At 37.6% G+C, this 72,089-nt stretch overlaps 2 protein-coding genes across 12 annotated transcripts; both read left to right on the forward strand.

Moving 5' to 3' along the window:
• Window positions 1-31,758: 31,758 nt before the first annotated feature.
• On the forward strand, window positions 31,759-50,604 carry LOC141912267 (E3 ubiquitin-protein ligase RNF19A-like). Of its 10 annotated transcripts, none has more exons than XM_074803495.1 (11): window positions 31,759-31,872; window positions 32,144-32,233; window positions 32,704-32,764; window positions 40,803-40,933; window positions 41,107-41,372; window positions 41,658-41,904; window positions 42,745-42,805; window positions 47,955-48,494; window positions 48,782-49,028; window positions 49,932-49,992; window positions 50,090-50,604. In XM_074803495.1, the coding sequence occupies exons 5-7, from the start codon at window positions 41,243-41,245 to the stop codon at window positions 42,791-42,793; spliced, it is 426 nt and encodes a 141-aa protein (XP_074659596.1). In that variant the 5' UTR covers window positions 31,759-31,872; window positions 32,144-32,233; window positions 32,704-32,764; window positions 40,803-40,933; window positions 41,107-41,242; the 3' UTR covers window positions 42,794-42,805; window positions 47,955-48,494; window positions 48,782-49,028; window positions 49,932-49,992; window positions 50,090-50,604. The 10 variants fall into 10 exon arrangements, with proteins under 10 accessions (XP_074659596.1, XP_074659595.1, XP_074659594.1 ...); XM_074803494.1 differs by lacking the exon at window positions 42,745-42,805 and adding an exon at window positions 45,246-45,306; XM_074803493.1 differs by lacking the exon at window positions 42,745-42,805 and adding an exon at window positions 47,797-47,857 and having other exon boundaries at window positions 50,090-50,603.
• A 1,407-nt stretch (window positions 50,605-52,011) lies between these two features.
• On the forward strand, window positions 52,012-55,925 carry LOC141912145 (E3 ubiquitin-protein ligase RNF19A-like). Of its 2 annotated transcripts, XM_074803363.1 has the most exons (6): window positions 52,012-52,131; window positions 52,628-52,790; window positions 53,815-54,080; window positions 54,368-54,614; window positions 55,506-55,566; window positions 55,664-55,925. In XM_074803363.1, exons 4-6 carry the CDS (start codon window positions 54,439-54,441, stop codon window positions 55,685-55,687), a joined length of 261 nt encoding a protein of 86 aa, XP_074659464.1. In that variant the 5' UTR covers window positions 52,012-52,131; window positions 52,628-52,790; window positions 53,815-54,080; window positions 54,368-54,438; the 3' UTR covers window positions 55,688-55,925. The 2 variants fall into 2 exon arrangements, with proteins under 2 accessions (XP_074659464.1, XP_074659465.1); XM_074803364.1 differs by lacking the exons at window positions 52,012-52,131; window positions 52,628-52,790 and adding an exon at window positions 53,493-53,533.
• The last annotated feature ends 16,164 nt before the right edge of the window (window positions 55,926-72,089 follow it).

Below are 72,089 nucleotides of genomic sequence, written 5' to 3' on the forward strand. Positions count from 1 at the left end.
GATCACTGCATTACTTCATCCTGTGATTGAACAGTGATTTAATGTTCTTTCATCTTCATTAGATTCCCATCCGTCTAACTAAAACATCAGAACATTTTAACTCATCTAACCTCCCGACCCGACCCTCCCAGACCCCTTCCCTCCCGGACTCCTTCCCTCCCGCCCTCCCAAACCCCTTCCCTCCCGCCCTCCCTGACCCCTTCCCTCCCGCCCTCCTGGACCCCTCCCTCAATGCCCTCCCACCTGGCCCTCCCTCAATGCCCTCCCACCTGGCCCACCCTCAATGCCCACCCACCTGGCCCTCCCTCAATGCCCTCCCTCAATGCCTCCTCAACTCTGTTGTCTCCTCTTCACACACCACTCATCTGTACAATAACTACAAAACGATTTGCCATTTTTCACGATCATATCAATTTCATTTATAAATCAAAATCCTTAATCAATTGCATCATTGATGGGACTCACAGATACTTTCTCTACACATTTTGGAGGCATTCAGATGACCTCAAATGATCATATGCCTGGGTTGGTCTTGAAAATCACATGGCTTCATTTTTACAGATGATTTCTTTATCAATTTCATCACATTATTCCTATTATTTCTACTCCCTCTAATAAGTATTCACAATATATCTCAGTTTCATGACAAGTTGCAGCAGTCGTCTGTAAACAGATTTCATTTCATCAAATGATGCGAGTTTGAGTTGTAGAGGTTTCATCTACAAAACATCAAACCAAACCCGAGGAACTTAATGTTGTAAGGGAAGGGGACGTATATGGAGGGTTCACCCGAACCAAGGAAATAAACCCGAACCAAACCTCCACACTCACAAAATGTTGTGAGAAGGGCAAACACAAACCAAGGACAAGAATGATGGCTGAGATCAAAACAATTAATGCTATTTATGTTGCTTCACCAATTCAACATGACGTCACTAAATGGAACCATTGTGGACTATTTCAATACTCTCTACTAAAGGTTTCATATAAGCAAGTAGTTTATGGAATCATATTCATAAAAGTTATTAATCAATGTTTTTAAACTGCTGATGCAAAATATATACGTCATTAAATAATCTGTTTGATTGTCTTTTCAAGTTAACACTTAAACCCAGTGGAACAAATCAAACTCCAGCCATTTTTCCTTCATTTGCCATTTTTCGTTTTTACTCTTTTCTCTGACTTTTAGCACTTGAGTCGAGGTAGGAATAGACCCCTGCCCGCTCGCTAAGCGTGCAGGACACTAAACCTTCGAATTGCTCTCGGACCCCACTCTTTATATCAGCATTTCATGCTGTTTTATTTTATTCACGCATTCGCTTTACATTTTTTCATATGGCTTTTCCTTATTTGTCGTCTCACTAAAATTCTCATCAGTTCCGACTGGGATCAAGTTTAATCTTTTAGAGACAAACAGCAAAAGGTTGTGTTAGTTGCACCAGCAGCAGCAGCAGCATCAGCAGAACCAGCAGCAACACTGATACAGATGAATCTTTCATTAACTACGTCATTTGTTCCATTCTCAAATATTGAGTCATGAGGGCAACAGAAATAACTTTAAAAAACGTTAAATCTTTCATTTATGGCCTTGGTTTAGTGACCTAAGCGTCGAAGTTTGGTTCATAGCCCAGGTTTGGTGACCAAAGAGTCAAAGTTTGGTTCATGGCTCGGGTTTAGTGACCAAAGAGTCAAAGTTTGGTTCATAGCTCTGTTTTGGTGACCAAAGAGTCAAAGTTTGGTTCATAGCTCTGTTTTGGTGACCAAAGAGTCAAATTTTGGTTCATAGCCCTGTTTTGGTGACCAAAGAGTCAAAGTTTGGTTCATGGCTCAGGTTTAGTGACCAAAGAGTCAAAGTTTGGTTCATAGCCCTGTTTTGGTGACTAAAGAGTCAAAGTTTGGTCTATGGTTCTGATTTGGTGACCACGGAGGGTAAATATAGCTCATGGCCCTCGTTAAAGGTAAGTCAGTTTTATGGCTTTGGTTTGATTAGCAAATAACATGAGAAATTGAGCGTTGCATATGTTGAATAGGGGAATTGGACTAAACACTCATCACTAGAATAAAGTGAAGAATTATGTTCACACTGAATGGGCTCAAAATCTTGGACTAATTGATAAAGTCTGAAATAATTCTGACTAATTTGAGTCTACCGGAAAATGATGCATTGATCGAAGTCTAAAAGCTATAAACTGACAAATTGATCAAGCACTGATAATATTTTAAATAACAGCGGAGGATGGAATAACTTTCATAAACTGATATGATCGTGAAAAATGGCAAAATACACTAGATATCCCCGCTTTATCAGAGTCTCATTGTAGTAGGAAGATTGCCGTAGCCTAACTGTAAAAACTACAACTACATCTGGTTGAATATCATTTGTTTTTATGGCTTTTAAATTCAGTAAAATATTTCCTGATATAAGTATAATTAGTTCGCAGCCCCTTAAATTCTGTCTAGAATAGAATTATAAGTCACAGGTAGAAATAGAATATTATCCTATTCTAAAATGAATATAATAATAGAACAATAGTCTCTCCGTGTCAATCTTTGTCCCACCTAAAAATTGTACAGTTTATTTCAGAAAATGTGTCCCATCTTTTTGAAAAGGATAACTAATTATTAAGGATATCTATGAATAGTGATATACTGTGCCATGAAGGCAAATGAAGAAGTGTGTCCATAAAAGTGATAACAAAACATATCACTTATTCTAATAAGTTCTATACTCTTCTTCCAAAAATGAAGAGTAGGTCTCTGTCTAAGAATCTGCAGAAAAAAGAGGAAGCAGCGATGAATGTGAACTGCATCTCGACTCTCGTCAATAATTTTCTAAGTCGTCCTATACAGTTCTCAGTATTTACAGCCGTTTTTAAAATAGCACAGAAGAAAATACATTTTTCAGCTGGAAACGTATCAGTAAACGGCCAGATATCAACAGTAATTATTACGTATGATTGTTGTTTCATTGAATTATTAATGAAACCGTTTTTTGAACGGAGCCAAGGAGCAGTTTGTGATCATTCAAAAAATATCTCTCATTCCTGACAACATTAAATTATGGCCCTAAAAATTGAAATGTCCCAATTCAGAAATCTGGGGGCAATTATCTCATAACGATTGAGAGAAGTGACAGTGAAATTACGTGCGCACTCACCGGGGATCAAACCCGGGTCTCATAGAAATAACAACTAGTAAAATAGAACGAGTCCAATTGGCCGATGGTTATACAGCTTGTCATGCATAACAACTGAAACATGACATGTTGCAGTCACGTGTTTCATAATGATTAATCCTTTCTTAGAATATTAAAAAGATAGGACACATTTTCTGAAATATCCTAAACTTCAAGACTAAAACTACGACTAAACCACCTGTACCTGTACCTGTACCTAAACCCTAAAGCCCCACCCTATATCCCTCCCTCCAAAGTCCTACCACCACCCCTACATCCCTCCCACCCTCCCAAGTCCTACCACCACCCCTACATCCCTCCCACCCTCCGGAAACCCATCTCTCCCGGACCCCTTCCCTCCTGCCCTCTCGGACCCCTTCCCTCCCGCCCTCCCTCCCACACCCCTTCCCTCCCGCCCTCCCTCACCCCATCTCTCCCACCCTTCCTCCCAGACCCCTTCCCTCCCACCGTCCCCCACCCCAACCCTCCCTCCCTCTACCCCTTCCCTCCCCCAACCCTACCCACCCTCCCTAAATCCCGTGGTTAGGTGAGTTGAATGTTCTGATGTTTTAGTTAGACGGATGGGAATCTAATGAAGATGAAAGAACATTAAATCACTGTTCAATCACAGGATGAAGTAATGCAGTGATCTGTATCTCAGTATCGGTACACAATGTTACATGTATCTGTAACTGTTCAATCAGTATGAAATAAGTACAGCAGTTTAATCTATAGAAATTCTAACTCTCAAGATACACATGATCTGATTATCACGAAGGAACATGATTGATAACAGTTGTATTATTGACATCAGGAACCACTTTCATATTGATTAGAAATAACATTTGAGTTGATCACAATTTAGAAAACCTGTAAACCCGCTTACTGAAATAACAATCCCAACCATGAACTGATTATAGCCAAATATTCACCAAAAGAAATTTGAAATGATTGAATAACTGCAACAGGTTTTTGTGATTTCATTTCAAAACATGGTTTATAACAAACAATATAAAATTAGTCCCTTAAAATCAATTCAACCACCGATAAATAAAGATTAATGTTACTTATCTTGAATTTCCACATAGGCTATAGTGATTCCTGATGTCATGCTGAATCCAAGAGTGATTCCCGATGTCCTGTGCTAAATCAAAAAAAGTCTGGTAGTAAAACACTGATTCCTTGTTGTCCTGTGCTGAATCCAAGAATGATTCCCGATGTCCGGCGCAAAACCAAAAAAGTCTGATTGTGAAACACTGATTCCTTGTTGTCCTGTGCTGAATCCAAGAGTGATTCTTGTTTTCCTGTGCTGAATCAAAATTCCCATTGAACATGTTGAAGTGATACCTATAATAGACAAATCTAAGATCGTTTTCTTTCCTTAGAAATAACTGCAGAAATATCAAATCTAAAATTCAAACTTACAAATTAGATTGTTCGCTCAAATCTGCAGTTCATTTATTCACGGGGTTTTTCTATCCACAGTTTAGGTTTTGCATCTAGAGTTCAACATGAAATATAAACAAGAAAGTAATGAAAAAACGAACAGTTTAAATATTATCTGTTTCTGAAACCGATGATGATCATCATCATCATCAATATTACAGACGAATGGAGGCAAGTAGAGGCATCAATCCTCCTGCGGCAGGGACTCAAACCTGATGGCATCCAGAATGCCATGGTACGAAACCCTGCCACACTAGACCTAGTGCGCAGCAATTACACGCGCAGCTTAGATGATATCATTAATAGCCAATCAGAAATTCAGTTTTATTTGAGCCCGGGTTTTCCCATTTATAGTTCTTCCGTGAAATTTACCTCAGCGATTAACGAGCAATCTGTTTGGTGCCGCAAGATTTCGCGCGGTAAAGCTGCGCATGTACCTGCGCACCCGGTCTAGTGTGGCAGGGGTTCGTGCCGTGGCTGAGTGTAGCAAGCGATGTCATCAGGTTCAAATCCCTCCCATGGGAGGATGTTGGTGTCCCACATGTTTGACTGCGATTAATAGGCCTATAGGTTAAGCGACAGATGAAATAAACTTACACTGTTTTCACTGTTTGATTAAATCAGTCGATGGAATCATTTTAGAACAAATTCATAACAACACAGCGAGATGAAGCCCATCGTGATCTAGAAATATCAGGATGGAATGACGTTATGCTTGACTGAGCGCCACCGACCATATGATGTGCACCGTTTGTTTGTAGGATGTGACTCTGAAATAATATGATTTCCCGCAATATCTGAGATGGAATATTTTTCGCCATTTAAACCAATGTTACAAACACTTACCAAATATTGAAATACTGATTTCAGGGGTCGGGAAGGAGGGTGGCAATGTTTAGGTGAGGTTTTTGCTTAATTTCGTGTTATGGTAAAGCACGCCATTTTGATATTGCGTCATAGTGTACCTCAGATTGGGATTCCCGCCGGTAGACTGGTCACCGCCACCTGCATTCGCAAGTAGAAATGGCAACCAGTCGATTGCAGGTCTCGGCTTCTTTTCGATTAGATTAGGTTTTGTATTCTACGCAATATTCAAAGAATTTATTCTAATGAAAACCACGCTCTTTACCAATCTAATCATTCGTTTCGAGGTTTCCGTAATTACTACTTTAGTTCACAGAAATTCCGCTATCGTTATTCATAGGGGCAGCACTGAACGGTTGTAATTTGATGCAGTCTTGCTATTTTACTGCGGCATGTGAGGAATACAGATTTTTCTTAAGTCAAATTTCATTCATCACTCAACACTAGTTTGTTAGAAATTAATAACTGTACCAACATTAGAGCTTTATATAAGGAGAGTAAATGGTATGATAGAATCTCCCTAATTCCGATCATTGGGACCAACAAAATTCATCCGTTTTACGGCAAATCCGGATTAAAAGTCATTTTCGTGTATATTAATGATTAAATTGACTGTAAATATTATCCGGATTAGACCAAAATTCGGATTAAGCCGATGCGGATTAAACGATTTAGTTTGAATGTATTAGCCAATAGAATCAGTCTTCACCCATCGAACTGGCCCCAGGGCACTAAAATTACCAAGAAACAAACACTGACGAGTGTTGGCCTGTTTAATGAACGCAGAAACCCTAGTGTCCCGACAGAGTACTGTGTACCGACGGAGTACTGTGTACCGACGGAGTACTGTGTACCGACGGAGTACTGTGTCCCGACGGAGTACTGTGTCCCGACGGAGTACTGTGTACCGACGGAGTACTGTGTACCGACGGAGTACTGTGTACCGACGGAGTACTGTGTACCGACGGAGTACTGTGTACCGACGGAGTACTGTGTACCGACGGAGTACTGTGTCCCGACGGAGTACTGTGTACCGGACGGAGTACCGTGACCCGACAGAGTACCCAGGGGCGGATCCAGGGGGATGGGTAGACAGTATTGGAAGGAAATTTAAGGGCACCTTTCTGATCTTAGGGCACACCCAGTATCCAGTTCAATGCGAGCGCCGAAGGCGCGAAGTCCTTAGAGGGGGGTCTAGGGGCCCACCCCCGGAAAATTTTGAAAATATGGTACCATTTAAAGGCTTTTAGAGGGCTTCTAGAGGCTAGCAGAGCAATCCAGAATAAACGAATCCGAGACAAGATTTCAACACATGCGGATAAAAAATGAAGCTGGCGAACCCATGAAAGAATGGTTGTCGCCAACTTCGCCTAGTGCCCCTATAATCTTTAAAAGTGCCCCTTAACAATTATACAGAATACGGCTAAATGCCCCTTCATTGTTAACAATCGGCAAAAATTGCCTCGTCTTCACATTTATCCTTATGTCGTGTGCCATCTTCCAAACCAAAAGTGCCCCTAAAATTTTAAAAATTAGGCAAAAAAGTGCCCTTTTCTTCAACATTTTCCGCGTATAGTGCCCTCTTCTAAAGTACGAGTGCCCCTTTAGCCTTCCTGAAAGACAAGGAAGGACAAGGTGCCCTCATCTAAAGCATGAGTGCCCCTTGCAAAAGGAAAGTGCCCATTTTAATTTATCATGATTAAAGGCTTTACAAATATGATTATCTCTCCTCACTTTCTCGGCAGCAGTATATACCGATTAATTTTATAATTATGCCCGGATTACGGACACGGAATTAGCGGTTGCTGAAATAATGCCGTCAAAAATATTGCCGGTGAAATTTCGAAGGGCACTTAAAAATTCTAGACCGTATCGGGCAATACGGCTAATACGGTCTGGATCCGCCCCTGGTACCGTGTACCGAGAGAGTACTGTGTACCGACAGAGTACTGTGTACCGACAGAGTACTGTGTACCGACAGAGTACTGTGTCCCGACGGAGTACTGTGTATCGACGGAGTACTGTGTCCCGACAGAGTACTGTGTCCCGACGGAGTACTGTGTCCCGACGGAGTACTGTGTATCGACGGAGTACTGTGTACCGACGGAGTACTGTGTCCCGACGGAGTACAGTGTCCCGACGGAGTACTGTGTCCCGACGGAGTACTGTGTCCCGACGGAGTACTGTGTCCCGACGGAGTACTGTGTACCGGACGGAGTACCGTGACCCGACAGAGTACCCAGGGGCGGATCCAGGGGGATGGGTAGACAGTATTGGAAGGAAATTTAAGGGCACCTTTCTGATCTTAGGGCACACCCAGTATCCAGTTCAATGCGAGCGCCGAAGGCGCGAAGTCCTTAGAGGAGCCGTCTGGGGGCCCACCCCCGGAAAATTTTGAAAATATGGTACCATTTAAAGGCTTTTAGAGGGCTTCTAGAGGCTAGCAGAGCAATCCAGAATAAACGAATCCGAGACAAGATTTCAACACATGCGGATAAAAAATGAAGCTGGCGAACCCATGAAAGAATGGTTGTCGCCAACTTCGCCTAGTGCCCCTATAATCTTTAAAAGTGCCCCTTAACAATTATACAGAATACGGCTAAATGCCCCTTCATTGTTAACAATCGGCAAAAATTGCCTCGTCTTCACATTTATCCTTATGTCGTGTGCCATCTTCCAAACCAAAAGTGCCCCTAAAATTTTAAAAATTAGGCAAAAAAGTGCCCTTTTCTTCAACATTTTCCGCGTATAGTGCCCTCTTCTAAAGTGCGAGTGCCCCTTTAGCCCTCCCTGAAAGACAAGGAAGGACAAGGTGCCCTCATCTAAAGCATGAGTGCCCCTTGCAAAAGGAAAGTGCCCATTTTAATTTATCATGATTAAAGGCTTTACAAATATGATTATCTCTCCTCACTTTCTCGGCAGCAGTATATACCGATTAATTTTATAATTATGCCCGGGTTACGGACACGGAATTAGCGGTTGCTGAAATAATGCCGTCAAAAATATTGCCGGTGAAATTTCGAAGGGCACTTAAAAATTCTAGACCGTATTGGGCAATACGGCTAATACGGTCTGGATCCGCCCCTGGTACCGTGTACCGACAGAGTACTGTGTATCGACGGAGTACTGTGTACCGACAGAGTACTGTGTACCGACAGAGTACTGTGTAACGACAGAGTACTGTGTACCGACAGAGTACTGTGAAACGACGGAGTACTGTGTCCTGACAGAGTACTGTGTATCGACGGAGTTCTGTGTACCGACAGAGTACTGTGTACCGACAGAGTACTTTTAATGGTTCTATATCAACTTCATGACCCCTTCTTAATACCCGAGAAGTTTCAGAGCCCTAGGGCCACTATCAAGGTCGTGCCGGAAGTTAGAAAAAGGTCGTTTTTCAGGTCTTAACTTAATGCATTTTCGCGAATTATTTGACACTGATTTTCGCGGTTTGAGCAGGGGACGCCTAGGCTCAACGGAGCCCCGCGACCAGGATTTTAATGGTTCTATATCAACTATATGACCCCTTCTAAATACCCGAGAAGTTTCAGAGCCCTAGGCCACTATTAGGGTCGTGCAGGAAGTTAGAAAAAGGTCGCTTTTCAGGTCTCAACTTAGTTCATTTTCGCGAATTATTTGACACTGATTTTCGTGGTTTGAGCAGGGGACGCCTAATTTCTAACAAGTAATGACAATGTTATGAAATTTTCATGACAGGTAATGACGACGACGCAATTTTATCAACAATGATTCTCTTTAATTGTTTTTTTATAACACAATTCGTTTATTTATCCAGTACACGCCGCTTTATTGCGTAGCGTTGCAACAGATGTAGATAAATTACCTAAGTTCACAATCCATGAGGGAGATAGAAACATTTTAAATAGTTAATTGTTAATTCTGGGACTGGGTGTCATCGATACGTGTAATAACGAATGCCGTGTTATGACTTGTCATCGTACAATGTTATGACATTATGACATTGTCATAACAAGTCATAACATTGTCATAACAAGTAATGACAATGTTATGAATTAACGACATAGTAAAATTAACAACTAAAAGCCTGCTTAAAAAAGTGTGTTTTCAATGATCTTTTAAAACATTCAACCTTTTCAATTGAACTAAGAGAACTTGGTAAAATATTCCACACGTTAGGAGCATTAACTCTAAACCCAAGATGCCTTCTCAGGGCTTCCATACTTATTCAAATATTTCAACACCGAAAATTCTGATATTTCACCATACTTCACGCATAGGTTTTTAAACCGAATATATTTTGACAGTTCTGTTTTGCAAGCTCGATCCAAAACAAACGGGTATCAGTGAAATATAGTACTGAAAAAGTTGAACGAATTCTGGTCACTTTCACTAGCGTTAGGTGGATGAGAAAGGTTTAATTTATAACTGGCGGCAATCAGGGGTCCGATTAGAAACTGTTATAGTCAGATAATGATAGCGGATATTCTTAGTGAATAGAGTCACCTGACTGGTCAATGTTTAACTATGTTCTCAGTTTTAGCATAAATTGCCGTCAAGATAACTTATGATTTCTTTATCCTCTAATTTAATTCTCCACGTTTCAGTGTGGTAGTTATTCCGGTATTTACCACCCATCTTACAATTTACTGACGTCGATAAATTTAGACGTTTTGTCAAAACTTTTACCGACGATGTTTAGATTCAGTCGGTGAAAACTCTGTATTCTTTCTCAAATATTAAACAAAATCAATTTATATATATATATATATATATATATATATTCATATATCTGAATAGTATGAATCTTCGGTAGGCTCATTTAACATGAATTCAAAAAGGTATTTTATCTTTAATATTGGCGTCTGATCTTTTCAATTTCTAATTGTTTTTTTCAGAAATCATTCGAATTGGAATCGCATTCAGGATTAATATAAAACGTTTCTGAAACTGAATTCATACACACACACACAGGAGTCGCAGAATCTGTAAGGTAGGAATAAATATTGATACGATACGATACGATACGATACGATACGATACGATACGATACGATACGATACGATACGATACGATACGATACGATACGATACGATACGATACGATACGATACGATACGATACGATACGATACGATACGATACGATACGATACGATACGATACGATACGATACGATACGATACGATACGATACGATACGATACGATACGATACGATACGATACGATACCACACCTGACCGGTCACTGGTTAACACAATGACCAGACAAACTAACAAACTGCGTTAATCGTCACTGGTGTATGGTCTAGTGGTTAACACGCTCGTCTGGCATGCTGTTGGTCGCAGGTTCGAGTCCTGCTAGGGTTAGGGTTACGGTCGATCTAGGGTTAGGGTTAGTGCCTCAAATTGGGGCTAATTTTTGGCCCAGCGAGGTATTTGTAGTACGATGATCATCTGTTTGACTCGGGTTGTTTTTTGGTCAATAGATTCTATACTAACTTATATATTTTGAACACATATATTTGCTTTATCCTTAGAGGCCGCTTTATTTAAAAGATACTTCGCTCAATACAGTAGTTTATTTCTGAATGAATAAAAGAGTTGGTGACATTATTCAATATATATAAAAACCACAATATCTACTTTACGGTTGGTATGCAACAATTTCCACTCTTTTCCATATAGGTGTCGCTTTGGATAAATGTCTATATCTCTTGGCCCAATGGACCGATTACGATTAAACTTGATACACAGGAACTTTTATCAAGTAGCACTCGGGGTGGGTGAAATCGCTCTAGGTTGAAGTTACACTGTCCTAAATTGGGTTGGCGAGCCAGGTGCTATTACCTATTGTTTGGGCCTATTTTGCCTTTGTTGAGGCTATTTCATGATTCCTGTCGTCCCCTAAATGCCATTTTGGTGGAAAAAGGGTAATTTATTATTGGCGTCGATGGGGTCTTAATAGAGAATTGTTGTTATCAGAAAAATGATAGCGTTTCGACAGTTTACAAATAAGATAAACTTTTTCGACTTTTACAGAAGTAAACCGTATGACGTAAACATCAAGCGATTAAAATATTCACTTAAGTTTTATTCAGCAAAAAATCATCGAGTTTATTTTGTACGTTACAATTAAGTTCTTCAATTAAACAACTTAGCATTAAAAAATGATGGTTGGATTTATAATTTTCAATATAAATGGCGGAACTTACTTTTTACAATATTGAATAATTCGATGGTTTAAAAAATACTAATAGAAAAGGAGAAATGGAAGATGAAATGAAATAATTTTCAGATTGACTCGAGAGATTGAGATCTTCTGGTGTTCTACATCTTATGTTCAAAATACACGTATTTATTATAGTGGTACCTGGTTTATCGTGGGCTGATTATATGTACAGTCCGTCTGATATTCAAAAGGTTAACTAAATCTGGTAAACATGTAGTCCAAAACCTGGGCCCTATAAGTGTCACTTTCGTAATCTTAATTTGCTCTAACTGACATTGAACCACATAACTACGTGATAGGGGGAAATGTTCGTATTCTCAAAGCGTGGATTCCCGAACATCATCTACGGTGAATCAAACAGTGAATCGGTCGATACCGTATACAACTAGTGAAGATTGAGAAATTCAAATTTGATCAGTGTCATTAATTCAAGTCAATTACAGATAATACAGTCGTCTGTCAACAAAACGGTTACTATTATCAGTCACCAGCTGTCCTTGTACAACAACGCGCGTCACACATATAGACAATACAGATGTAGAACGATAACCACACTCAAACGTGATGAACGGATAATAAGATAAAATCCCACTATTTACAGATTAAAATAGTGGGATTTTATCTTAATACAGATGTTTATTACTGAAGAAATTGTTTTTTAATTTCGAGGTTTTACTTGAAAAAGCCGCCATCTTGATTTTGACCTTTTAAAGAACATTTCACATTTAAAATGTAGTTTTAGATTTAAATAGCTATATCAGGAATAAAACACGTTATTGATAGTTTATATCATTATGATGATATTTATGTAAAGAAGACAGGTTCTGTTACGGGTGATGAAGCTCTGCAGTTTTACACCCGGAGACGGTTTAGGACGGCGTCCAGAATAGACTGAACGAGCTCCAGAGTGTGGAAGGTTTTTCTATTGTATCGAGTTTGCCGGGTTTTGATCGTCAGTTTGTACGTAAACATCTACCATGATTTGTGGAACTCGACGTATTGTATTCTAATTTATATCTTGAGTGTAAAAAAAAAACGTGAAATTTATTTTAGATTAACACAATGTATTTCTCAAGTTGAGTGTGAACTGTTGGTTTGATCTGAATGCTGTGGAACACGATATCTGAGTGACTGTTAAAACCCTTCCATGATTGGCACTGTCCCCCAGAGATGATTTTGGTAAAACCAGTGTCTCTGGTAAACTTTGCATCATTCATAATCTACTCAACCAAAATGAATAAACTTGAAACCAAATTTTAGAATCTACTGGGCTTCATTTCTGAATGATTGTTGTTTGTTTTGACTGGTGCGTTGTCGTGGTGATGGCAAGGTGATATTCTGGATCCGATGTCTGGAAAAATAGTAATTCCTCAAAGCAGAGCCAAATTTCATCCTGAAATGAATAACTACACTTATTTTCATCGATATGATAATGAAATGAGTTTATTTGAGCAAAATACTTCATAGATATTCATCACAGAAATATAGAATTTGTCGATGTCGGCCGCGCCCCGCTGATAAACTAGGTGAAATACCTATTGTGAGTCACCGATTAAAGTTTTTAAGTTTCTTTGTTTGAAATACCGGTATTTTATTGGGAATATTTTTCACATAATTCTTGAGTGAACTATTGCACGGAAATCGCAACAAATTCCTAATTTCATGGTTTTATTTCCCGCAACTATCAATTCGGAGCGGCATTTAAAGTCTACCGCGGACACTATCGTGAACTCTTTAGTTGGTGCCCGGAGCGCTAATGCCCCTGAGTCCTAGTCGACCTCGATCTGCGCGGACTACAGAACTAGCCCTCCCAAGTGGAGTATGTCCCATTTAAGAATGATGGCGGACGAATCAATCGAAATTTACACTTGAAATATTTAGAAGCTTCTCTTTCAACGCAGAAGTGACAGAATGTCTTCAAACCATTTCAACATTGAAATACAGTAAGTAACTTTACTTATGAATCGAATACTTTTGTTGTACGGTTGAAGGTGATTCGAGATGGAAGGTGTCGGAACACAGGGGCTTGTCGTCACAATGAATTCCGATTTCCGTCACAATTTGATAAACGGATGGATGACACCAGTTGCCAGTTTCCCTATCTAGGTATGACTGCAGTTTAGGTGTCCCTAATGGTATGTACCTAACCTTACCATAACACTATTCTTTAATAACACTAGCGCCACCCAGTGGATAGGTGACCCAAACTGCAGTTAGCCCCCCTATCTATATAAGGATACTGGTGTGGTCCATCCTCAATCAAATGGTGAGAAGCTCCTGTGTGTTGGACATAAAACCGCCATGTCGAGCTAATGCGTGTAAAACTGTCGGCCGACATTCAAGATTCAATTAGTAAAATGTATATCTAGTGTGGATTGAGGCCTAATATAAACTATTATTATCAATACAGATGGAGCATTTGAGCATTTTGACCCCAGTATCCTAGGTACTATATATAAAAAGACTGAGGATACTGGGGTCAAAATCTTTTTGTGTCAAGTCCCTGTAATTGCTATCAACACAGATGGAGAATTTGACCCCGCGGATACCCTTGATTTTAGAGTGCTTTCTCTGACAGGTTTCTATGTTTATTTCAGGGTGATGCTCTACTAATTAACTGCAGTCATCAGGAAGTTCAAGAAATAACTGTTTGCAATGAAGTGAACAAGTGATCCCTCGATTCAGGTAGATATATCTTAGGCCTTAATCACAGACCTCTAGAAACTAAATAGTTTCAGTGGTGTTTTAAAACCGAGTTAACCAAAATCCAAGCAGGTTTTCAGCGCCGTTCTCAAATCATTGATGCCATCATGATTTGAAAGCTTGTCAAAGATTGCGGCTCAATTTACTGTGTTTGGGACTAAACAAAAATTTTGCTGCGATGAAATTTACTGTGGAAATATCAAACATGTTTGAATGGTGCGATTCACCTGCTGCTGAGCAACGAACACGCTGAAAATTTCATTGTGAAATCTGTAATTTCAGACGGTGTGGGAATAAATTCATATAGTGTTCCCTGCTCTAAGTCTGAACCAATTTACCGTTAAGTCTTGTATGAAAAAAGATTGTAACACTGAAAATTCTTGGCACTAAAAGCATTTTGAATCTTGTTGAATCTGTTTTCATTTTTTATCTGATGAAGAAATAATGATTTTCAGTGTTTTGTATTATTTCAGATGTAGGCGTAACGCTAGAGTTTTGTTTATTCTACTCAAAAGAAGATGATGTTTAGATCAGGTTTGTTTAGTTACTCTTATTCATGTCGAATATTTGATATGATTTTTGTGAATTGCTCTAATGATGTTATAATGAACGTTGTTTGATTTATTTTCAGTCTAATGGAGGAGGATCTCAATAACTGAAACCTGCGACACGTCTACACCTGATATTGACTGCGCATCAAATGAATGAATTATTGAATCTAAATGACTGTGATGTTTCATGCTGATTGGAGGATTTGGAGGAATGTCTCAGGTTCGAACCCAATGACTGTGTTGCGATGTCCCAGGTTCAAACCCAGTGATTCTGATCAGATGATGAACTAAGGTGTCTTATTACTTCACATACATTAGTTACATGTTCGCCACCTCTTGGAATTTTGCTGAACCACTAAATTACTGGAAAAGCTAATTGCGACGGTTGGCAAAATGAGTTACATATCGCAGGCGCCATCTATCGGAAATTTGAGTTGTGAACTTTTGATCTGAACACATTTTATCACAAAATCTGAGTGACTAAAAGCCCTTCAGGGATAGGACAGTGAAATTAACCATCAGTACTGAAACTCTAACTTTGCATCATTCAAAATCTACTCAACCAATATAAACAAACTTTTAACCAAATATAAGAATCTACAGGGCTTCATTTCTGAATGATTGTTGTTTGTTTTGACTGCTGCGTTATCATGGTGATGGCAAGGTGAATTTCTGGATCCGATTTCTGGAAAATTAGTAATTCCTCAAAACACAGCGAAATTTCATACTGAAATGAATAACTACACTAATTTTCATTGATATGATAACAAAATGAATTTATTTGAGCAAAATATTTCATAGAAATATAAAACTTGACCTCGAATGATGATACTGGAGGCCGTAATGTTGAGTCCGGGTGACCCCTAGATACTTCAGACCTCACAGATGATGATGAAAACTGTCATGAAAACTGTGTTCTCCCCTTCTTCAGAATCAAGCTATAAATTAAGAAAAGATATTTGCATTATTTACTTAAAAAGTGTCATTATTGCTTAGGCTACATTCTGCTTTCATCAATATCAATATCTATAAGCCTATGTGCCCCTAGAGGAACCTTATCTATTTTCTGAATTGATAATCAATGGAGTTTCAATGCACCTTATTTCTTATGCATAATCTATGGGAAATATAGAATGAAATGTATTCAATGAATTAAACTCTTGTGTCCATGATTCGAACCCTGTAACTTGCCATTGGCTGTTGAAGGAGAGAATTTTTCCCGGGTTCCAGCGTCCGCATATTTGACACCAAATTTCTTTCCAAAATTTTCCTTCCATACAAAAACTAACTCATTTTTACTATAGAATCAATCTTATATAGGTCTATGTAGTGTTAATGGAAATAAATAGAAATATATTTATAAATAGACGATTATTTCTCGATATTATGGTCTGATGGTGTATGGTCTTCTGGTCTCTTCTTTTCCCTGGTTTAGGATAACACGGACACGCAGCAGGAAAACTGGAATAATCATTTGTCACATCCCAAACACCCCGTCCCCAGACGCGCATCCGCATGTGGTATAAGTCAAACCTCGGACTACATAAATTGCTACCTGGGTTCAAGTTGACATGTTTGATTGAGTTTGGACACTTATTCGATCAGTAACTTTGAGCCTTTATTTCGCTTCGATAGAATCGAGAGAATTTTGCCCTCCATATGATTTCTACATAATGATATGCTGCAGTCACATGTATCATATTATCTCGTGCGCGACGCCGTCTATGAGATCACAAACATAGACCCGTCCAGTGAGAGGGTAGTGCCATCTTCAAGTTCCTTTTTTACAGATATCATTAAAAACGGCGATGAAAATTAATAAACACCTCTAAAACCTCAATCAGTAAAGTATCGAGGATGGAACTATCCCCGGCTCGATATTTCAAGATATATGTAACAAATGGACCCATCCCGCATCCGCTGTCGCAATAGCTCATCCCCCTATTGTTGCAACACAATAGAACACGCCACAATTGAAATATCCCGCGCACTAGCAATAGACGATATCCCCCAATTGAGATCGATTAGCCAATCAGCGGCCGCGTACTGGAGCGTGCCTGGACTTGTCGCAGGCGCCGGGAAATTCGATTTCATCGAATAAATCGTAATATCAGTCGAATCGTGCGCCATCTTTCGCTATTCTGATTGGATTTCACTCGGAAAGGAATTAATTCAATCGGGAATCGTATGTTCATTACGGAGAAATTGTTTTGGAAAGTTTTAAGATTGTATGAACTGAAAAAATTGGAACGATTTTCAACCGAACTTCGATAGAAAATTTCGCCTGAAAACTGGATTTTAAAGACTTGGACACGGAATTAAATTGACTCAGGATTGGATTAACTATGAAATAACTGGATCAGGTCGGAAACTGGTGAAAAGTTGCAGTTTTGTAGGTAGGAAAAATTTCTTAATATCAACGAATGTAATCATGTTATTTAGGTTTTTATAGGGAAATATATTATTATCATTATAGGAAGTTTACAAATATCTTAAACATTCAGAACGCAGGACATAGAACTTCACTACCCGAATTATATACGTAATCTAGTATATAGTTCGTTGATACGTTTCCAAAACTTTCAGCCGTTTATTTTTCTTACCGATTCTAAATACCCCTCCTTTTCAAATGGGCTAGATATAATATTTATATTTTGTTTTTATGCGTGACTCTTGCATGAAACTTATTTTTCTTAAGTCACTTGAACGTGATGATGTTGAGCAGCAGGGCTTTCAAAATATAAGTTGCGGCTATGTCAGCCGTCGCATCCCACTCTAGTAAGAATCCTGCGACGGCTATGAAATACCTCGTCTGAGGAATACAGATTTTTCGTAAGTCAAATTTCATTCATCACTGCACTCAACACTAGTTTGTTAGAAATTAATAACTGTACCATCATTAGAGCTTTAAGGAGAGTAAATGGTATGATAGAATCTCCCTAATTCCGATCATTGGGACCAACAAAATTCATCCGTTTTGCGGCAAATCCGGATTAAAAGTCATTTTCGTGTATAATTAATGATTAAATGATTAAATTAAATGATTAAATTGACAGTAAATATTATCCGGATTAGACCAAAATTCGGATTAAGCCGATGCGGATTAAACGATTTACTTTGACTGTATCAGCCAATAGAATCAGTCTTGGAATACAGAAAGACGTTCACGATTGAGTTATGTACAAATACCGATATGAGAAAAGCTTAGATTCACCTCCTAAGCCATCACCCATGGAACTGGCCCCAGGGCACTAAAAAGGCTATTACCAAGAAACAAACACTGACGCGAGTGTTGGCCTGTTTAATAAACGCAGAAACCCAAGTGTTGGCCTTGTACCACACTGACCACACGTATTCACAAACATTGTCAGCCACCAGAACTCAGCGGTCTAGTGGTTAGCGTGCTCGGCTGGCATGCTGGAGTTCGCGGGTTCGAGTCCTGCTAGGGTTAGGGTTACCGTCGATCTGGGGTTAGGGTTAGTGCCTCAGGTTGGGGCTAATTTTGGCCCAGCGAGGTATTTGTAGTACGATGATCATCTGTTTGACTCGGGTTGTTTTTTGGTCAATAGATTCTATACTAACTTATATATTTTGAACACATATATTTGCTAGGGGAGGCCACTTTATTTAAAAGATACTTCGCTCAATACAGTAGTTTATTTCTAAATGAATAAAAGAGTTGGTGACATTATTCAATATATATAAAAACCACAATATCTACTTTACGGTTGGTATGCAACAATTTCCACTCTTTTCCATAGGTGTCGCTTTGGATAAATGTCTATATCTCTTGACCCAATGGACCGATTACGATTAAACTTGATACACAGGAACTTTTATCAAGTAGCACTCGGGGTGGGTGAAATCGCTCTAGGTTGAAGTTACACTGTCCTAAAATGGCTTCAAACAACGTGAAATTGGTAGTTAGGCCTACTACGAGTACGGGTAGAACACAGTTTGAAATCGTATCGTTGTAGGTTATCGTAAAGAAGATGTATCCGTTAATACGACGATTAACAGTACAAATATCGATATAGACACGGTTTTAATCGAGACATTGATCGCCGGGTTTAAACATTCCTGGATATGACCATGTTTCACAATTAAATTCATCTTCTAAATGAGGACGACCATCGATCACGTGTCTAATCGCATCATAATGGGTACGGGGTGTCCCGCGTTCGAACCAAGTAATTACTGATACTGGTTCAGAGTGGTCTTGATACTGAATAGAGGATGTACAGGGGTATCCCGAGTTCGAACCCAGTAATTACTGATACTGATTCAGAGAGGTCCCGATGCTGATTAGATGATGTACAGGGGTGTCCCGGGTTCGAACTCAGTAGAGGTCCAAGTTGTCCTGATGCTTGATAGAGGATGTACAGGGGTGTCTCGACCGTACGGTGCTGCCGCTATGCTCATCGTTAGCGGGATTTCCATATACTAACTGAAGTCAACTCTGGCAATCGTCGTGCTGTCCAGTTATACTCCGTTACCCTTGCTTGCCAGAGTTGACTAACGTTAGTGTATGAAAATCCCGCTACCGATGAGCATAGAGGCAGCACCGTACGGTAAAATGTTGATATCTTAACAAAAGTAATTACTGATAAATGATTCAGAGCGGTCCTGATGCTGAATATAGGATGTAGAGGGGCATCCCGGGTTCAAATCCGGTCTATTGGCACTGATTCTGATTGGTCCTGATGCTGAATGGAGGATGTACAGGGGTATCCCGGGTTCGAACTCAGTAATTACTGATACTGATTCAGAAAGGTCCTGATGCTGATTAGATGATGTACAGGGGTGTCCCGGGTTCGAACCCAGCATTATTCTAGGTTGTTGGGATCATTCATTTATTACGTACGCATAAAATTTGAAATTTTCAACCCCCTCCCCCTCTGTACGCAAAATCGGCCATTTTCTCATATACATTAAGCATTACAGTACGCAATTGCATTGACCCCCTCCCCCCCTAATGCGTACGTAATAAATGAATGACCGTTTCTCGAAAAATGATTAAATAACGCACACACGACTTACAGCAAAATTTATCTATATTTATTCCTCATTGTCATGTAATGCACCTGCCTTTTTAAGAATAGTAGTTGGACCATCGAATTGAAACCCTCGCATACCAGGGTGAAAAAGAATAAATGAATCCCTCGAGTGGACACCAGGGGTCGCAGTTTCACAAAAAACAATCCATTTTTTAAATGAATTTGCGAAGAAATTGATCAAATCTCACAAATCTTTGATGATAATTAATCCGTCGGTAGGATTTGGTTTTATGATGCGGGTTTCAATCAGATTTAGATGCCGCAGTTTCGCACACTGAATAGCGAGTGTCCAGTTTCATAGAGAAAGGATGAATCAATTTCAACTAGGGATTTAATTTTTTCTTCAAAATAAAATGTTTGAACGCAATTGGTTCGTGAAACTGTACCCTAGGCTCAGTTTCTTCAAAAATATTCATTTATTGAGACGGTAAAGTCGAATTGAGTAAAGTTTTTTTGAGTTAATTATTTCTATGAAACTGAACCCGTGGGATTTACGTGTGACGCACTGAGTGTGTGTGAAACTGCTGGCGTCTGTAATCACAACTAAAACAACACAGAAAATTCATCTTTATTTCAAATAAAACAGAACAACAGTTCACACGAAATATTATAGTCCCATAATAAAGAAAACCTGTCGATATTTCAACTTTATGGTTTCATTGATTGAGTGACTTGTCATAACATGTCCATATTACATCATTATACAATATGTGTATCATACAATTTTTTACAAAACCAGACCAATAAAACTGGGTCGTGGGGTACAAACAATTACAAACTAATGCAACCAGTTATCGCTGCTTTACAGCTACATTTAATCTTCAATTTCAATTTTCACTTAAACTTTAAAACCCACTATATAGAAACTTAATAGAAGTAAAAGCGACAACATTTTGGAGTCTCTGTAGAGACCATCATCAAGTCTGAAGAATAACTAAAACAGGGAAAAACAAGTTAATTAGGAAAGTAAAGCGAGTGTTCAGTGCTAAGGTCGAGAGGTTTTGTTATTTTGTGCGTATAGGTTGTTCTAGTTATTTCTTCATTATACTTTTATTATTTTGATTCTTGATAAATGAATTTTGCCTTAAATTTGCATATAGCAGGGTTTAAATTATATATTCTATGCCCGAGTCAGGCTATTATTCTATTAGCAAAAATGACACCACAGCTTTGAGAGACGAATCAGGGGATGACTTTATTGTTTTTATGTATACGTGATACACAGTCTATCAAACCATCACAAACAGTAGGCTGCCCGTGCCGGTCGGCACAGATAAACAATATTCATTTGGCTTTAAACTTAAAAATTGCAGATCTGAAATAAGTGGCAGCATATCAATCTCCAGGTAGATGGCTGGTTCCTGTCCCTGTCAAATGGCAAATTGGTCCCGATCCCCACTTCGTCCTAGAATAGAGAAAACCTGTGTCAGCAAATATTACATTGAAAATGTTCAATTGAATTAACAGTCAAGTGGGAATTATTGTTTTCATGAAATATTTCGGAAACTAGAATTTATCATTACCTTATAATTCTAGATAATTCAACACCATTATTCAATCTTTGGTCAATTTTCAAACTGTTCAATTGGACAAATTTCATGCTGCAAAAAATCATCATACTATGAAAAAGTAACGTATTTATAGCAGTCGGAAATTGGGGCTAAATTCTATTAGAAAATCAATCATTTTCAAACTGGTGTTGAGCAGAATTAAGCAGCAGCAGCAGCAGCAGCAGCAGCAGCAGCAGCAGCAGCCGCACTGCTTCCCGGAGAATCACACATAAAAATTCTGTACAGAATAATTAAATGTTAGAATATTATGAAATTAGAGCACAGTGGAGTGATGAAAGACTCACCATTTCTAAACTCATATCAGATTAGTTCAGTGCCATCTAGCAGGATTTCACTTCCAACAGTAATAATGTCATAAAGTTAAGAGAACTGATGATTTTCTGAGAAAATAAATTCTTAAAACGATAGCAGCAGCTTCAGCAACTAGAGCTTCTTTACTCTTTGAAGGTGAATATTTTTAATTTCTCCAGTTCCAAAAAGGGCGTATTGCATTCTGGAAAGAGAAAATTATGCCAGAAAATGGTTAATGAAATAGATAAAAACTGCAACTTGTTTGTGTTCGATTGACAGAAAACCTACCAGGTTAATGAGTAGTTTATCACAATATGTTGAGTATATGCAGATTTCTGAGAGGTTTGATGGTAGCTTTAGACTGCGTCCTCTAGTAAAACGTTGATACCTGCCAACATTGACCGATCAAAACATCATTTTCTGGACTTGATTCTGGACTTGATTTGAAGATCACCACAAATTACTGCAATAAATCGATATAAAACTCACCGCTTCTGACTTGTTTGATTTGTAGAGCGCAACGTTAACTGGAAGTTCAGCTTTATTTTAGACCCTAGAATACAACAGTTGTATAATTTTGATGATTCGAACTTTGACCAGAATAGAAGTGATTGAAAATTCGCCTTCACTGATTAATGTAGCTTCTAATCAGGAAATGAGTTTATAAATGTACAGTCAAACAGAGACTAGAATCTGTAGAGATATTTACCGGTACCGTATTGGTTTTGAGGATCTAAAGCGATGTCCATCTTAAACAAATGTGAAGTGAATTCCCAATGTTTACTGTTCACAGATTCTATCAAGGGTTCCAGTTATTTCAGCTCCTAAATACAAATTTTAGAAATTGTCAGTTAAGCTGTTATGAAATAAGAGCAGTTTCACACCAAATCAAACTAAGCCGTGATCTTTGAGTGATTGAATGCTGGAAACATAAACAGATAGAATAATTTATATAGAACAGTTCTCTAAAAATAATGAATTTCCAAACAGGTTTTACCTGCTGCTGCTGCAGCTGCTGGTGGCACTGTTGCTGCATGGTGCTGGTACTGCAGGTACTGCCAGTGCTGCTGTTGCAGCTGCTGGTGGCGCTGTTGCTGCATGGTGCTGGTACTGCGGGTACTGCCAGTGCTGCTGTTGCTGCTGCTGCGGTGTGTATCTCATCCTGTAACTGAGAGTAAAACAGTAATTTTTAGTTCAAAAATAGTTCAAAATATGAACAGAGACTGTGAAGCATTCAATGGAGAAATTCATTACCAGTTTTATACTTACCTTAAATGAGCCTGTTTAAATAGTAAATTATATTGCATTCATTTCATTCTGAAAAGAAAAAGAAACAATAATCAGTGACAAAAGAGCAGAATGTAACCTCAAATTATCAATCAATCAGACAGAAACAGTACAGGATTTCTGCAGATTAAACTGCTGTACTTATTTCATACTGATTGAACAGTTACAGATACATGTAACATTGTGTACAGATACAGAGAACAGATCACTGCATTACTTCATCCTGTGATTGAACAGTGATTTAATGTTCTCTCATCTTCATTAGATTCCCATCCGTCTAACTAAAACATCAGAACATTTCAACTCATCTAACCTCCCGACCCAACCCTCCCAGACCCGATCCCTCACGCCCTCCTTCCCTCCCTCACCCCTTCCCTCCCGCCCTCTTCCCTCCCGCCCATACCCTAGCCCTCCCTCAATGCCCCCCCACCTGGCCCTCCCTCAATGCCCTCCCACCTAGCCCTACCTCAATGCCTCCTCAACTCTCTCAATGCCCTCCCACCTGGCCCTCCCTCAATGCCCTCCCACCTAGCCCTACCTCAATGCCTCCTCAACTCTCTCAATGCCCTCCCACCTGGCCCTCCCTCAATGCCCTCCCACCTAGCCCTACCTCAATGCCTCCTCAACTCTCTTGTCTCCTCTTCACACACCACACATCTGTACAATAACTACAAAACGATTTGCCATTTTTCACGATCATATCAATTTCATTTATAAATCAAAATCCTTAATCAATTGCATCATTGATGCGACTCACAGATACTGTCTCTACACATTTTGGAGGCATTCAGATGACCTCAAATGATCATATGCCTGGGTTGGTCTTGAAAATCACATGGCTTCATTTTTACAGATGATTTCTTTATCAATTTCATCAAATCAGATGATTTCTTTATCAATTTCATCAAATTATTCCTATTATTTCTACTCCCTCTAATAAGTATTCACAATATATCTCAGTTTCATGACAAGTTGCAGCAGTCGTCTGTAAACAGATTTCATTTCATCAAATGATGCGAGTTTGAGTTGTAGAGGTTTCATCTACAAAACATCAAACCAAACCTGAGGAACCTAATGTTGTAGGGGGAGGTATACAAAGGGTTCACCCGAACCGAGGAAATAAACCCGAACCAAACCTCCACACTCACAAAATGTCGTGAGAAGGGCAAACACAAACCAAGGACAAGAATGATGGCTGAGGTCAAAACAATTAATGCTATTTATGTTGCTTCACCAATTCAACATGACTTCACTAAATGAAACCATTGTGGACTATTTCAATACTCTCTACTAAAGGTTTCATATAAGCAAGTAGTTTATGGAATCCTATTCATAAAAGTTATAAGTCAATGTTTTTAAACTGCTGATGCAAAATATATACGTCATTAAATAATCTGTTTGATTGTCTTTTCAAGTTAACACTTAAACCCAGTGGAACAAATCAAACTCCAGCCATTTTTCCTTCATTTGCCATTTTTCGTTTTTACTCTTTTCTCTGACTTTTAGCACTTGAGTCGAGGTAGGAATAGACCCCTGCCCGCTCGCTAAGCGTGCAGGACACTAAACCTTCGAATTGCTCTCGGACCCCACTCTTTATATCAGCATTTCATGCTGTTTTATTTTATTCACGCATTCGCTTTACATTTTTTCATATGGCTTTTCCTTATTTGTCGTCTCACTAAAATTCTCATCCGTTCCGACTGGGATCAAGTTTAATCTTTTAGAGACAAACAGCAAAAGGTTGTGTTAGTTGCACCAGCAGCAGCAGCAGCAGCAGCAGCAGCAGCAGCAGCAGCAGCAGCAGCAGCAGCAGCAGCAGCAGCAGCAGCAGCAGCAGCAGCAGCAGCAGCAGCAGCAGCAGCAGCAGCAGCAGCAGCAGCAGCAGCAGCAGCAGCAGCAGCAGCAGCAGCAGCAGCAGCAGCAGCAGCAGCAGCAGCAGCAGCAGCAGCAGCAGCAGCAGCAGCAGCAGCAGCAGCAGCAGCAGCAGCAGCAGCAGCAGCAGCAGCAGCAGCAGCAGCAGCAGCAGCAGCAGCAGCAGCAGCAGCAGCAGCAGCAGCAGCAGCAGCAGCAGCAGCAGCAGCACCAGCAGCAGCAGCACCAGCAGCAGCAGCACCAGCAGCAGCAGCACCAGCAGCAGCACCAGCAGCAGCAGCACCAGCAGCAGCACCAGCAGCAACACTGATACAGATGAATCTTTCATTAACTACGTCATTTGTTCCATTCTCAAATATTGAGTCATGAAGGCAACAGAAATAACTTTAAAAAACGTTAAATCTTTCATTTATGGCCTTGGTTTAGTGACCTAAGCGTCAAATATTGGTTCATAGCCCAGGTTTGGTGACCAAAGAGTCAAAGTTTGGTTCATGGCTCAGGTTTAGTGACCAAAGAGTCAAAGTTTGGTTCATGGCTCAGGTTTAGTGACCAAATAGTCAAAGTTTGGTTCATAGCCCTGTTTTGATGACCAAAGAGTCAAAGTTTGGTCTATGGTTCTGATTTGGTGACCACGGAGGGTAAATATAGCTCATGACCCTCGTTAAAGGTAAGTCAGTTTTATGGCTCTGGTTTGATTAGCAAATAACATGAGGAATTGAGCATTGCATATGTTGAATAGGGAATTGGACTAAACACTCATCACTAGAATAAAGTGAAGAATTATGTTCACACTGAATGGGCTCAAAATCTTGGACTAATTGATAAAGTCCGAAATAATTCTGACTAATTTGAGTCTACCGGAAAATGATGCATTGATCGAAGTCTAAAAGCTATAAACTGACAAATTGATCGAGCACTGATAATATTTTAAATAACAGCGGAGGATGAAATAACTTTCATAAACTGATATGATCGTGAAAAATGGCAAAATACACTAGATACACCTCCCCCACGCTTTATCAGAGTCTCATTGTAGTAGGAAGATTGCCGTAGCCTAACTGTAAAAACTACATCTGGTTGAATATCATTTACAGCTTTTAAATTCAGTAAAATATTTCCTGATAGAAGTATAATTAGTTCGCAGCCCCTTAAATTCTGTCTAGAATAGAATTATAAGTCACAGGTAGAAATAGAATATTATCCTATTCTAAAATGAATATAATAATAGAACAATAGTCTCTCCGTGTCAATCTTTGTCCCACCTAGAAATTGTACAGCTTATTTCAGAAAATGTGTCCCATCTTTTTGAAAAGGATAAGTAATTATTAAGGATATCTATGAATAGTGATATACTGTGCCATGAAGGCAAATGAAGAAGTGTGTCCATAAAAGTGATAACAAAACATATCACTTATTCTAATAAGTTCTATACTCTTCTTCCAAAAATGAAGAGTAGGTCTCTGTCTAAGAATCTGCAGAAAAAAGAGGAAACAGCGATGAATGTGAACTGCATCTCGACTCTCGTCAAAAATTTTGTAAGTCGTCCTATACAGTTCTCAGTATTTACAGCCGTTTTTAAAATAGCACAGAAGAAAATACATTTTTCAGCTGGAAACATATCAGTAAACGGCCAGATATCAACAGTAATTATTACGTATGATTGTTGTTTCATTGAATTATTAATGAAACAATGTTTTGACCGGAGCCAAGGAGCAGTTTGTGATCATTCAAAAAATATCTCTCATTCCTGACCACATTAAATAATGGCCCTAAAAATTGAAATGTCCCAATTCAGAAATCTGGGGGCAATTATCTCATAACGATTGAGAGAAGTGAGGGTGAAATTACGTGCGCACTCACCGGGGATCAAACCCGGGTCTCATATAAATAACAACCAGTAAAATAGAACGAGTCCAATTGGCCGATGGTTATACAGCTTACTGTAACATGACATGTTGCGGCCACATGACGTGTTTCATAATGATTAATCCTTTCTTAGAATAATAAAAAGATGGGACACATTTTCTGAAATATCCTGAACTTCAAGACTAAAACTACGACTAAACCACCTGTACCTGTACCTAAAACCCCACCCTATATCCCTCCCTCCAAAGTCCTACCACCACCCCTACATCCCTCCCGCCCTCCCTCACCCCATACCTCCCCCAAACCTACCCACCCTCCCCAAACCCCGTGGTTAGGTGAGTTGAATGTTCTGATGTTTTAGTTAGACGGATGGGAATCTAATGAAGATGAGAGAACATTAAATCACTGTTCAATCACAGGATGAAGTAATGCAGTGATCTGTACTCTGTATCTGTACACAATGTTACATGTATCTGTAACTGTACAATCAGTATGAAATAAGTACAGCAGTTTAATCTATAGAAATTCTAACTCTCAAGATACACATGATCTGATTATCACGAAGAAACATGATCGATAACAGTTGTATTATTGACATCAGGAACCAGTTTCATATTGATTAAAAATAACATTTGAGTTGACCACAATTTAGAAAACCTGTAAACCCGCTTACTGAAATAACAATCCCAATCATGAACTGATTATAGCCAAATATTCACCAAAAGAAATTTGAAATGATTGAATAACTGTGACAGGTTTCTGAGATTTCATTTCAAAACATGGTTTATAACAAACAATATAAAATTGGTCCCTTAAAATCAATTCAACAACTGATAAATAAAGATTAATGTAACTTATCTTGAATTTCCACATAGGCTATAGTGATTCCTGATGTCATGCTGAATCCAAGAGTGATTCCCGATGTCCGGCGCTAAATCAAAAAAGTGTGATTGTGAAACACTGATTCCTTGTTGTCCTGTGCTGAATCTTAGAGTGATTCTTGTTTTCCTGTGCTGAATCAAAATTCCCGTTGAACATGTTGAAGTGATACCTATAATAGACAAATCTAAGATTGTTTTCTTTCCTTAGAAATAACTGCAGAAATATCAAATCTAAAATTCAAACTTACAAATTAGATTGTTCGCTCCAATCTGCAGTTCATTTATTCACGGGGTTTTTCTATCCACAGTTTAGGTTTTGCATCTAGAGTTCAACATGAAATATAAACAAAAAGGTAATGAATCATCATCATCATCAATTTCACAGACGAATGGAGGCAAGTAGAGGCATCCATCCTCCCGCGGCATGGACTCAAACCTGATGGCATCCAGATTGCCACGATTGGAAACCCTGCCACACTAGACCGAGTGCGCAGCAGCTACACGCGCAGCTTAGATGATGTCATTAATAGCCAATCAGAAATTCAGTTTTATTTTAGCCCGGGTTTTCCCATTTATAGTTCTTCCGTGAAATTTACCTCAGCGATTAACGAGCAATCTGATTGGTGCTGCAAGATTTCATGCGGCAAAGCTGCACATGTACCACCCGGTCTAGTGTGGCAGGGGTTCGTACCGTGGCTGAGTGTAGCGAGCGATGTCATCAGGTTGGAATCCCTCCCATGGGAGGATGTTGGTGTCCGACACGTTTGGACTGCTGTGGTGATTAATATCGGTTTAGCGACAGATGAAATAAACTTACACTGTTTTCACTGTTTGATTAAATCAGTCGATATGATCATTTTAGAACAAATTCATCACAAAACAGCGAGGTGAAGCCCATCGTGGTCTAGATATATCAGGATGGAATGACGTTATGCTTGACTGAGCGCCTCCAGTCCAAGTGCACCGTTTGTAGGATGTACCTCTGAAATAATTTGATTTACCACAATATCTGAGATGGAATATTTTTCGCCATTTAAACCAATGTTACAAACACTTACCAAATATTGAAATACTGATTTCAGGGGTCGGGAAGGAGGGTGGCAATATTTAGGTGAGGATTTTGCTAAATTTCGTGTTATGGTAAAGCACGCCATTTTGATATTGCGTCATAGCGTACCTCAGATTGGGATTCCCGCCGCTAGACTGGTCACCGCCACCTGCATTCGCAAGTAGAAATGGCAACCAGTCGATTGCAGGTCTCGGCTTCTTTTCGATTATATTGGATTTTTATATTCTACGCAATATTCAAAGAATTTATTCTAATGAAAACCACGCTCTTGGATCAAAGGCCCGTGGATTACTACTTTAGTTCACAGAAATTCCGCTATCGTTATTCATAGGGGCAGCACTGAACGGTTGTTATCTGATGCAGTCTTGCTATTTTACTGTGGCATGTGAGGAATACAGAATTTTCTTAAGTCAAATTTCATTCATCACTCAACACTAGTTTGTTAGAAATTAATAACTCTACCAACATTAGAGCTTTATATAAGGAGATAAATGGTATGATATATTCTCCCTAATTCCGATCATTGGGACCAACAAAATTCATCCGTTTTACGGCAAATCCGGATTAAAAGTCATTTTCGTGTATATTAATGATTAAATTGACTGTAAATATTATCCGGATTAGACCAAAATTCGGATTAAGCCGATGCGGATTAAACGATTTACTTTGACTGTATCAGCCAATAGAATCAGTCTTGGAATACAGAAAGACGTTCACGATTGAGTTATGTACAAATACCGATATGAGAAAAGCTTAGATTCACCTCCTAAGCCATCACCCATGGAACTGGCCCCAGGGCACTAAAAAGGCAATTACCAAGAAACAAACACTGACGCGAGTGTTGGCCTGTTTGATAAACGCAGAAACCCTAGTGTTGGCCTTGTACCACACTGACCACACGTATTCACAAACATTGTCAGCCACCAGAAATCAGCGGTCTAGTGGTTAGCGTGCTCGGTTGGCATGCTGGAGTTCGCGGGTTCGAGTCCTGCTAGGGTTAGGGTTACGGTCGATCTAGGGTTAGGGTTAGTGCCTCAGGTTGGGGCTATTTTTTGGCTCAGCGAGGTATTTGTAGTACGATGATCATCTGTTTGACTCGGGTTGTTTTTTGGTCAATAGATTCTATACTAACTTATATATTTTGAACACATATATTTGCTTTATCTAGTGGAGGCCACTTTATTTAAAAGATACTTCGCTCAATACAGTAGTTTATTTCTAAATGAATAAAAGAGTTGGTGACATTATTCAATATATATATAAAAACCACAATATCTACTTTACGGTTGGTATGCAACAATTTCCACTCTTTTCCATAGGTGTCGCTTTGGATAAATGTCTATATCTCTTGACCCAATGGACCGATTACGATTAAACTTGATACACAGGAACTTTTATCAAGTAGCACTCGGGGTGGGTGAAATCGCTCTAGGTTGAAGTTACACTGTCCTAAATTGGCTCCAAACAACGTGAAATTGGTAGTTAGGCCTACTACGAGTACGGGTAGAACACAGTTTGAAATCGTATCGTTGTAGGTTATCGTAAAGAAGATGTATCCGTTAATACGACGATTAACAGTACAAATATCGTTATAGACACGGTTTTAGTCGAGACATTGATGGCTGGGCTTAACTATTCCTGGATATGACCATGTTTCACAATTAAATTCATCTTCTAAATGAGGACGACCATCGATCACGTGTCTAATCGCATCATAATGGGTACGGGGTGTCCCGCGTTCGAACCAAGTAATTACTGATACTGGTTCAGAGTGGTCTTGATACTGAATAGAGGATGTACAGGGGTGTCACGGGTTCGAACCCAGTAGTGGTCCAAGTTGCCCTGATGCTGGATAGAGGATGTCCCGACCGTACAGTGCTGCCGCTATGCTCATCGTTAGCGGGATTTCCATACACTAACTGAAGTCAACTCCGCAATCGTCGTGCTATCCAGTTATACCCAGTTACCCTTGCTTGCCAGAGTTGACTAACGTTAGTATATCCCGCTACCGATGGGCATAGAGGCAGCACCGTACGGTAAAATGTTGATATCTTAAAAATAATTACTGATACTGATTCAGAGAGGTCCCCATGCTGAATATAGGATGTACAGGGGTGTCCCGGGCTCGAACACAGTGGTGGTCCAAGTTGTCCTGATGCTGATTAGAGGATGTACAGGGGTGTCCCGAGTTCGAACCCAGGACTATTCTAGGTTGTTTCTCGAAAAATGATTGAATAACGCACACACGACTTACAGCAAAATTTATCTATATTTATTCCAGAGAGGATTTTGATAAAACCAATGTCTCTAGTAAACTTTGCATCATTCAGAATCTACTCAACCAAAATAAAGAAACTTGAAACCAAATTTTAGAATCTACAGGGCTTCATTTCTGAATGATTGTTGTTTGTTTTGACTGGTGCGTTGTCATGGTGATGGCAAGGTGATATTCTGGATCCGATGTCTAGAAAAATAGTAATTCCTCAAAACAGAGCCAAATTTCATCCTGAAATGAATAACTACACTTATTTTCATCGATATGATAATGAAATGAGTTTATTTGAGCAAAATACTTCATAGATATTCATCACAGAAATATAGAACTTGTCGATGTCGGCCGCGCCCCGCTGATAAACTAGGTGAAATACCTCTCCGATTTAAGTTATTAAGTTTCTTTGTTTGAAATACCGGTATTTTATTGGGAATATTTTTCACATAATTTTTCTGTGAACTATTGCACGGAAATTGCAACAAATTCCTAATTTCGTGGTATTATTTCCTGCAACTATCAATTCGGAGCGGCATGTAAAGTCTACCGCGGGCACTACCGTGAGCTCTTTAGTTGGTGCCCGGAGCGCTAAGTCCTAGTCGACCTCGATCTGCGCGGACTACAGAACTAGCCCTCCCAAGTGGAGTATGTCCCATTTAAGAATGATGGCGGACGAATCAATGCTCACTAGAAATATTTAGAAGCTTCTCTTTCAACGCAGAAGCGACAGAATGTCTTCAAACCATTTCAACATTGAAATACAGTAAGTAAATTTACTTATGAATCGAATACTTGTGATGTATGAAGGTGATTCGAGATGGAGAGCGACATAAAACACTCCGGTTTAACCCCACGAGGCTATTCACTGATGCGTGCTGTAAAACCATCATTCAGTAAAAAGTATCAATAACATAAAGAGTGGATCTAGGCCTAGTATAAACCATTACTATCAAGACAGATAAAGAATTTGACCCCGCGGTGGATACCCTGGATTTTAGAGTGCTTTCTCTGACAGGTTTCTATGTTTATTTCAGGGTGATGCTCTACTAAATAACTGCAGTCATCAGGAAGTTCCAGCCGTAATGACTGTTTGGCGATGAAGCGAACAGAATCCCTCAATTCAGGTAGATATATCTTAGGCCCTAATCACACTCTAGAAACCAGTTTCAGTGGTGTTTTAAAACCGAGTTAACCAAAGTCCAAGTAGGTTTTCAGCGCCGTTCTCAAATCATTGATGCCAACATATTTCAAAGATTTCGGCTCAATTTACCGTGTTTGGAACTTTGCAAAAATATTTGCTACGAAAAAATTTACTTTGGAAATATCAAACATGTTTGAATGGTGCGATTCACCTGCTGCTGAGCAACGAACACGCTGAAAATTTCAATGTGAAATCTGTAATTTCAGACGGTGTGGGCATAAATTCATATAGTGTTCCCTGCTCTAAGTCTGAACCAATTTACCGTTAAGTCTTGTATGAAAAAAAAATTGTAACAAATTCTTGGCACTAAAAGCATTTTGAATCTAGTTGAATCTGTTTTCATTTTTTATCTGATGAAGAAATAATGATTTTCAGTGTTTTGTATTATTTCAGATGTAGGCGTAACGCTAGAGTTTTGTTTATTCTACTCAAAAGAAGATGATGTTTAGATCAGGTTTGTTTAGTTACTCTTATTTATATCGAATATTTGATATGATTTTTGTGAATTGCTCTAATGATGTTATAATGAATGTTGTTTGATTTATATTCAGTCTAATGGAGGAGAATCTCAATAACTGAAACCTGCGACACGTCTACACCTAAAATTGAGTGCGAGTCAAATGAATGAATTATTGATTCTAAATGACTGTGATGTTTCATGCTGATTGGAGGATTTGTAGGGATGTCCAAAATTTGATCCCAGTGATTCTGATCAGATGATAAACCAGGGTGTCTGATATATGCTGATGAATTGTTACTACATGAACGCCACCTATTGGATATCTGCTGAACCACCTAATTATTGGAATCACAACTGCCATCTATTGGAAATTTAGAAATTTATATCTTGAGTGTCAAAATAAACGTGGAATTTATTTTAGATAAACACAAAATTGTTCTCAAATTGAGTGTGAACTGTTTGTTTTGATCTGAATGCAGTGGAACACAATATCTGAGTGACTGTTAAAACCCTTCCAGGATTGGCACTGTCTTCCAGAGATGATTTTGATAAAACCAGTGTCTCTAGTTAACTTTGCATCATCCAGAATCTACTCAACCAAAATAAAGAAACTTGAAACCAAATTTTAGAATCTACTGGGCTTCATTTGTGAATGATTGTTGTTTGTTTTGACTCTTGCGTTGTCATGGTGATGGCAAAGTGAAATTCTGGATCCGATTTCTGGAAAAATAGTCATTCCTCAAAACAGAGCCAAATTTTCGTTGATTTGATTACAAAATGAGTTTATTTGAGCAAAATATTTCGTACAAATTTTTTACAAAAATATAGAACTTGACCTCGAATGATATGAAAGGGTGTTGAGTCTGGGTGACCTCTAGATACTTCAGACCGCACGAGGATGATGATGTTGATGATGAAAACTGTTATTTGTGTTCTCCTCTTCTTCAGAATCAATCTAGGAATAGATTAAGTGAAGATATCTGTATTTTTACTCTAAAAACAGTCAAGTATCCTGTTTTCATTAATATCAATACAGCTTGTGCCCCCGGGCCGGGCCTTCTAAATCAGGTTGCACTACCGGTATTTCCGGATTGTTGCTAATCTCGCGACAACGAAACTAGACGTATCGGCCCCACTCCGCGCGGTTGCGCCACCGCGCGGGATTTACGCGAAGCAGCAGAACACAAACATGGCCACTCTCTCAATTTTCAATGATAGAAATCATGTGTGCATTTCAATTATTTCGGCTGTTAGGGTTTTAAGGCACAATATAAGTTGATGATGTGATATGGCGATGTTAATTAATGATAATTCCGCAGTGAAGCTAGTCACGAACGGTGCCGATTGAGTGTACAGCTGCCAATAACACTGAAATGTGCGTAGTTGCGTAACTATTTGCAGTGAATTGCAGACGAAACATGAAGCCTTAACGGCCATTTAAAAAAAATTATACCAATCGCAATTGTAAAATAAAAATGAGATAGAACCTAAGTTAAAATTCTGGCCATTTCTAAAATGTTATTACTAATTTTTAGTCAGTGCCGAACGTTTAGTTTTCCAACAACAATAAGGGGTGGTAGGTAGTCATGCAATTCAAGTCATCATTTATTACACGTTACTTCCGTGTTGTTGAAAATCTCGCGAGTCCTGGACCAAACCCCAATGAACAATGTGATCTGTGTGCTGGCCACAAATGCACACAGATGACACTACACTACCCATTACACACTCCAGTACCCACAGCTTTCATATATCCATCCAAATATTAAGAGTGTCTTTCTTCCTGGATTTACACAGCATATATTAGCGCTAGTCTCGCGAGATTATCAACAACACAGAAATAAAATTCAGTAGTCAGTTTGCCGGCTTTGGCTCTGTGCCAGATCCATCTTGATACCTTCTAAAAAATAGTTTATTCCTCTCGTAAAGTCCAAATCAGTCTCGGAGCCCTTCTCGTCGTTTGACTTCAACTGAATGTCATTGCATCACTTGGTCTTCGCTCATAATCAGTTTTCACAATAGGTGCCATTCCACGACGGTATAACGGCGATCAAACTCGTCTAAAGATCATGAAAATGCATGGGTGTCATCAGCTGTTTCACAAAATCTCCCGGAGCACCACCTGTTAGACGTTTACTCCAACCGGGAAGGGTCGAGTCCCGCTTTACACCCAGTCAATCGGACGCTGTTTGTGTCTGGACGTATTTATCCCGTTCAGATTGAAACCAGTTTGTTGCACCGATTTAAGTAGGAAATTTGACCCGATTATCCAATACGTATCAAACGCATATCAAAATATCACTGATTCATTTAGCTTTTTAGACCATAAATGCATTACTTAAAAAACAGTGTTGGCTTTTTATTGCTGTAGTTGATGGAATTTTCTATTGGTCTTTTTTGAAAACGAAATTTTATCTCATTCTTAAGTCGATATTGTCGGCCGCGCCCCGCTGATAAACTAGGTGAAATACCTATTGTGAGTCACCGATTAAAGTTTTTAAGTTTCTTTGTTTGAAATACCGGTAATTTATTGGGAATATTTTTCACATAATTCTTCAGTGAACTATTGCACGGAAATCGCAACAAATTCCTAATTTCGTGGTTTTATTTCCCGCAACTATCAATTCGGAGCGGCATTTAAAGTCTACCGCGGGCACTATCGTGAACTCTTTAGTTGGTGCCCGGAGCGCTAATACCCCTGAGTCCTAGTCGACCTCGATCTGCGCGGACTGCAGAACTAGCCCTCCCAAGTGGAGTATGTCCCATTTAAGAATGATGGCGGACGAATCAATTGCAATTTTCACTTCAAATATTTAGAAGCTTCTCTTTCAACGAAGAAGCGACAGAATGTCTTCAAACCATTTCAACATTGAAATACAGTAGGTAAATTTACTTATGAATCGAATACTTTTTTTGTACGGTTGAAGGTGATTCGAGAAGGAAAGGTGTCTGACCACAAGTGCTTGTCACAATTTGACGGAGGGAGGATGGATTGGATGACACCAGTTGCCAGTATCCCTATCTATATAAGGATACTGGTGTGGTCCATCCTTCATCAAATTGTGATAAGCTCCTGTGTGTTGGACATAAGACACTCGGGTTTAACCGCCATGTCAAGCTGATGCGTGTAAAACTGTCGGCCGACATTCAAGATACAATTAGTAAAATGTATGAATAATATCAAGTGTGGATCGAGGCCTAATATAAACTATTATTATCAATGCAGATGGAGCATTTGAGCAGGGACTTGACACAAAAGGATTTTGACCCCAGTATCCTCAGTCTTTTTATATATAGTACCTAGGATACTGGGGTTGAAATCGTTTTGTGTCAAGTCCCTGTGATTACTATCAATACAGATGTAGCATTTGACCCCGCGGATACCCTGGATTTTAGAGTGATTTCTCTGACAGGTTTCTAGGTTTATTTCAGGGTGATGCTCAACTGAATAACTGCAGTCATGCAGGAAGTTCAAGCCAGAATAACTGTTTGGCGATGAAGTGAACAAGTGATCCCTCAATTCAGGTAGATATATCTTAAGGTAGGGGCACACGAGCGTATTTTTTCGCCCGATCGCAGCGAATTTATAAATCACCCGAAAAATTCGCTCGTGTGGCCACTCATGGCGATGACGATTTCGTCGGCCGACTCGATCGCCCGGCGAATCGCCCGTATCAAACATGTTTGATATTTTCGGCCGATTATTTACGCCGGCGATCGGATCGCCCGCAAATTCGCTCGTCTGCCCGCACTCAGCGAATTTCGCCGAGCGATCCATTTTTATCAGCCAATAGGATGCATTGTTGATATCATGTGATTCGTTAACTCTCTCCCTCTTAGTGCCAGTCGCTGACCGAATTTCGGTTTGATCGCTTTGTGTGCCCGCTCGTATCGGGCGTATAATTTCGTCGGCGAATTTAATCGTCGCGATCGGGCGAAAAAATACGCTTGTGTTTCCCTAGCTTTAGGCCCTTGTCACAGACCTCTAGAAACTAAATAGTTCAGTGGTGTTTTAAAACCGAGTTAACCAAAATCCAAGCAGGTTTTCAGCGCCATTCTCAAATCATTGATGCCATCATGATTTGAAAGCTTGTCAAAGATTGCGGCTCAATTTACTGTGTTTGGGACTAAACAAAAATTTTGCTGCGATGAAATTTACTGTGGAAATATCAAACATGTTTGAATGGTGCGATTCACCTGCTGCTGAGCAACGAACACGCTGCAAATTTCATTGTGAAATCTGTAATTTCAGACGGTGTGGGAATAAATTCATATAGTGTTCCCTGCTCTAAGTCTGAACCAATTTACCGTTAAGTCTTGTATGAAAAAAAGATTGTAACACTGAAAATTCTTGGCACTGAAAACATTTTGAATCTTGTTGAATCTGTTTTCATTTTTTATCTGATGAAGAAATAATGATTTTCAGTGTTTTGTATTATTTCAGATGTAGGCGTAACGCTAGAGTTTTGTTTATTCTACTCAAAAGAAGGTGATGTTTAGATCAGGTTTGTTTAGTTACTCTTATTTATATCGAATATTTGATATGATTTTTGTGAATTGCTCTAATGATGTTATAATGAATGTTGTTTGATTTATTTTCAGTCTAATGGAGGAGGATCTCAATAACTGAAACCTGCGACACGTCTACACCTGAAATTGACTGCGCGTCAAGTGAATGAATTATTGATTCTAAATGACTGTGATGTTTCATGCTGATTGGAGGATTTGTAAGAAATGTCCCGAGTTCAAACCCAGTGATTCTGATCAGATGATAAACCAGGGTGTCTGATATATACTGATGAAAAGTTACTACGACATGATCGCCACCTATTGGATTTCTGCTGAACCACCAAATTATTGGATTAATAGGAATATGTATTCGTATTGGATTAAACTGTATATCACAGACGCCATCTATTGGAAATTTAGAAATTTATATCTTGATTGTCAAATAAATGTGAAATTCATTTTAGATAAACACAAAATAGTTCTCAAGTTGAGTCTGAGCTTTTTTTTATCTGAATGCAGTGGAACACAATATCTGAGTTACTGTTACAGGATTGGCACTGTCTTCCAGAGATGATTTTGATAAAACCAGTGTCTAGTTAACTTTGCATCATCCAGAATCTACTCAATCAAAATAAAGAAACTTGAAACGAAATTTAAGAATCTACAGGGCTTCATTTATGAATGATTGTTGTTTGTTTTGACTGGTGCGTTGTCATGGTGATGGCAAGGTGATGGATTCGATGTCTCGAAAAATAGTAATTCCTCAAAACAGAGCCGAATTTCAAACTGAAATGAATAACTACACTTATTTTCATCGATATAATAACAGAATGAATATATTTGAGCAAAAAATTTCACAGATATTTGTTACAGAAATACAAAACTTGTCGATACTCTCAGCCGTGCCCCGCTGAAAAAACTATTAGGTTAAATACGTGTTGTGAGTCACCAATTCAACTTATAACATTATTTGATTGTTTCATTAATTGGGAATAATTTTAGAATGTTTTATTCGAACAATAGCTCGGAAGTTCTTTAGAATTGCTACGTATTGCTAATTCCGTGGAATTCATTACCCCCTAGTAATCCGGAGCGGTATCTAAAGCCATCCGCGGCTAGAACCGTGAACTCTTTAGTAAGTGCTCGGAGCGCAAAGCCTTAGTCCTAGTCGACCTCGATCTGCGCGGTCTACAGAACTAGCCCTCCCAAGTGGAGTATGTCCCATTTAAGAATGATGGCGGACGAATCAATCGCAATTTACACTTGAAATATTTAGAAGCTTCTCTTTCAACGCAGAAGCGACAGAATGTCTTCAAACCATTTCAACATTGAAATACAGTAAATAAATTTACTTATGAATCGAATACTTGTGATGTATGAAGGTGATTCGAGATGGAGAGCGACATAAAACACTCCGGTTTAACCCCACGAGCAGCAGCAGCAATCTCTATTCACTGATGCGTGCTGTAAAACCATCATTCAGTAAAAAGTATCAATAACATAAAGAGTGGATCGAGGCCTAAACTATTACTATCAATACAGATGGAGCATTTGACCCCGCGGATACCCTGGATTTTAGAGTGCTTTCTCTGACAGGTTTCTATGTTTATTTCAGGGTGATGCTCTACTAATTAACTGCAGTCATCAGGAAGTTCAAGGAATATCTGTTTGGCGATGAAGTGAGTAATGACAAGGACATATGATAAGGCTTATCGGGTGAAATACAGGATATCGACAAATTCAAGTTCTGAAATTACTCGCTTGATGGCGCTAGTCAGAACCGGAAATTGGAACCTAAATCCACCACACGCTAGATTTTTACCATGAAAAATGCTATTTCTCATGTGTTTATCTTGTGTTTCAGTTACATACACGTTACGGTCACCTACCACAGCACAAGAGGAATATGGTAATAGCCGGTGGTGTAACTGCGTCTGTTATCGTAGCGCCAGTTGTCGCTAGTTTAGCCGTTGGTATCGGTGTACCGATATTATTGGCGTATGTTTACGGCGTGGTACCGATATCGCTGTGTCGCAGCGGTGGTTGCGGCGTATCGACGACTGACTCCGGGCGGAGTTCGATTTGAGTTCGAAGAGAACGAAGGAAGTGGCCCATCGGGGCCTTACGCCCGTAAGTACTTAAACCATTCTTTTCATATAACGCAGGGTCCGGAATCAGCTGTCTTTCTAGGATTCATAAGGGATAATTTGATGATGTCATAGGGGGATTAACTGATAAAGCCATGTTGTCTGGTGTGGCTGCTATATAAATCCCCCTGTGACGTCATTTAAGTTAGTTCAGTACTAGTATGAGTGAATGTTTATATTTGTTGTAGCTGATTCTCACAGTATAGAAACGACCAGTCACCGGGTAGCGAACCCCAGTATCGGACCTAGTATCGGTGAGATGTCTATGGCTATGACTGGCAGTCTTAGCGCTAGCGGAAGCCACATCGACCGAGTCGGGATTATCCGCGATGAGAGCGATCGCGAATCGGCCAGTAACAGAGCGATTGCTGGCTCCAGTTTGAACGATAGTTTATCGGGAAGCGCCGTTGCCGGACCGAGCGGATTCCAAAACAGGTAAGAGAATTTCCCGACTACAATCTCACGAATCTCGAGGATCCCCTGAGAAAATTGGAGGAGGGCGCAGCGAAGGTACGGGTGCAGATTTAGGAAAATCTAAAAGAGAAGGAAGAGCAGTTCTCTGAGAAAGCAGGATTAAGGCTGACTTATGTCGACAAGCAACGCGATGCCTACCGACACAACTGGGTTTATCGCCGATTAACGGCCTACGAGAGGCCGCCAGTTTCTGCTCTATCTGTTCGACGTAAGCCGGCTAGCGACGGCAACCCGACCCCTACCGACTCGTCACAAGCCGTATCCGGCTAGTTGCCCGTGTTCTACTCCGGCCTACGGTAGGCCAACAGTTGCTTTCGATCGCAACTGACACAAACTGCTGTGATATGCACGGCGTTGCACCACTTTTAGTCGACGAATAAAAAACCCACAGTAGATTTGTAGAAACAGTTTCGAAGTTAAAAACTGTGGTGTTTTAAAACCGAGTTAACCAAAATGCAAGCAGGTTTTCAGCGCCGTTCTCAAGTCATTGATGCCATCATGATTTGAACATGCTTGTCAAAGATTGCGGCTCAATTTACTGTGGAAATATCAAACATGTTTGAATGGTGCGATTCACCTGCTGCTGAGCAACGAACAGGCTGCAAATTTCATTGTGAAATCTGCAATTTCAGACGGTGTGGGAATAAATTCATATAGGCTAGTGTTCCCTGCTCTAAGTCTGAACCAATTTACCGTTAAGCCTTGTATGGAAAAAATGATTTTCAGTGTTTTGTATTATTTCAGATGTAGGCGTAACGCTAGAGTTTTGTTTATTCTACTCAAAAGAAGGTGATGTTTAGATCAGGTTTGTTTAATTACTCTTATTTATATCGAATATTTGATATGATTTTTGTGAATTGCTCTAATGATGTTATAATGAATGTTGTTTGATTTATTTTCAGTCTAATGGAGGAGGATCTCAATAACTGAAACCTGCGACACGTCTACACCTGAAATTGACCTAGTTCTAAACACTGCGCATAAACCAGATCAAGTGGTTACTGTCATTTAACCGTAATGACAAGGACATATGGTAAGGCTTATCGGGTGAAATACAGGATATCGACAAATTCAAGTTCTGGAATTACCGCTTGATGGCGCTAGTCAGAAACGGAAATTGGAACCTAAATCCACCACGCGCGAGATTTTTATAGTAAATTTAACCATGAAAAATGCTATTTCTCATGTGTTTATCTTGTGTTTCAGTTACACACACGTTACGGTCACCTACCACAGCACAAGAGGAATATGGTAATAGCCGGTGGTGTAACTGCGTCTGTTATCGTAGCGCCAGTTGTCGCTAGTTTAGCCGTTGGTATCGGTGTACCGATATTATTGGCGTATGTTTACGGCGTGGTACCGATATCGCTGTGTCGCAGCGGTGGTTGCTGCGTATCGACGACTGACTCCGGGCGGAGTTCGATTTGAGTTCGAACAGAACGAAGGAAGTGGCCCATCGGGGCCTTACGCCCGTAAGTACTTAAACCATACTTTTCATATAGCGCAGGGTCCGGAATCAGCTGTCTTTCTAGGAATCTTAGGGGATTATTTGATGATGTCATAGGGGGATTTATTGGGGGTGGCGAACTTTTCTACGTTTTGTATAGACTAGCCATAAAAAGAGATAATTTGATGATATCATTGGGGGATTAACTGATAAAGCCATGTTGTTTGGTGTGGCTGCTATATAAATCCCCCTATGACGTCATTTAAGTTAGTTCAGTACTAGTATGAGGGAATGTTTATATTTGTTGTAGCTGATTCTCACAGTATAGAAATGACCAGTCACCGGGTAGCGAACCCCAGTATCGGACCTAGTATCGGTGAGATGTCTATGGCTATGACCGGCAGTCTAAGCGCTAGCGGAAGCCACATCGACCGAGTCGGGATAATCCGCGATGAGAGCGATCGCGAATCGGCCAGTAACAGAGCGATTGCTGGCTCCAGTTTGAACGGTAGTTTATCGGGAAGCGCCGTTGCCGGACCTAGCGGATTCCAAAACAGGTAAGAGATTTTCCCGACTACAATCTCACGAATCACGAGGATCCCCTGAGAAAAATTGGAGGAGGGCGCAGCGAAGGTACGGGTGCAGATTTAGGAAAATCTCAAAGAGAAGGAAGAGCAGTTCTCTGAGAAAGCAGGATTAAGGCTGACTTATGTCGACAAGCAACGCGATGCCTACCGACACAACTGGGTTTATCGCCGATTAACGGCCTACGAGAGGCCGCCAGTTGCTGCTCTATCTGTTCGACGTAAGCCGGCTAGCGACGGCAACCCGACGCCTACCGACTCGTTGCAAGCCGTATCCGGCTAGTTGCCTGTGTTCTACTCCGGCCTACGGTAGGCCAACAGTTGCTTACGATCGCAACTGACACAAACTGCTGTGATATGCACGGCGTTGCACCACTTTTAGTCGACGAATAAAAAACCCACAGTAGATTTGTAGAAACAGTTTCGAAGTTAAAAAATGTGTTGTTTTAAAACCGAGTTAACCAAAATCCAAGCAGGTTTTCAGCGCCGTTCTCAAATCATTGATGCTATCATGATTTGGAAGCTTGTCAAAGATTGCGGCTCAATTTACTGTGGAAATATCAAACATGTTTGAATGTTGCGATTCACCTGCAGCTGAGCAACGAACACGCTGCAAATTTCATTGTGAAATCTGTAATTTCAGACGGTGTGGGAATAAATTCATATAGTGTTCCCTGCTCTAAGTCTGAACTAATAAAAAAAAATTGTAACTGAAAATTGTTGACACTAAAAGCATTTTGAATCTTGTTGAATCTGTTTTCATTTTTTATCTGATGAAGAAATAATGATTTTCTTTGTTTTGTATTATTTCAGATGTAGGCCTAACGCTAGAGTTTTGTTTATTCTACTCAAAAGAAGGTGATGTTCAGATCAGGTTCGTTTAGTTACTCTTATTTATATCGAATATTTGATATGATTTTTGTGAATTGCTCTAATGATGTTATAATGAACGTTGTTTGATTTATTTTCAGTCTAATGGAGGAGGACCTCAATAACTGAAACCTGCGACACGTCTTAACCTGAAATTGACTGCACGTCAAATGAATGAATTATTGATTCTAAATGACTGTGATATTTCATGCTGAATCGAGGATTTTTAGGATGTTCCAATAGTTAATAGTTAATGAATAGTTACTGCAACATGATCGCCACCTATTTGATATCTGCTGAACCACCAAATTATTGGATTAATACGTATCGTATTGGATTAAACTGTATATCACAGACGCCATCTATTGGAAATTTAAAAATTTATATCTTGAGTCAAAATAGATGTGAAATGCATTTTAGATAAACAAAAATTGTTCTCAAATTGAGTGTGAGCTGTTTGTTTTGATCTGAATGCAATGGAACACAATATCTGAGTGACTGTTAAAACCCTTCCAAGATTGGCACTGTCCCCTAGAGATGATTTTGATAAAACCAATGTCTCTAGTAAACTTTGCATCATTCAGAATCTACTCAACCAAAATAAATAAACTTGAAACCAAATTTAAGAATCTACAGGGCTTCATTTCTGAATGATTGTTGTTTAGTTTTGACTGGTGCGTTGTCATGGTGATGGCAAGGTGATATTCTGGATCCGATGTCTGGAAAAATAGTAATTCCTGAAAACAGAGCCAAATTTCATACTGAAATGAATAACTTCACTTATTTTCATCGATATAATAACAGAATGAATTTTTAGCAAAAAATTTCAGATATTTGTTAAAGAAATACAAAACTTGTCGATACTCTCAGCCGTGCCCCGCTGAAAAAAACTATTAGGTTAAATACATGTTGTGAGTCACCAATTCAACTTATAAGATTATTTGATTTTTTCATTAATTGGGAATAATTTTAGAATGTTTTATTCGAACAATAGCTCGGAAGTTCACTAGAATTGCTACGTATTGCTAATCCCGTGGAATTCATTACCCCCTAGTAATCCGGAGCGGTATATAAAGCCATCTGCGGCTAGAACCGTGAACTCTTTAGTTGGTGCTCGGAGCGCAGGCCTGAGTCCGAGTCGACCTCGAGCTGCGCGGTCTGCAGAACTAGCATGGCGGACGAATAAATCGCTATTTTCACTTGAAATATTTAGAAGCTTCTCTTTCAACTTAGATGCGTCAGAATGTCTTCAAACCATTTCAACATTGAAATACAGTAAGTAAATTTACTTATGAATCGAATACTTGTGATGTATGAAGGTGATTCGAGATGGAGAGCGACATAAAACACTCCGGTTTAACCCCACGAGCAGCAGCAATCTCTATTCACTGATGCGTGCTGTAAAACCATTATCATTCAGTAATAATAATAATATTAATATGTGTCTTATATAGTGCTAAATCCAGCCAAGCTGCCCAGAGCGCTTTACATTTTTCGGTATTATTACCCCGGCCAATTTTAATACTCTAACATGTATCAGTCATCTCTCCCTGGGTAGAAGTAACACCGAGCTGCTAACAAGCGCTCAGGAGTCTTCTATCAGACCAGGTACCCATTTACTCCTTGGTGGAGAGAGGCAATGAGGATAAGTGTCTTGCCCGAGGACACAACGGGGATCGAACCCACGACCTGGCTTCCCAGAGCTGAACGCTCTAACCACTAGCCCTCACCGCAGTAAAAAGTATCAATAACATAAAGAGTGGATCGAGGCCTAAACTATTACTATCAATACAGATGGAGCATTTGACCCTCTGATACCCTGGATTTTAGAGTGCTTTCTCTGACAGATTTCTATGTTTATTTCAGGGTGATGCTCAACTGAATAACTGCAGTCATCAGGAAGTTCAAGGAATAACTATTTGGCGATGAAGTGAACAAGTGATCCCTCAATTCAGGTAGATATATCTTAGGCCCTAATCACAGACCTCTACAAACCAGTTTCAGTGGTGTTTTAAAACCGAGTTAACCAAAATCCAAGCAGGTTTTCAGCGCCGTTCTCAAATCATTGATGCCATCATGATTTGAAAGCTTGTCAAAGATTGCGGCTCAATTTACTGTGTTTGGGACTTAGCAAAAATATTTGCTGCGACAAAATTAACTGTGGAATTATCAAACATGTTTGAATGGTGCGATTCACCTGCTGCTGAGCAACGAACACGCTGCAAATTTCATTGTGAAATCTGTAATTTCAGACGGTGTGGGAATAAATTCATATAGTGTTCCCTGCTCTAAGTCTGAACCAATTTACCGTTAAGTCTTGTATGAAAAAAAAATTGTACCACTGAAAATTCTTGGCACTAAAAGCATTTTGAATCTTGTTGAATCTGTTTTCATTTTTTATCTGATGAAGAAATAATGATTTTCAGTGTTTTGTATTATTTCAGATGTAGGCGTAACGCTAGAGTTTTGTTTATTCTACTCAAAAGAAGATGATGTTTAGATCAGGTTTGTTTAGTTACTCTTATTTATATCGGATATTTGATATGATTTTTGTGAATTGCTCTAATGATGTTATAATGAATGTTGTTTGATTTATTTTCAGTCTAATGGAGGAGGATCTCAATAACTGAAACCTGCGACATGTCTACACCTGAAATTGACTGCACGTCAAATGAATGAATTGTTGAATCTAATTGACTGTGATATTTAATGCTGATTAGAGGATTTGGAGGGATATCCCAAGCTCGAACCCAGTGATTCTGATCAGATGATAAACCAGGGTGTCTGATATATACTGATGAATAGTTACTACGACATGATCGCCACCTATTGGATATCTGCTGAACCACCAAATTATTGGATTAATACGAATACGTATTCGTATTGGATTAAACTGTATATCACAGACGCCATCTATTGGAAATTTAGAAATTTATATCTTGAGTCAAAATAAACGTGAAATGCATTTTAGATAAACACAAATATTTCTCAAATTGAGTGTGAACTGTTTGGTTTGATCTGAATGCAGTGGAACACAATATCTGAGTGACTGTTAAAACCCTTCCAGGATTGGCACTGTCCCCCAGAGATGATTTTGATAAAACCAGTGTCTCTGGTAAACTTGCATCATTCAGAATCTACTCAACCAAAATAAAGAAACTTGAAACCAAATTTAAGAATCTACAGGGCTTCATTTCTGAATGATTGTTGTTTAGTTTTGACTGGTGCGTTGTCATGGTGATGGCAAGGTGATATTCTGGATCCGATGTCTGGAAAAATAGTAATTCCTGAAAACAGAGCCAAATTTCATACTGAAATGAATAACTACACTTATTTTCATCGATATAATAACAGAATGAATTTTTAGCAAAAAATTTCACAGATATTTGTTAAAGAAATAGAAAACTTGTCGATACTCTCAGCCGTGCCCCGCTGAAAAAAACTATTAGGTTAAATACGTGTTGTGAGTCACCAATTCAACTTATAAGATTATTTGATTTTTTCATTAATTGGGAATAATTTTAGAATGTTTTATTCGAACAATAGCCCGGAAGTTCACTAGAATTGTTACGTATTGCTAATTCCGTGGAATTCATTACCCCCGCTAGTAATCCGGAGCGGTATATAAAGCCATCCGCGGCTAGAACCGTGAACTCTTTAGTTGGTGCTCGGAGCGCAAAGCCTGAGTCCGAGTCGACCTCGAGCTGCGCGGTCTGCAGAACCAGCATGGCGGACGAATAAATCGCTATTTACACTTGAAATATTTAGAAGCTTCTCTTTCAACGCAGAAGCGACAGAATGTCTTCAAACCATTTCAACATTGAAATACAGTAAGTAAATTTACTTATGAATCGAATACTTGTGATGTATGAAGGTGATTCGAGATGGAGAGCGACATAAAACACTCCGGTTTAACCCCACGAGCAGCAGCAATCTCTATTCACTGATGCGTGCTGTAAAACCATCATCATTCAGTAATAATAATAATATTAATATGTGTCTTATATAGTGCTAAATCCAGCCAGGCTGCTCAGAGCGCTTTACATTTTTCGGTATTATTACCCCGGCCAATTTTAATACTCTAACATGTATCAGTCATCTCTCCCTTTTGAGAAGTAACACCGAGCTGCTAACAAGCGCTCAGGAGTCTTCTATCAGGCCAGGTACCCATTTACTCCTTGGTGGAGAGAGGCAATGAGGATAAGTGTCTTGCCCGAGGACACAACGGGGATCGAACCCACGACCTGGCTTCCCAGAGCTGAACGCTCTAACCACTAGCCCTCACCGCAGTAAAAAGTATCAATGACATAAAGAGTGGATCGAGGCCTAAACTATTACTATCAATACAGATGGAGCATTTGACCCTCTGATACCCTGGATTTTAGAGTGCTTTCTCTGACAGGTTTCTATGTTTATTTCAGGGTGATGCTCAACTGAATAACTGCAGTCATCAGGAAGTTCAAGGAATAACTATTTGGCGATGAAGTGAACAAGTGATCCCTCAATTCAGGTAGATATATCTTAGGCCCTAATCACAGACCTCTACAAACCAGTTTCAGTGGTGTTTTAAAACCGAGTTTACCAAAATCCAAGCAGGTTTTCTGCGCCGTTCTCAAATCATTGATGCCATCATGATTTGAAAGCTTGTCAAAGATTGCGGCTCAATTTACTGTGTTTGGGACTTAGCAAAAATATTTGCTGCGACAAAATTAACTGTGGAAATATCAAACATGTTTGAATGTTGCGATTCACCTGCTGCTGAGCAACGAACACGCTGCAAATTTCATTGTGAAATCTGTAATTTCAGACGGTGTGGGAATAAATTCATATAGGCTAGTGTTCCCTGCTCTAAGTCTGAACCAATTTACCGTTATGTCTTGTATGAGAAAAAAAATTCTAAGCCTGAAAATTGTTGGCACTAAATGCATTTTGAATCTGTTTTCATTTTTTATCTGATGAAGAAATAATGATTTTCAGTGTTTTGTATTATTTCAGATGTAGGCGTAACGCTAGAGTTTTGTTTATTCTACTCAAAAGAAGGTGATGTTTAGATCAGGTTTGTTTAGTTACTCTTATTCATGTCGAATATTTGATATGATTTTTGTGAATTGCTCTAATGATGTTATAATGAACGTTGTTTGATTTATTTTCAGTCTAATGGAGGAGGATCTCAATAACTGAAACCTGCGACACGTCTACACCTGAAATTGACCTAGTTCTAAACACTGCGCATAAACCAGATCAAGTGGTTACTGTCATTTAACCGTAATGACAAGGACATATGATAAGGCTTATCGGGTGAAATACAGGATATCGACAAATTCAAGTTCTGAAATTACTCGCTTGATGGCGCTAGTCAGAAACAGAAATTGGAACCTAAATCCACCACGCGCTAGATTTTTATCGCAAATTTTACTATGAAAAATGCTATTTCTCATGTGTTTATCTTGTGTTTCAGTGACACACGTTACGGTCACCTACCACAGCACAAGAGGAATATGGTAATAGCCGGTGGTGTAACTGCGTCTGTTATCGTAGCGCCAGTTGTCGCTAGTTTAGCCGTATGTTTACGGCGTGGTACCGATATCGCTGTGTGGCAGCGGTGGTTGCGGCGTATCGACGACTGACTCCGGGCGGAGTTCGATTTGAGTTCGAAGAGAACGAAGGAAGTGGCCCATCGGGGCCTTACGCCCGTAAGTACTTAAACCATACTTTTCATATAGCGCAGGGTCCGGAATCAGCTGTCTTTCTAGGATTCTGAAGGGATAATTTGATGATGTCATAGGGGGATTTATTGGAGGTGGCCAACTTTTCTACGTTTTATATAGACTAGCCATAAAGAGAAAGATAATTTGATGATGTCATAGGGGGATTAACTGATAAAGCCATGTTGTCTGGTGTGGCTGCTATATAAATCCCCCTATGACGTCATTTAAGTTAGTTCAGTACTAGTATGAGTGAATGTTTATATTTGTTGTAGCTGATTCTCACAGTATAGAAACGACCAGTCACCGGGTAGCGAACCCCAGTATCGGACCTAGTATCGGTGAGATGTCTATGGCTATGACTGGCAGTCTTAGCGCTAGCGGAAACCACATCGACCGAGTCGGGATAATCCGCGATGAGAGCGATCGCTAATCGGCCAGTAACAGAGCGATTGCTTGCTCCAGTTTGAATGGTAGTTTATCGGGAAGCGCCGTTGCCGGACCGAGCGGATTCCAAAACAGGTAAGAGATTTTCCCGACTACAATCTCACGAATCACGAGGATCCCCTGGAAAATTGGAGGAGGGCGCAGCGAAGGTACGGGTGCAGATATAGGAAAATCTCATAGAGAAGGAAGAGCAGTTCTCTGAGAAAGCAGGATTAAGGCTGACTTATGTCGACAAGCAACGCGATGCCTACCGACACAACTGGGTTTATCGCCGATTAACGGCCTACGAGAGGCCGCCAGTTGCTGCTCTATCTGTTCGACATAAGCCGGCTTGCGACGGCAACCCGACCCCTACCGACTCGTCGCTAGCCGTATCCGGCTAGTTGCCCGTGTTCTACTCCGGCCTACGGTAGGCCAACAGTTGCTTTCGATCGCAACTGACACAAACTGCTGTGATATGCACGGCGTTGCACCACTTTTAGTCGACGAATAAAAAACCCACAGTAGATTTGTAGAAACAGTTTCGAAGTTAAAAACTGTGTTGTTTTAAAACCGAGTTAACCAAAATCCAAGCAGGTTTTCAGCGCCGTTCTCAAATCATTGATGCCGTCATGATTTGAAAGCTTGTCAAAGATTGCGGCTCAATTTACTGTGTTTGAAACTAAACAAAAATTTCGCTGCAATGAAATTAACTGTGGAAATATCAAACATGTTTGAATGTTGTGATTCACCTGCTGCTGAGCAACGAACACGCTGCAAATTTCATTGTGAAATCTGTAATTTCAGACGGTGTGGGAATAAATTCATATAGTGTTCCCTGCTCTAAGTCTGAACCAATTTACCGTTAAGTCTTGTATGACAAAAAAATTGTACCACTGAAAATTCTTGGCACTAAAAGCATTTTGAATCTTGTTGAATCTGTTTTCATTTTTTATCTGATGAAGAAATAATGATATTCAGTGTTTTGTATTATTTCAGATGTAGGCGTAACGCTAGAGTTTTGTTTATTCTACTCAAAAGAAGGTTATGTTTAGATCAGGTTCGTTTAGTTACTCTTATTTATATCGAATATTTGATATGATTTTTGTGAATTGCTCTAATGATGTTATAATGAATGTTGTTTGATTTATATTCAGTCTAATGGAGGAGAATCTCAATAACTGAAACCTGCGACACGTCTACACCTGAAATTGACTGTGCGTCAAATGAATGAATTATTGATTCTAAATGACTGTGATGTTTCATGCTGTTTAGAGGATTTGTAGGATGTCCCAAGTTCAAACCCAGTGATTCTGATCAAATGATAGACCAGGGTGTCTGATATATACTGATGAATAGTTACTACGACATGATCGCCACCTATTGGATTTCTGCTGAACCACCAAATTATTGGATTAATACGAATACGTATTGGATTAAACTGTATATCACAGACGCCATCTATTGGAAATTTAGAAATTTATAACTTGAGTCAAAATAAACGTGAAATGCATTTCAGATTAACACAAAATAGTTCTCAAGTTGAGTCTGAACTGTTGGTTTGATCTGAATGCAGTGGAACACAATATCTGAGTGACTGTTAAAACCCTTCCAGGATTGGCACTGTCCCCCAGAGTTGATTTTGATAAAACCAGTGTCTCTAGTTAACTTTGCATCATTCAGAATCTACTCAATTAAAATAAAGAAACTTGAAACCAAATTTAAGAATCTACAGGGCTTCATTTCTGAATGATTGTTGTTTGTTTTGACTGGTGCGTTGTCATGGTGATGGCAAGGTGATATTCTGGATCCGATTTTTGGAAAAATAGTAATTCCTTAAAACAGAGCCAAATTTTATACTGAAATGAATAACTACACTTATTTTCATCGATATGAAAACAGAATGAATTTATTTGAGCAAAAAATTTCATAGATATCTGTTAAAGAAATACAAAACTTGTCGATACTCTCAGCCGTGCCCCGCTGAAAAAACTATTCGGTTAAATACCTATTGTGAGTCACCAATTCAACTTAAAAGATTATTTGATTGTTTTATTATTTTAGAATGTTTTTCCTGCGAACAATAGCTCGGAAGTTCAGTAGAATTGCTACGTATTGCTAATTCCGTGGAATTCATTACCCCCTAGTAATCCGGAGCGGTATCTAAAGCCATCCGCGGCTAGAACCGTGAACTCTTTAGTTGGTGCTCGGAGCGCAAAGCCTGAGTCCGAGTCGACCTCGAGCTGCGCGGTCTGCAGAACTAGCATGGCGGACGAATAAATCGCTATTTTCACTTGAAATATTTAGAAGCTTCTCTCTCAACCTAGATGCGTCAGATTGTATCCAAACCATTTCGACATTGAAATACAGTAAGTAAATTTACTTATGAATCGAATACTTTTGATGTATGAAGGTGATTCGAGATGGAGAGCGACATAAAACACTCCGGTTTAACCCCACGAGCAGCAGCAATCTCTATTCGCTGATGCGTGCTGTAAAACCATCATCATTCAGTAAAAAGTATCAATAACATGAAGAGTGAATCTAGGCCTAAACTTTTACTATCAATACAGATGTAGCATTTGACCCCGCGGATACCCTGGATTTTAGAGTGCTTTCTCTGACAGGTTTCTATATTTATTTCAGGGTGATGCTCTACTGAATAACTGCAGTCATCAGGAAGTTCAAGGAATAACTGTTTGGCGATGAAGTGAACAAGTGATCCCTCAATTCAGGTAGATATATCTTAGGCCCTAATCACAGACCTCTAGAAACCAGTTTCAGTGGTGTTTTAAAACCAAGTTAACCAAAATCCAAGCAGGTTTTCAGCGCCGTTCTCAAATCATTGATGCTATCATGATTTGAAAGCTTGTCAAAGATTGTGGCTCAATTTACTGTGTTTGGGACTAAACAAAAATTTCGCTGCAATGAAATTTACTGTGGAAATATCAAACATGTTTGAATGGTGCGATTCACCTGCTGCTGAGCAACGAACACGCTGCAAATTTCATTGTGAAATCTGTAATTTCAGACGGTGTGGGAATAAATTCATATAGTGTTCCCTGCTCTAAGTCTGAACCAATTTACCGTTAAGTCTTGTATGAAAAAAATGATTTTCAGTGTTTTGTATTATTTCAGATGTAGGCGTAACGCTAGAGTTTTGTTTATTCTACTCAAAAGAAGGTGATGTTTAGATCAGGTTCGTTTAGTTACTCTTATTTATATCGAATATTTGATATGATTTTTGTGAATTGCTCTAATGATGTTATAATGGTGGTCTTAAATCTTGGGACTGGGTGCAGTTTCACGAAAAAGTTTAAGGCTTAAACGGTTAAGTTTGAATTGTTGTGTTCATTGAAGAAATGAAGTAACCAATGGCAATTACACCAAGAATTTGAGTTTAACTTTTTTGTGAAACAGGGCCCTGGTCTTAAGTTGTTAGATTGGTTATATTATTAACTAAGTTGGTCTTAGAGTAGTCTTAAGTCTAAGCCATGACTATGCAACTGGCCCCTGCACACATGGCGATTCTCTAGTTGTCAGAGCTCTGAATCAAATGGTTGCAAGTGATAGAATGAATCCATTGATATTTATGGTCCTTCCTTGTAAACCCGAGCTCGGCCTTTAATCGATGATAAAGGTTTATAAGTCCTTAGAAATTGAGTAATAATTTAGTCGATTATGTTGATTTTTAGTCCGTCTGGCTGCACTTTCTGGGGTAAAAAGCCATGGAGCCGAAAGAACAAGATATTGTGGCAACTCGGCACGTTAGTTGGCGCTCCGGTCGGTATCGGACTCGTTGCTGGAATCGCAGTTCCCGCGATGATCATAGAGATTCCCGTCTGGGTCGGACGCGAGGTAAATTATCGACTAATATTAGGAATCCATCTGCCGTCTGTCTCTGAGAATCTCAATTTAGTGATCATTATTATATTTCCACACGAATCACAAGGGCCTCGTGCCCAAAAGGTCATTTTTGATCCGAATTCCGAGAACATATACGCATGGACACATAACTGAAAGTCTTTTATACGTGAGGCCTATCACACAGGGTGACCACGTGAGACATAAAATGATAGCTTAATATGTGTGATAGCTTTCTGACTACAGTTTTTCAATTTGATGAAATTGTTGAACTGAAGGAATTTAACCCAAACAGATGAACTGGGATTTAAAGTGTTCATTCATTGAATGCCTCATTACAGATATTATTATGTCCTTTGAAAAGTCCTTTCATGTTGAAATTAAACCCACACAACTGTTAAACTCAATACAAAGTCAAATTGACTATAATTGACTATAGGGACTGTTAACGAACTGATGTCACTGTATGTAAACACCTCCCACCTAGGAACAGTTATAACCCTTACTGGAACTGGATCCAGTCTCAATTAAACCCATACAACTGTGGAACTGGATGAAATTAAACCCCCACAACTGTGGAACTGGGTCCAGTGTCAAATTAAAACCACACAAAAAACTGGGATTGTCAATCCCAATCCCAGTTTTTCAATAATTGAATATAGCCAAAAACTGGGATTGAATATAGACTGTATTCGAATTGAATTCACAGAGTGACGTTGAATAACCAACACTTAGAAGTAATAAATCCTTATTGATTTTATTTGTCAAAATCCTAGTTCTAAACACTGCGCATAAACTGTATCAAGTGGTTACTGTCATTTAACCGTAATGACAAGGACATAGGATAAGGCTTATCGGGTGAAATACAGGATATCGACAAATTCAAGTTCTGAAATTACTCGCTTGATGGCGCTAGTCAGAACCGGAAATTGGAACCTAAATCCACCACGCGCGAGATTTTTATTGCAAATCTAACCATGAAAAATGCTATTTCTCATGTGTTTATCTTGTGTTTCAGTTACATACACGTTACGGTCACCTACCACAGCACAAGAGGAATATGGTAATAGCCGGTGGTGTAACTGCGTCTGTTATCGTAGCGCCAGTTGTCGCTAGTTTAGCCGTTGGTATCGGTGTACCGATATTATTGGCGTATGTTTACGGCGTGGTACCGATATCGCTGTGTGGCAGCGGTGGTTGCGGCGTATCGACGACTGACTCCGGGCGGAGTTTGATTTGAGTTCGAAAAGAACGAAGGAAGTAGCCCATCGGGGCCTTACGCCCGTAAGTACTTAAACCATACTTTTCATATAGTGCAGGGTCCGGAATCAGCGGTCTTTCTAGGATTCTGAAGGGATTATTTGATGATGTCATAGGCGGATTTATTGGAGGTGGCCAACTTTTCTACGTTTTATATAGACTTGCCAGAAAGAGAAAGATAATTTGATGATGTCATAGGGGGTTTAACTGATAAAGCCATGTTGTCTGGTGTGGCTGCTATATAAATCCCCCTATGACATCATTTAAGTTAGTTCAGTACTAGTATGAGTGAATGTTTATATTTGTTGTAGCTGATTCTCACAGTATAGAAACGACCAGTCACCGGGTAGCGAACCCCAGTATCGGACCTAGTATCGGTGAGATGTCTATGGCTATGACTGGCAGTCTTAGCGCTAGCGGAAGCCACATCGACCGAGTCGGGATTATCCGCGATGAGAGCGATCGCGAATCGGCCAGTAACAGAGCGATTGCTGGCTCCAGTTTGAACGGTAGTTTATCGGGAAGCGCCGTTGCCGGACCGAGCGGATTCCAAAACAGGTAAGAGATTTTCCCGACTACAATCTCACGAATCACGAGGATCCCCTGGAAAATTGGAGGAGGGCACGGCGAAGGTACGGGTGCAGATTTAGGAAAATCTCAAAGAGAAGGAAGAGCAGTTCTCTGAGAAAGCAGGATTAAGGCTGACTTATGTCGACAAGCAACGCGATGCCTACCGACACAACTGGGTTTATCGCCGATTAACGGCCTACGAGAGGCCGCCAGTTTCTGCTCTATCTGTTCGACATATGCCGGCTTGCGACGCCTACCGACTCGTCGCAAGCCGTATCGGGCTAGATGCCCGTGTTCTACTCCGGCCTACGGTAGGCCAACAGTTGCTTTCGATCGCAACTGACACAAACTGCTGTGATATGCACGGCGTTGCACCACTTTTAGTCGACGAATAAAAAACCCACAGTAGATTTGTAGAAACAGTTTCGAAGTTAAAAACTGTGGTGTTTTAAAACCGAGTTAACCAAAATCCAAGCAGGTTTTCAGCGCCGTTCTCAAATCATTGATGCCGTCATGATTTGAAAGCTTGTCAAAGATTGCGGCTCAATTTACTGTGTTTGGGACTAAACAAAAATTTTGCTGCGCTGAAATTAACTGTGGAAATATCAAACATGTTTGAATGGTGCGATTCACCTGCTGCTGAGCAACGAACACGCTGCAAATTTCATTGTGAAATCTGTTATTTCAGACGGTGTGGGAATAAATTCATATAGTGTTCCCTGCTCTAAGTCTGAACCAATTTACCGTTAAGTCTTGTATGAAAAAAAGATTGTACCACTGAAAATTCTTGGCACTAAAAGCATTTTGAATCTTGTTGAATCTGTTTTCATTTTTATCTGATGAAGAAATAATGATTTTCAGTGTTTTGTATTATTTCAGATGTAGGCGTAACGCTAGAGTTTTGTTTATTCTACTCAAAAGAAGGTTATGTTTAGATCAGGTTCGTTTAGTTACTCTTATTTGTATCGAATATTTGATATGATTTTTGTGAATTGCTCTAATGATGTTATAATGAACGTTGTTTGATTTATTTTCAGTCTAATGGAGGAGAATCTCAATAACTGAAACCTGCGACACGTCTACACCTGAAATTGACTGCGCGTCAAATGAATGAATTATTGATTCTAAATGACTGTGATGTTTCATGCTGTTTAGAGGATTTTTAGGATGTTCCAAGTTCAAACCCAGTGATTTTGATCAGATGATAAACCAGGGTGTCTGATATATACTGATGAAAAGTTATTACGACATGATCGCCACCTATTGGATTTCTGCTGAACCACCAAATTATTGGATTAATACGAATATACTGTATATCACAGATGCCATCTATTGGAAATTTAGAAATTTATATCTTCAGTGTCAAATTAAACGTGAAATTTATTTTACATTAAGACAAAATAGTTCTCAAATTGAGTGTGAACTGTTTGGTTTGATCTGAATGCAGTGGAACACAATATCTGAGTGACTGTTAAAACCCTTCCAGGATTGGCACTGTCTTCCAGAGATGATTTTGATAAAACCAGTGTCTCTGGTAAACTTTGCATCATTCATAATCTACTCAACCAAAATGAATAAACTTGAAACCAAATTTTAGAATCTACTGGGCTTCATTTCTGAATGATTGTTGTTTAGTTTTGACTGGTGCGTTGTCATGGTGATGGCAAGGTGATATTCTGGATCCGATTTCTGGAAAAATAGTAATTCCTGAAAACAGAGCCAAATTTCATACTGAAATGAATAACTACCCTTATTTTCATTGATATGATAATGAAATGAGTTTATTTGAGCAAAATATTTCATAGAAATTTGTCACAGAAATAAAGAACTTGACCTCGAATGCTATCAAAGGGGTAAAATTGAGTCTGGGTGACCTCTAGATATTTCTCTTTAAAAAAAAACCTCAGTCATCCTCATTAATCTGGGTGTCTAGTTGACTCGACACAAATTACGTAACAGTAAAATAACTAACTGCGTTACGATGATGAAATGTGGTTTTATGTCGGTTTGATAGTTTATACGAGTTGAATTTACAAAAATGGATTATTAGGAATTAAACTCAGGAATATTTTGAGAGAGACTCAGTAAGAGAGCGTCGCCGCATTAGAGACACAGGGCGGGGTAAGAGAGCGGTGCCGCATTAGAGACACAGGGCGGGGTAAGAGAGCGGTGCCGCATTAGAGACACAGGGCGGGGTAAGAGAGCGGTGCCGCATTGGAGACACAGGGCGGGGTAAGAGAGCGGTGCCGCATTAGAGACACAGGGCGGGGTAAGCTGTGTTTTAGGTCGCGCTCTATCATCAACTACATCTCATTTTGCTGATTATCACTGATCAGCTTTTACAGTAACTCATTATATTAGTTTGATCTTTGATATAAAGAAAAGTCGAGGAGAATTGGCGGGATTTGTACTGGTATCAGGGGGTAGATAGCAGACTGCAGAACTAGTTTCACTTATTTCAGTATTGATCAGTTATGACAAAATGAGACAATTTGTAGCCTGCGTTATGTTTTCCAGGGTTTGATTAGCTTAAAGTTGAATGATCGACAAATTGGTTACACATATTAATGTACTGATCTAAAGTTTATACATTGGTTAAATGGGACATTCGAAATAAATTCAAGTTAAATGATTTTCAACTAATAAAACTACGATAGCGGTGTTGCATTAGTTCATCACGCAGGAACCTGTCACAAAATCATACACAGATACATTCAGTATTAAAACGGTCCAGTTTGAGATGATATTGATATTGTATTGTTAATGATTAGCGTATAGTGACCTGCATTGAGTTAACGATGTAAAGAAGATGATTTATAGTCTCGTGAAATGCGTCAAATGTCATTGTTTATTGTTCTCGGACAATACGATACAAATGCCTACGTGATGCGCGTTCAAACGGTTTCATCCAGTTTAGATATTCATATTTTGTACCAGTTAGCCAAACACCGACGACTACGACTAACTTTGTGTCCAATCACTGACGAGTATGACTAATTATGCATCGAATCATTGATGAGGATGTTTTGGAAGCTGGACCCGGTGTTGGCGTCGCCGACGCCTCATGAAAATATAAGTTAATCATTAAAATTCAAATTTCAAGTTAAACCAATTGCTATAAGATATTTCTATAGTATCTGATTTATACTGATACATACTTCATACAGTTCGGAATGGATTGATTTCAGCAGAGCCGCGCAGTTTATAGAGCGAAGATGGATTATGACCAGTGACCCAATAGTTAGATAATATGAAATATGAAGCTTCATTGTGTTCGACCATTCTTGTCGTTCGTTGTGTCCAGCACAGATTATTACATCTGGGTGTCAAGTGTACATTATTCGTATGACTGTCGGACTTAGAGGTGCTCGCACGTCATGTCTACAGTAAAAATCAGACATTTTAACATACCTACCTCTTGTGAACATATATACGGATTGATTGTGAATGGAATCGATTAATATGACCTGTTCTCAAAAACTGTGAACTGTTACTGGAAACTAAATTTCTTATTCAGGATTTATTCGGCACGTTATTAAAAACACAAGGATTCAAATTGACTCAAAGATTATCATTGGATTCATACATTACACACACAGGATTGGATAAACTGTAAGTTAGAAAAACATTAACAGCTGAAATTATGTTTTATAGGTTTAGTTAGTTATTAGGAACTTACTCGGTGAGTTAGTAAGTTATAGTATTACATGGAAATATAATGGGTTAATTTAAGTGATGAAATTAGGGTGCTATGCGTGGTGTCCTGGGAGTTCTCAGTTGGAGGAAGCTGTTTGTTTATTTTGATGCTTAATATCTTAATTTCAGGATCCTGTATTTCATGCTTCTTTTTTTCCAGGGTTTCTCTCTATTTCCAGGTGTTTTTCTTTTTTTCAGAATTTCGATTTTTTTAGATCTATTGCTTTACTAGACAACGCCTATTATGTAAATAAATTATTTGAAATAAACATGACAATTTCAGGGTCATCGCTGAGACAAGACCCCAGAAGACTAGGCCACAGAGTACGTGTCTTCACCCCCAGCACACAACAGAGTGGCCCGATTCAGGTGCGGCCTGTATGTTCTATTTCAGTGAAAAGACCAAGACCCCCTAGTCACAGAAGATTGAACCTGAAGTTGAATGATGATGACAGAGTGACTGAAGAATTCCGGTTTGACCTGTATAACATGTCTCTATTTCAGTATCCCCTCCCTAACCCCTAAACCCGAGCCTGAATAGGTGGGCCGTTAGGTTAGAATAGTTAGTTGATAAATCTGTGAATTAGAACATAATTTCAGCTGTTTATATAAAATACAGTTGTTATTTCAAGTGGAACTTTTTGACAATAAAAGTTGCATTTATTTACAATTGAACTTGATTGAAAATGTTTGACAGTTTGTGAGTTAAGTGTGATTTGATTAAGATGAAGAGTTGAACTGTTGAACTCTACTTCTTATAAAATACAAATGACATTTGCAACTGGTTTCAGGTTCAGATAGCACCCACCCCACCCGGTCGGGTCCTATTCCTGAGGTACCTCGGTTTCTGGTTTATTTGGTTGAATTAATTTACTGATTTTGGTCGCGCTGTTTTTGATGTCGATATTTCTCGCGTAACTTTTTAGAAGACGCGGTTTTTTAATTGTAGATTCAAATCATTGAATAATTATTATATTTAAATCATTCGCACCTTGTTATTTTGAGGTCTCCTCTCAATTTCATATATAAATCTCGTAATAGAAGGGGTTGTTTTTGTACCATTGAACATCAGTGTTTTATTGCAAACATAGAAATTCATTACATAAAACAGAATTAGATTCAACAATTTATTACAATTATTCTATAGATTATAAATGTTGGATGTGGCTACGAACTTTTTAAGTCATCGTTTTGAAGTCATTTCGTACTGTTTGATTCATATCATATTATGCCATCAAAATCATAACAGGGGTAACCTAGTGTTTTATATATATATATATATATATATATATATATATATATATATATATATATATATATATATATATATATATATATATATATATATATATATATCGGTTAGAATATCGGTATTCGATGATGGATTCAATCTGAAAAGATGGGTTTAGGCGTATTGAACTGATTTCAAATAGATAGGTTGAAAGAATCAGAGATTTTTTTAGCTGAATATGGTCCTAAAGATGATGAATTCTATCTTAATTGATGGGTTAGGGTGTACTGAACTAATTTTCAATAGATTGGTTGAAAGATTCAGAATTTTCTGGCTACTTATGCTTCTGAAGTTGATGGATTCAATCTGAAAAGATGGGTTAAGGCGTATTGAACTGATTTCAAATAGATAAGTGGAAAGATTAAGAACTTTCTGGCTACTAAATGCTCCCGAAGATGATGGATTCGATCTGAAATTATAGGTTAAGGTAAACTGAACTGATTTCGAGTAGATAGGTTGAAAGATACAGATTTTTCTAGCGAAATATGGTCCTAAAGATGATGAATTCTATCTTAATTGATGGGTTAGGGTGTACTGTACTGATTTTCAATAGATTGGATGAAATATTCAGAATCTTCTGGCTACTTATGCTTCTTAAGATGATGAATTCAATCTGAAAAGATGGGTTTAGGCGTATTGAACTGATTTCTAATAGATAAGTGGAAAGATTAAGAATTTTCTGGCTACTAAATGCTCCTGAAGATGATGGATTCGATCTGAAATGATTGGTTAAGGTAAACTGCACTGATTTCGAGTAGATGGGTTGAACGATACAGATTTTTCGAGCTAAATATGGTCCTAAAGATGACGAATTCTATCTTAATTGATTTGTTAGGGTGTACTGAACTGATTTTCAATAGATTGGTTGAAAGATTCAGAATTTTCTGGCTTCTTATCCTTCTGAAGTTGATGGATTTAATCTGAAAAGATGGGTTAAGGCGTATTGAACTGATTTCAAATAGATAGGTTAAAAGAATGAGAATTTTCTGGCTGCTTTTGGTTCTGAAGATGATGGATTCAATCTGAAAAGATGGGTTTAGGCGTATTGAACTGATTTCTAATAGATAAGTGGAAAGATTAAGAATTTTCTGGCTACTAAATGCTCCTGAAGATGATGGATTCGATCTGAAATGATTGGTTAAGGTAAACAGCACTGATTTCGAATAGATGGGTTGAAAGATACAGATTTTTCTTGCTAAATACGGTCCTGAAGATGATGAATTCTATCTTAATCGATGGGTTAGGGTGTACTGAACTGATTTTCAATAGATTGGTTGAAAGATTCAGAATTTTCTGGCTTCTTATCCTTCTGAAGTTGATGGATTCAATCTGAAAAGATGGGTTAAGGCGTATTGAACTGATTTCAAATAGATAGGTGGAAAGAATATAAATTTTCTGGCTGCTTTTGGTTCTGAAGATGATGGATTCAATCTGAAAAGATGGGTTAAGGCGCATTGAACTGATTTCAAATAGATAAGTGGAAAGATTAAGAATTTTCTGGCTACTAAATGCTCCTGAAGATGATGGATTCGATCTGAAATGATAGGTTAAGGTAAACTGAACTGATTTCGAGTAGATGGGCTGAAAAATACAGATTTTTCTTGCTAAATAAGGTCCCAAAGATGATGAATTCTATCTTATACCGGGTTAGCCCAATTTTCAAACTGGGTTTATCGAGCCAAAACTGGGCTTACTAACCAGTTTAAGGCATTCCGAATCGCGTGGCGTTTACAGATTTCAGATCAGACAAATACTTTCGGAGATAAGTGGCGGATAAACAGTCGGATGACTAAAAATTCTCGTGCTCCAAGGCCACTGACGATTTTCTAAGTCGGACTACTCCGTGGTCTTTGGTCCGATATCGGATTTGTAAAGGGGAACTTTGCGACAAGAAATAAAGACGATAGTCTAATGGTAGACCGGGGTATGGACTCTGGGTATCCGATGCCAATTGTGGCCAGGGGGCGCTAGGCGCGAAATGGTAGGGCGGTAAAGTCGGACCCATCGGGGTCGGACCCATCGGGCTTCGAAACCACTCAAAAAACGTCAACCCTAAGTCAACCGCGCCCCAAGGCCGATGACTCTAACACCCGGTCCATTTTAGGCCGGTCTTTAAACCGATTCTAAGGTCGTCTGACATGGCGAAATTAATTTTAATCTATAGCCGGGGATACCTAGCATCTGTAAACGATAACGATTCGGTCGTGTAAACCCACATAGCTTAAGCTCGGTCAGACGAAAAAAATCTCGGGTCACTTTTGAGCGGTAGGATAAGTGACAGCTATGCGGCACACGATGCGCTTGCTGCCGCATTCAAAACGTCATTACGCTCGTTACGTGTCTAGGCCTACGAGAAACTAACGTGCGCCAAGGTCAATGACTCTAACGCGTGCTTAGCCCTAGCGCCCGGTCACTTTTGAGGGGGTCTTAAAACCGATTTCACAAAGGCCAACAGTTACAGGACTCGATCCGTACACAAAGGCCAACAGTTACAGGACTCGATCCGTGCAAAAAGGCCACGGACGTCGGCCTTGGTGCACGGGTGGCCTTCGTGCACGAAAAACTTAGTTTTCGGGTTTTTGAGGCTTTTTAAAGGTCCATATTGGGCCCAGGGGTTGGGACCCTTGCGGATGGCGTAAAGTTTTGAAACTCCTTGGGCGTATACAGGTCCTTGGGCGTATACAGGTCCTTGTATACTATCGTAAGACGTATTTATTGTGTTTCTGAGATGACCGAAAGTCAGGGAATTCCCCCTGGACAAACCTTTACTCGGACGTTTTCGGTCATTTTTCTCCGTGCCCCAAGGCCACTCACCAACTCGCTGGACTCTGTTGTTTTTGAGTGTGTAAGGGGCCTTTGTGCCGACAGTGAAAATAAGTGCATAGGGGGCGCCAGGGTCAAGTTTCGAAAATTGAAAAAAAATTCTTTTTTTCGATATCAACATTGTTGGCTAGACGAGTTGCACCCCCGGGGTCGGTTTTGACCCCCCGAATGGAAGGCTTTGTCAGGGCTGGACTTTGAAAATTTCGAAATCCGTGCATCAAGGCCAGGTAAAAAGCTAGGGTTAGCGTGAAAGTTTGGCCTAAAAGGTTGGGGTTTCTCGTTTCGAATCCAGCTGAGAACTACTTGACTATCAGACCATAAAAATAACTTCAATGGAGATTTCAATACAGGCTCCAAAGATTTTTTGACATGGTTACACAATCTCGCATTTATTGTCGCAGCCATTAATTCGAGTTTTGAATTGACATACCATTCAAGGGCGAAACTTTATTCTTTGACATAATGAAAGCCGAATCTTTATCACCTTTCAAAAAAGCTACGTACAATAACCACGTGAGTTGGAATCTCAAATTACGTGAAGTTCGGGCTCTAAAATATCACCACAAAGATATCGACGATTTAAATCCAACTTGAGAGACGCGTTTAAATCTTTATGGATAGAACTCCATTTTTCAACAATTTCACATGGAAGTTCAGAGTCCCAATCAAGTCCTGCCTTCCTGATGTCCTGTAACAAAATCTTTGCGCGTATAGTCACAGGATTCAAATACCCAAATGGGTCAAATATAGATGCTATCGAGTGTAAGACATTCCTTTTGGTTACGGGAGATTTTAAAGGCAATTAACTATGCGGAAACAAAAATTTATCCAATACAAGATTCCAATTCATCCCTAAAATGTTGACATTTTCCGAATTATCCAAAATACCATGTTCTGAGGCTAAACTATTCAATTCTGAACAATTTGGAGCCCATGACCGAAAATTGAAACTTGTCGATGACTTCATAGATCTGCATTCATCATAAAATTTCACTACATCTACGGAGCTAGAAATACTAGTTATTACGTTATCGACATAAATGTCACGTAAAATTTTATCTGAAAATCATTCACCACTAGCCCGTAAATGGTAAATAATAACACTGTTCAAGATAAACGGGGAACAAGTGGCCCCAAATAATACCCTCTTAAATCTGAAAGTTTCAAATTCGCTTTCTGGATCATTCGGATCAACCATAAATATCGAGTTACGTCGTATTTAGACAATCTAAAGCGTTTTAGAATTGAAGAAATATCATTCAATAAAGAAGGACCTGATTCTAGACAATCATTAAGACTACATGTGTTCTTGGTCTGAAGACTACTGCAGTCAAAAACAATTCGTATTGGAATTGTACTGGATTGTCTGAAAACGGGATGATGAGGCAAATAATGTAACTTATCATAATATTCACAATCATTAGAATCAACTTTCTCTATAAATTCCCGCTCTAATTGATACTTAATTATGCCATGATATTTGTCCAGCATATCTGAAGTTTTAGCTAATCGACGAGCTAATGAACGTGTTCTGGAATTAACTAGACCAAAATTAACTGGTAAATTGCCGTGCTATTCTTTCCAGGGCAATCTGGCAATGTACATATTATCTGACTTAGAAATATAATTGGTGCAATAGTTTTCAAAGAAATTCTCTTGCGGTGTAGTTGGTTGTATACCAATAGTTTCAAGACTCCAATAATTCTCTTCAGGTTCAAAAACAACGCTCATTTGTCTCGGAACGACTAGAATTAAATTCATAAAATACAGGTCCAGATATAATGTACCCTAATCTGGAATGTAATGCTGCAGGTCCAGTTGAAGATTTAATTAGATTGGACTGAATGAATTTGTAATAGTAATCACTACCGATTAAAATATCAATCTCAAACGTTGAGTTATTAGACGTAAGTAATTGGGAAAGTAGGCTTTCATACCAGAGTACGAGAGTACTAGCTCTCATCACCACAAGTAATTTTTTTTCCTAATAAATGGGGGAGAATGAACACCAGCCAGAAAACAATAATGTTAATAAAAATCAATATTATTGCCCATATTGTAAAAAATACATCGATAAATCTAATAACTCTAAACATGAAAAATCTTCAAAACATATAAAAAATGTTATAGATTTTGAAACTTCAGAAAATTCCAATGAAAGAAAAGAACGATTAGAAAATATGAATGTGGATGAAATAAAATGTGAAGTTTGTAATGAATTTATAGTAAAAAGGAATTATAATAGACATCTCGAATCACAAAAACACCATCAAAATTTGAGTAATAATGTCTTAGGAAAAGATTATTTCGATGATAAACCTCAAAAAGTAAAAAAACCAACTTCAAAAACTAAATCCATTTCAAATAAATCCTACGTAGAAAATGTTAGAAATTATATTGATTCACTAGAAATAAAAGATACAATTGAAATTTTAGAAACATTACACAGTAAAATTGGACCTGCAGCTATTATATTTAGATTTTTTAAAGGTACAACAATAGAAGATTATAGTAAATTTAATGAAATAATAGCAAAAAAAATATATTGGATAACAGATGTTGAATATCCAAAAATTAGTATCTCTGGGAAAGTAAGTTTTATAAAGTCAGAAGAAAAAATGTATTATAATATTCATACACACTCTGAAGAAATAATTTCAAAAACACAAATAAAAGAGAAGTTAGAAAAAATATTTAATGAATTTAAACGTCATACTGAAGAAAGATATTTTGAGGGTTCTGGTTTAACATTGAATGGAATTATATTTTTAGATTTAAATGTTTATAATACAAAAAGGAATAAAACATCAAAAAGTAAAACAATGTTTAAAATGACTCAAACTTTACAACAGAAAAGGATATTAAGTTATATTAAATTACCATTTACAACAAAAGCAAATTGATTTATTCTTTAGAACAGAAAGTGATCACCATAATAAAATTTATCTATGTAGAAAATGTTTATCTAAATTTATGACTCAGAATACATTATTAAAACATAAAGAATTATGTGATAATAAAAATTTTTGTAAATTGATAATGCCAACAGAAAAAGATTATAAATTGAAATTTACTAATCATAAATTTAAGAATATTGTTCCATTTGTAATTTATGGGGATTTCGAATCGTTGAATAAAGAATAAACCGATCAAGATAGAAAAGAAATATATAACAAAAAGCAATTTTTAAAATCAATGGATAAAGGAAATGAACTAAATGAAGATATAATTCAAGACCCACCAATTTTAAATACAATTAAAAAAGTTCAAAGAGCTGCTGCTCATGGAATTTATATAAAATCAAATTATCCTGAATTATATGAAAGTCAATATATTTCTTTTAGAGGTGAAAATGTAGTTAATGATTTTTGTAATGAAATAATTGAATTAGAAAGTGATTTTGCTAAATTATTAAACAAAAATAAATGAATAGTTATGACAAAAGAAGATGAAATTGATTTTAATTATGCAACTCATTGTTGTTATTGTGAAAAACGTTTTTATTCATTTGATAAAAAAGTTAGAGATCATGATCATTTAAATTCAAAATATCGTGGAGCTGCTCATGAAGATTGTAATTTAAAAGCTAAGAAAGTTAATTTCGTACCAATATTATTTCATAATTTATCAGGCTATGATACCCATCTATTTATAAAACAATTATCGGGAAAATTGGGCGCAATTAATCAAGAAATAGAAGAATATAATGCTATGAATGGTGTAAATGTGAGAAAATATGATTTTAAACTATTAGCTAAAACATCCGAAAATTATATTTCATTTCAATTTGGTTTTTGCATTAGATTTTAAGATTCTTATAGATTTCTAGCAAGTTCATTAGATAATTTATCATAAAGTTTAGTTGATAATGATTTTATAATAACTCGATATTATTATCCAAATGAACAAGATTTTAAATTATTGAGATATAAAGGTGCAATTCCTTATTCATTTTATAAAACACACAATGATTTTAATGTAACAGAATCATTAAAAGATCAATTTTATGATCAATTAAAGGAGGAGTATATGAAAGATGAAGTGTTTAATAGAACATTAAATATTTGGAACCATTTTAAGATGAAAAATCATGGTGAATTAGTTAATCTGTATTTAAAATCAGATGTTAGAATTTGAAAGTGACTTAAAAATAAAAAAGAAAAAATATTTAAAAAGTAAAATTATATATTATCTTATTATTAGTGGTTCAGTTACAATTAGTTCTGTAATAACATTTCTAGCAATATTCTCACCATTAACACCTTTAGCTATATCAATTGGTGTGTTAGGTTTAAGTTAAAGTGTTTTAACCGGCATAAGTTCAAAATGAAATATAAAAAGTAATAAAGAAAAAATTAAAACTAATTAATATAAAAGAAATTAATAAATTGAAGAATAAACTAGATTATATAATAAGTTTAAATGGCCATATAACAGTTGAAGAACAAGATAAATTATTAAAAGAATTAATAAATTATTAATTTTTTAATTATATAAATGGGGTTTCCAAAAGCTTTCCAATATAATAAATCATATAGATATTTAATTCCACCTATAGATTTTAATAGTATTATAACATATAAAAATGTAGTTTTACCTTCATTAATTAATTTAGAAATTTATGTTACTGAAACAAAGTTTTTCATTTCTAGAATGGAAAATATATTTAATACATACGAAGTTACTTTTACTCAAGATGAATATAATATATATAAAATAAAATCTAATATGAAATATTGGAAGAATCAATTAAATTTTGCTGTTTATTGTGCAACAACAGGGTGTGGTATAAGTTGGAATGATCACTTGAATAATTTATCTAACAATTTGTCTTATTCAGATTTAAAATTAATTCATACAATATTTAGATTTCATGCATACTTTCAAATTAGAATTATATTAAATGAATTAGAATGTCCTTTACTCGGATCGAAATATTTTAAAGAATTGGATAATAATATTTATCTATCTAAGTTTAAAAAAATATGTAATGAATTTAAGGTAAATTGCAAGGTATTGGTGAAGAGTATGAAATAAAAATAATTGATTATATGCATACAATTCCAGCTTATCATAATTATAAAATCGATAATGATGATGCTTGGAATAATTTTATTGTAGATAATGGTGACGGTTTTACAAAACCTGGTATACAAAGAATAAATCAATGAATTAGAACTTATTTAATTTGTATTTTAGGTGCACAAGTTGGAACAAGATCACCAATAGTTGGAAATGATAGTACTTCATTTGATGCGCAGAAACAATTCAAAGTATTATTTGAAGATTCTATTCATAAAAATAGATCGATTCCAGAAAACCTTGTAAGATATCAAAATTATTTAGATAAATCACATATTAGATTAAATTATTGTATAGGCCCTAATCTATTAATTATTTCTAATGATTTAGTAGAAGTGGGAAATATAATTGGTTATAATAATCTAATTAAAACTGCAACAATAAATAATTCATTTGGATTAAATGATATAAATAAAAAGATTATTACTGCTCCAAAATTAATGGAAGGTGAAAAAAATAAAAAAACATATTCAATCAACTGAAACTAAAACTAAAAATATTAAATTGGATAATGATTCTAAAATAAAAGATTACAATACATCAGAAAATATTAAAACTGATATTATTCAACATGAAATAATTAAACTAAATGATGATAATAAATCCCATGAAAATGCTGAATTAGCTATAACTTGTATAGGAATTGTTATAGGAGGAATATTATATTTTAAATTTTAATTGTTTTATTATGTAAAAGGAATTAGAAGGTGTAGAAGATTATGAAATGGAAAATAATAATGAAGGATATATTGATGATGATTATAATGATGCAGAAACTAATATTGATAATGATGATGAATCAGCATATAATACTAATTTAGATGATTCTAGTGGGCCTATATTATATGATTATGATAAATTTAAAGATAATACTGAAAAAAGTGAAAAATTAATTGATTATTTAAGAACCCGCGATGAGATAATAATTAAAACTATACCAGAAAGAAGAGAATTATTTAAAGAATTAGAGTGAACAGAAAACCCTACATTAAGAAAAGAATTATTTTACATAAAACATATTGTAACAAATACAGTTATTGAAGGATTATTACCAAAAAATATAACAGATAACATTGAACCAGAAGATATTGCAATACAAATTAGAAAAGATGATCCATTTTTCATGAAAAATTTAGAATTTAAAAATGATTCATGGTTTTATAAAGTTGAATTAAATAACGAAACAGTATCAATTCAATTATCTAAAATGGGACAAGAAAATCTGTTCCGTCCAGAAATGCGAGCAAGATCTACAATTGAACGTTCAAAAGGTGGTAGAGAATTTTTCAGAATTATATGGAATGCAATCGATAGAATAAATGAAAAAGAACCAATTCCTAATATTGATATAAACAAATATTCACCATTTAAAAATCCACATCCAAATCCTACTCATTTTGATCCAGAAATGGAAGAGTATGCAGATCGGTTAGATAAATTAAGAACTTCAACACCAGAAACATCGAGAAGAGATATTCAACAAATTGATAATGGCTCAAGTCAATTACAATTAGTATTAGAAAAACAAATTGATAGCATGTTAGATACACCCGGTGCTGAAACTGGAATAAATCGAATGCAATCTTTACTAGAAAAAGGATTACTTGATTTAACTGATGATGAATTAGAAGCATTTCCTGAACAAACACATAGAGAAATTAAAGGCGTACAAATATCAGCTAATAAAATTGCGCATGATAAAAGTATAAGAGATCAAAAAATTATGTATTTGGAAAAAGAAAAAACTGATAGAAATGAAGAATTTAAACAATTAAAGTCTGATCTTAATCATCAAGTAATTGATGAAATAGAATATAGGCAAAAAGAATTACTTTTAGAAAAAGAAATAGATGATTTAAAATATAATTCAGAATTACAAAAAGGTGAAATAGATATATTATTAAAAGAATTTGGTAATAATTTTAAAAGATTAAAAGATGTTTTTAAAGATTTAATAATTAAACCAAATTCTGAAATACCATTAAAAGATAGAATAAGATTATTATTTAAACTAGAAGGAACAACAATTCTTTCAATTCTACCAGCTGTAACTATGTTATTTACAACAATTGGTTTAATTATATCAAATTCTTTGAAATCTACTCCTACTCCCAATAAACCAGATAATAACTCAAGAAATTAGCAAAATATTTATGGGAACTATCTAAAAAATCTGCTGCAGCATTACCCGAAATTATTGCATCAATTGTTGGTTTTATATTGAAATCTGCTGGGAATATTCTTAACTTTGCTGCTGAACATATTATTTTATTTTTAATTACAGTTGTAAGTGCTATTATTTTTGGGTTAGTGAATATGATATCAAAAAATATCAAATAAACATAATCAAAAATAAATAATTAATTTTTTTGTTAAATAAATGAGTGGGAGTTATATAAGTCCTTCTAAGACCGCAGATAATTTGATAAAAAAGATTTATGGAAGCAAATATAGAATTCCATTAGACTTTGAATTGATAAATAATAATGCGCCTTTATATAAATACGCAATTCAAGAAGATATTATATTCGAAATAACATTTGAAAATGAAATTGTATTATCTAGCGTTGTTAAAGATATGGGTTATAAATTATCGAATATATGTTTAGAATATAATACAGTAACTAATGAAAATATTGCTAATACAATTCAAACTCAATACAATCAAGGATTTTCATTATTATATGATTATATTGATAAATTTAAAACTGTAACTATTAATGCAAATGATGAAATAATTAATGAGAATATTAACTTCCCAAGAAGATCTATTAAAGGTATATTAATATTTTTTTTCCCATTGCAACATATTCTAATGGCGCAATAAAGGTAGATAATTATTATAGTCCTGAAATAACAAAAGTAGAAATAACTATCGAAGGAATAGCAAATAAAATATCTTGTCAAGGAATGAGAATGATAGATCAATGGCCAGAAATTAGAAAACATTTTATGAATGAAAAAGTAAAATCATTTGAAAATTGTAATATTGATCAAATTGATTATTATACCGGCAATAAATATGCATTATGGTAAGATTTTAGAACAACAGAGGATAATTCATTACATGGTTACACTAAAGATGGAATACAATTATTCATGACAAAGAAAAAAGGAAGCTTAAATTTCAAAATGCATATTCATATTATATCTGACGCACAGTTAAATATTGTAAATTCACAATTAGATAGTATTCAATATTAGAAATATAAAGTTAAAATTAACAATATATAAATGGGTGGTAAAAAAACTCCTAATACTAAAGAACAATATTTAAGAAATATATATTACAACCCTGAGAGTTCGGTTGCTTATTCTTCTACCAAAAATATATGGCGTCAAGTAAAACAAGATAAATTAGATAAGATAATCCCACAACATTTAGTTAAATATAAAGATATAAATGAATTTATGTTAGAACAACCAACATATACAACACATAATAAGATTGTAAGAAAATATAAAACTCGTAAAACTATGGTAAGTTATGTAGATCAACAGTGGCAAGGAGATTTAATTGATATGAAAAATGTTAAGAAAGATAATGGTGATTATTGGTGAATATTGAATGTAATTGATATTTTTAGTCGTTATGTATGGAGTTTCGCACTTTATAGAAAAGATGCTGTACAAACATCAAATGTTTTAAGAAAATTTCTTTCGGATGATAAACTAAAACCAGAAAAAATACAATTTGATGATGGAAAAGAATTTGATAATTCATTTGTTCATGAACTCTTAGACAATCATAATATTAAATATTTTTCAACAAAATCGGATAAAAAAGTAGCAGTTGTTGAACGATTTAATAGAACATTAAGAACAAGAATGTGGAAATATTTTACAGCAAATAATACTTTTAAATGGATTGATGTTTTACCAAAATTGATAGAAGGATAATTCTTATCATTCTTCTATTGGAATGAAACCTATTGATGCTAGAAAACCTGAAAATGCTGAAATTGTTTGGAATAATTTATACGGAGCATTTCTTGTAGATGATTTTGGTGAACCTAAATTTAAAGTTGGTCAAAATGTTAGAATTTCTAAGTATAAAAAGATATTTGACAAGGGATACGATCGAAAAAGGTAATAATAACAAAACCATATGTTTATAAATTAGAAGATTTAGATGGTGAAGAAGAATTGAGTTTAACTACTGAAAATCTAGAACAAGAATATAAAATTGAAAAAGTATTGAAAACAAAAACTGTTAAAAGAAAAAAATCAATAAATGGATATGATCAAGTAAAATTAGAAATATATAAATGAATAAGGAATTATTCATATTTGAGCCTCATAATATGGTAATTTCTGGCGTAACAAATTGTGGAAAAACTTATTTTATATTAAATTTATTAGAAACTGTTTATAAAAACTATTTTGATAATATTATTTTGTCCAACATATGAATTTAATCAAACTTATGATATAATAAATTTATTATTTCTAGTAATATTTCTATTAGATCCTAAAACAGTAAAAGAAAATTTAGATAATTGTATTAAAATAGCAATTGATATATATAAAGGATCAAATACATTATTCATTATAGACGATTGTGCAAATTT

The sequence above is a fragment of the Tubulanus polymorphus genome, chromosome 10 (assembly GCF_964204645.1).
Source record: "Tubulanus polymorphus chromosome 10, tnTubPoly1.2, whole genome shotgun sequence".
Lineage (NCBI taxonomy): Eukaryota > Metazoa > Nemertea > Palaeonemertea > Tubulaniformes > Tubulanidae > Tubulanus > Tubulanus polymorphus.

Excerpts from the sequence above, each read along its gene's own strand:
- LOC141912267 (XM_074803495.1), top strand. The coding sequence starts at position 41,243 with ATGTTTACGGCGTGGTACCGATATCGCTGTGTCGCAGCGGTGGTTGCT. Across the intron at positions 41,373-41,657 it reads CCCATCGGGGCCTTACGCCC|CTGATTCTCACAGTATAGAA; the intron begins GTAAGTACTTAA and ends TATTTGTTGTAG. Across the intron at positions 41,905-42,744 it reads CCTAGCGGATTCCAAAACAG|ATGTAGGCCTAACGCTAGAG; the intron begins GTAAGAGATTTT and ends GTATTATTTCAG.
- LOC141912145 (XM_074803363.1), top strand. The coding sequence starts at position 54,439 with ATGTCTATGGCTATGACTGGCAGTCTTAGCGCTAGCGGAAGCCACATC. Across the intron at positions 54,615-55,505 it reads CCGAGCGGATTCCAAAACAG|ATGTAGGCGTAACGCTAGAG; the intron begins GTAAGAGATTTT and ends GTATTATTTCAG. Across the intron at positions 55,567-55,663 it reads GAAGGTTATGTTTAGATCAG|TCTAATGGAGGAGAATCTCA; the intron begins GTTCGTTTAGTT and ends ATTTATTTTCAG.